Source organism: Aulonocara sp. 'chitande type north' Nkhata Bay, linkage group LG5, assembly GCF_057382095.1.
Source record: "Aulonocara sp. 'chitande type north' Nkhata Bay isolate Kocher_YH1m ecotype deep benthic linkage group LG5, A_spYH_male_GT1.1, whole genome shotgun sequence".
Classification (NCBI taxonomy): domain Eukaryota; kingdom Metazoa; phylum Chordata; class Actinopteri; order Cichliformes; family Cichlidae; genus Aulonocara; species Aulonocara sp. 'chitande type north' Nkhata Bay.
The window spans coordinates 26464861-26536949 of record NC_141348.1 but is presented as its reverse complement, the minus strand read 5'-3'; the positions used below and the strand labels follow the sequence as shown (position 1 = coordinate 26536949).

General features: G+C 39.3%; 2 protein-coding genes and 1 long non-coding RNA gene across 4 annotated transcripts; 2 read left to right on the top strand and 1 right to left on the bottom strand.

The window, feature by feature from the left end:
- Positions 1-19052: 19052 nt before the first annotated feature.
- On the bottom strand, positions 19053-70374 carry poc1a (POC1 centriolar protein A). 2 transcript variants are annotated; one of them, XM_086292596.1, is made up of 11 exons: positions 69981-70374; positions 65218-65302; positions 64938-65109; positions 64546-64725; positions 63305-63412; positions 62000-62115; positions 53470-53603; positions 48761-48829; positions 48529-48678; positions 33841-34119; positions 19053-20015 (listed from the first exon to the last, which is right to left on the bottom strand). In XM_086292596.1, exons 1-11 carry the CDS (start codon positions 69993-69995, stop codon positions 19905-19907), a joined length of 1419 nt encoding a protein of 472 aa, XP_086148722.1. In that variant the 5' UTR covers positions 69996-70374; the 3' UTR covers positions 19053-19904. The 2 variants fall into 2 exon arrangements, with proteins under 2 accessions (XP_086148722.1, XP_086148723.1); XM_086292597.1 differs by lacking the exon at positions 69981-70374 and adding an exon at positions 67659-68312.
- On the top strand, positions 47194-50968 carry LOC147330791 (uncharacterized). The gene is made up of 3 exons (XR_015129110.1): positions 47194-47322; positions 49846-50002; positions 50856-50968. It is a non-coding gene; the product is annotated as an uncharacterized LOC147330791 (long non-coding RNA).
- b9d2 (B9 domain containing 2) lies at positions 67520-68518 on the top strand. The gene has a single exon (XM_086292598.1). The coding sequence runs from the start codon at positions 67834-67836 to the stop codon at positions 68359-68361; it is 528 nt and encodes a 175-aa protein (XP_086148724.1). The 5' UTR covers positions 67520-67833; the 3' UTR covers positions 68362-68518.
- Positions 70375-72089: the final 1715 nt, after the last annotated feature.

The following is a 72089-nucleotide window of genomic DNA, read 5'->3' as shown; positions in this document are numbered from 1 at the left end:
AAAAGATTTATCATAAGATCGGACCACTGGGTTGCGTCTCACTGCATGTGTCCATCATGGCTTCAAATGGAGAAAAACTGTCGGAGGAATTTAAAAACACATCTTACGTTAAGATTTCACAAAGATGGGAAAGAATACAGAGGGATGTGTGGCCACCTTCAGACCAGTGGTACTAATGAGGAGGTATAAAATGAGGATGATATCACCAATGGAAGCTGTAGAGACTATCCTCCGAAAATCACACCATGGAGAATTTGACCAATCTGGCTGTGAAAAACAGATGAGTACGAGCACAGAGGTTATTCATGAAATCAGTTTCTGTAACCGCTCAGAGAGGGACAGTCATCGTCTGTGAATGGTCTCCAAGAAAAGAAAAATCTAAAAAAATTCTTCCTCTTTGACACAAACCCCCCAAAACTAAAAGTCGCTAAAGAACATGAATAATGGATGCACATTCTTTGGCTTTAACATGACCTGGGCCATCACAGAGAATATATATACTCCTGACACTGAAGCACGTAGATGGGAGTGCAATGATACACAGCTGTATGAGTTTAAAAGGTGTTGGGGAGATGGCACAGCTCTGTTGCTTTACAGCAAGTGAGTCCTGGGTTTGAATACCGGGCAGAATAACCGCTGCAGCTCATCCTGCCATCACAAACGTGCCAGTTTAAATCCAAACGCCTTTAGATTTACCAAAACACCAACTAACAGACTGCTCCCAGTCTCCAGAGGCCTGGTACCAGTAAAACTGAAATTTACGTATAATGTAATGTACTCTTTATTGATCCTTGTGGGGAAATTCCTCTCTGCATTTAAGCCATTAAATGCAGCTGGTGCATCCCCCCAGCCATTAAATGCATATATGCATATATATATATGTATATATATATATATATACATATATACATACATATATACATATATATATACATATATATATACATATACATATATATACACATATATATATACATATACATATATATACATATATATATATATATATACATATATATATACATATATATATACATATACATATATATACACATATATATATACATATACATATATATATATATATATATATATATATATACATATACATATACATATATATATACATATACATATATATACATATATATATATATATATATATATATATATATATACATATACATATATATATACATATACATATATATACATATATATATATATATATACATATACATATATATACATATATATATATATATATATATATACATATACATATACATATACATATATACATATACATATATACATATATATATATACATATATATATATATATATATACATATATACATATATACATATATACACATATACATATATACACATATATACACATATACATATATACACATATATACACATATACATATATATATACATATATATACACATATACATATATATACACATATACATATATATATACATATATATATACATATACATATATATACACATATATATATATATATATATATATACATATACATATATATATATATATACATATACATATATATATATATATATATATATATATATATACATATATATATATATATATATACACATATACATATATATACATATACATATATACATATACATATATACATATACATACATATATATATATATACATATATATATATACATATACATATATATATATATATATATATATGTATATGGGCCCGACATGGTTCACGCCTACTGGCTGAAGAAGCTGACTGCACTCCACGAGCGTCTGGCAGCACAAATGAACCAGCTGCTAGTTAACGAGAGACACCCGGAATGGCTAACTGAAGGCCGGACGGTCCTGATCCCCAAGGACCCCAAGAAGGGACCGGTCCCCTCCAACTACCGACCAATAACCTGCCTCAGTACTACATGGAAGCTCCTGTCAGGCATCATATCGGCTAAGATGAACAGGCACATGGGTCAATACATGAGCGGGACACAGAAAGGAATTGGCAAGAATACCAGAGGTGCAAAACACCAGCTACTGGTAGACAGAACAATCAGCCGAGACTGCAAGACCAGACTGACCAACCTGTGCACTGCCTGGATTGATTACAAGAAGGCCTATGACTCAATGCCCCACAGCTGGATACTGGAATGCCTAGAATTGTACAAGATCAATGGGACCCTAAGAGCCTTCATCAGGAACTCAATGGGGATGTGGCGTACAACACTAGAGGCCAACTCCAAGCCCATAGCACAAGTTACCATCAAGTGCGGGATCTACCAAGGAGATGCTCTGTCCCCACTGCTGTTCTGCATAGGCCTGAACCCCCTCAGTGAGATCATTAACAAGACTGGCTACGGATACCGACTACGGAACGGAGCAGTTGTCAGCCACCTCCTGTACATGGATGACATCAAGCTGTATGCCAAGAGTGAACGAGACATCGATTCACTGATCCACACTACCAGGCTATACAGCAATGACATTGGAATGTCGTTCGGACTGGAGAAGTGTAGTCGGATGGTAACAAAGAGAGGGAAGGTAGTCAGAACTGAGGGGATTGAACTACCAGAAGGCAACATTGCAGACATAGAGGACAGTTACAAGTACCTGGGGATCCCGCAGGCAAATGGGAACCATGAAGAGGCCGCTAGAAAGGCTGCAACCACCAAGTACCTGCAGAGGGTCAGGCAAGTCCTGAGGAGTCAGCTGAATGGTAAGAACAAGATCCGGGCCATCAACACATACGCCCTGCCCGTGATCAGGTACCCTGCTGGGGTAATAGGCTGGCCAAAGGAGGAGATAGAAGCCACTGACATAAAGACAAGAAAGCTCCTGACCATGCATGGAGGGTTTCACCCCAAGTCCAGCACCCTGAGGCTGTACGCTAAGCGGAAGGAAGGGGGCCGGGGACTGGTGAGTGTCAGCACCACAGTCCAGGATGAGACAAGGAACATCCAAGAATACATTGGGAAGATGGCCCCAACTGACCGAGTGCTCAGTGAATACCTCAGGCAGCAGAAACCCAAGAAAGAGGAGGGAAACGAGGAACCATCATGGAAGGACAGGCCCCTGCACGGTATGTACCACCGGCAGATAGAGGAGGTGGCTGATATCCAGAAATCCTACCAGTGGCTGGACAAAGCTGGACTGAAAGACAGCACAGAGGCACTAATCATGGCAGCACAAGAACAAGCTCTGAGTACAAGATCCATAGAGGCTGGGGTCTATCACACCAGGCAAGACCCCAGGTGCAGGCTGTGTAAAGATGCCCCAGAGACAATCCAGCACATAACAGCAGGGTGCAAGATGCTAGCAGGCAAGGCATACATGGAACGCCATAACCAAGTGGCCGGCATAGTGTACAGGAACATCTGTGCCGAGTATAACCTAGAAGTCCCGAGGTCAAAATGGGAGATGCCCCCAAGGGTGGTGGAGAATGACCGAGCTAAGATCCTGTGGGACTTCCAGATACAGACGGACAAAATGGTGGTGGCTAACCAACCGGACATAGTGGTGGTAGACAAACAGAAGAAGACGGCCGTAGTGATCGATGTAGCGGTTCCGAATGACAGCAATATCAGGAAGAAGGAACACGAGAAGCTGGAGAAATACCAAGGGCTCAGAGAAGAGCTCGAGAGGATGTGGAGGGTGAAGGTAACGGTGGTCCCCGTGGTAATCGGAGCACTAGGTGCGGTGACTCCCAAGCTAGGCGAGTGGCTCCAGCAGATCCCGGGAACAACATCGGAGATCTCTGTCCAGAAGAGCGCAGTCCTGGGAACAGCTAAGATACTGCGCAGGACCCTCAAGCTCCCAGGCCTCTGGTAGAGGACCCGAGCTTGAAGGATAAACCGCCCGCAGGGGCGTGCTGGGTGTGTGTGTGTGTGTGTGTGTGTGTGTGTGTGTGTGTGTGTGTGTGTGTATGTAGGTAGGTAGGTAGGTAGGTAGGTAGGTAGGTAGATAGATAGATAGATAGATAGATAGATAGATAGATAGATAGATAGATAGATAGATAGATAGATAGATAGATAGATAGATAGATAGATAGGTGTTATGCAGGGCATTCTTCCATCTCTGCCAGCTCACTGGTGTACCTGCTACACAAATTGTCACTACGTTTCACCACGAATGACCTAATAAGGCATCAGCAGGTTGTGACAGAGGCAGAGAGGGGGAAAAGAGCAGCGTTTGATTTCCTCACAGCTGCAGAGAGGAGGAGTGGGGGGATGCACCAGCTGCAGACAATGACTCTTTATCCCCCCCCAGTGACTTACACACATACGCACTCACTCACTAACAAAACACAAACACTCGCATACACACACACAAACTTTAGGGCTCTTGTGTTTCCACTCACTTCATGGACAACAGGGTCTCTGAGCGAGTGTGGAGCCGCACTGCGTGTGTTTTTGTTTGTCTGCAAACAGCTCTCTGATAGTAAACAAAACTATCATCATTTATTTTCATAATTATAGCACTATAATCTGAAACTGTACTCATTATGAAGCTCTAACAGAGGGTATAATTTGTTGTTGAAAGTCAACAAAATCGAAAGACAGAAAGATGATCAGATCAGTTCATTGCACGGCCTGCTGTGCCACACGCACATCGGAGTTCAATCTGTTAAAGCACAAGTTAGCACATTAAAAAGTAGACACTTTAGCAAATCTTGCATTTTGCACTTGTTCTGCTGGCTTTAAAAAAAAAAAACAATCTAGCAGGTTAAATTTGAAGAAATCGCCTTTGAGTTATTATGTGCCCATTCAGTTCCTGTCTGTGTAGGCTCTCAGCCATCATGGTCATGGTAGTCTCAAGCATCTGAGCTGCAGGTAACTGGGCTTCTTTGTATGTTAAACTTCGATCAAAGAGGCATCTTCAGTTTTAAAAGCCGATGGGGAGTCCCAGGTATTTATGCTGTGTGCCTTTTACTTTTGAATCTGGATCTGGAAGCTGGGCGTGAGAGTCATACCTGAGTTGACTGCATTCCAGTAAAAGATGTAATGCCTGATTTCAGCTTTCTTATTGTATAGGTTCACCATTGCCACCTTGAAATGAAAAGTTGTGCCTACCGACTGAGAAGTCCACGCAAAAAGGGGCATTCTAGCTAAAAAAGACCAGCAACTCTGGATTTCTGATTCCTCATTTCAGATAGAATGAGGCATTCATCCTAACTGGGCTTGTCAACTTAGAATTGGTACTGAGAGTCACTGACCCACCCTGCCATCATGTGAGTAATTAAGGTCACATGGGTCAAAGTGTGATTGGGGGTTGAAATGCCAGGCAGGGATCTCAAGACTGCATTATAGGTGGATGATAGGTAGTGTTTGTGTAGGCCGCCACACCTGCACTAAAAGGATATAAATGTTCACATTTTAACAGAGAAGACAATGGTTTGAGAGCAGAGTTAAGGGGGGCATTTATACCCAACAGGAATGACTGTCACTGAACTGAGGTGGTAACGTACAACACCAACTATCAGCCACCCATGACAGAGTTCAGAGACTCCTTTCAGTGCGTCTTTCTTGCTGACCCAGTGTTATTAATCAGATGGAAAGTTTGATCTTCAGGTCAACCAAGCTTAACATTAGCTAACATAATGTTAGCGTATAACCAATTCAATTCAATTTTATTTATATAGTGCCAAATCACAACAACAGTCGCCTCAAGGCGCTTTATATTGTACAGTAGATCGTACAAATGGCTACATTTCACTGTGTGTTATACTTGTATAACTATGCATGTGACAAATAATAAAGAACCTTGAACCTTGAACAATAATAGATACAGAGAAAAACCCAACAATCATATGGCTCCCTATGAGCAAGCACTTTGGCGACAGTGGGAAGGAAAAACTCCCTTTTCCAGCTGTTGCTGTTTAGCTGGCTTCCTGTCAGCTGTCAGAAGATGAGAGGGTCTAATAAATAAGCACATTTTCCTGTGTTAGAGCCCTGACTTCAGCTCAGGAGACGAGGCTTGCAGTGCAGCTTTGCTGGCTGCAGTAAAACAGTATAAATTCATTTAGCTGCATGTTTGAGATTTAAACAGTCAAAGCTGATCCCCTTGGTCTGGTGTGTGGGTGTTGTTCAATCATTTTAGAAATGTATGCAAACAACCATCAAAAGGTCATCACCGTTTGATTTGAATGCAACTTAAATCGCTTTTTTTCTCCATCTGATGCCTTCCCACTTCAAAACGAGTGACTCGGGGCCCAAGTTATAATTGTTTTGTCATTTTCTTTATATTTACAACTGTGTTTCGTTTTAAGGTTTTATCTTTGGCTCATTTAAGTTTCCGTTTTTCTCCAAATCAGCGGGTTTTCCTGGTTTCAGTTTAGTCTTTACTGTTTTAAAAATGTTAAATATCAGTTTAGTATGTTTTAGTTTCAGTTTTCATTTTTGGTTTTTAATCGTAGCTTGTGGTGCGTTTATCAAATGCAAGATTGAAGAAAGTTAATAACAGCATAGATATCCCGTTTCCGTTGTCACACTGACGATTTAATCTGAGGTCTAGTTTTTATTTTTGCCGTTAACTAAAATCTTTTTTCCTCCCACACTTAGATTTGGGTTTAGTCTTGGTTAACTGTTTTGCTCAGCAGATGACTGAGACAGATGTAAAGGTTCAAAAACAGAATGAATTGCACAATAAGTTCATGTAGGGACTTAGATGTGTATCACAATGACAAGGCTCATTGAAGCTTAACTCACCATTGTGAAACTGCTTGCTCACGCATGCATCAACAGCCTTTAATCTGCCATACTGAAAAGTGTGGGGGCTTTCATATTCGTTACGTACACATATTTTGTGTTTCACAATACCTCTTGTGTATGTCAACACCACTTTTGGAAAACTACATTCATCCATGCACTGATGCTGTGGGGGATTTAAGAAGCTTTACTATTAGAAAGCATTAAAATAAAATATGACAAAAGGTCATAGGTGCAGATATATATTTAAATAGCCAATTCAAAAACAAACAAGAGAAAGAAAAACACATATACAGTGTAATTTTATTTGCCTCTGACACAGAGCCTTTACTTATGGAAAAAAAAAAAACTGCTGCCAGATTGGAGAGCCCTTAATTCCATCTTAATCTATCCTCCAGAATGGTTATGCAATTTTCTGAAGCACAGTGTGCAGAGTCCTGTTTGAAAATCAGAAGTTGGCCTATCATTCAAATCATTTGACACTTCTGTGTGAAGTACGTTTTCTTTGAATGAAAAGACACATACTGAAAATGTTACACAAATCCATGCAGAATCCCCCCCCCAAAACCCCCAAAGATGAATCTTATTCTGTGACAAATCTCAAAGAGGTGAAGTGTTATCTTAGCTGAAATTCACAGAAGAAGAAAGGAAGGCAATGTTTTGCATTTCTCACAAACTGCTCACACAGCGACTCATCTTCTATTTCTGAAAATTAAAATTCAGTTTGGTCAGAAACTGGGATCCATCTTCAATGCGTTTTTACTGGCTGTTTGCCTCAGACTACCGTGTGTCTCCAAATGACACTTCACCAGTGTCATCGTAACTTCCACCCAGAGACCTGCAGCTTAGACGCCGTGTGCACAAATGTTCAAAAATTGTTTTTAATTCAACATTAAAAATGAGATAATAAACACAATAGCTGCGAGGAGAATTCAAATCACAGTTTAACGTTAATACATTTCGAAGGCAAAAAGGGCAGAGAAAATAATGCTAATTGGATATGTGAGGTTCGTTTGGGCTTTTGTAAACAAGAAAAATGTTAAAATGATCATTTTCAAAGCAGAAAATATTCTCATAAACTGGGAAATTACTCTGGACTCTATTCAGCGGCCAGAAAAGTAAGTGTAACAGTCAGAGATATATGTTCTCAGATCTGAACTGCATTTACTTATTAAGAAAAAATGTAATTCATCCTCATTATAAAGGATTTGTAGTGCTTCCCAGATAAAATCAGCTACTTTTTTTCTTTTTCCTGAGGCTGCACACAAAACTTTATGATTGACTTCTCCCTCTTTGTTCCTACAGACACCGAACACATCAACTTGGCCATAAGACGTGGGTTTTGTTTCTGTTCGAGGTCTCTTTAAGGCCGACTGTGGTTTAAACCCACTCACCTCAGTGATGGAGTGAGGTGGCCACCCCTCTCCCATGCTAGCAGTGGCATTTCCTCTGCTGTTTCCTCACCCCCCACCAAACACACAGGTTGTCTACAGATAAAAACAGGCCTGGAAAATGTATTAAGGAGTCGTATCTGTCTCTGATCAGTCACTCTGTACTTTGGTGCTACACAGTAATCAAATCTATACCGGCACTGTGATTGGAATAGTTAATCATTACTGGTTTATAGATTTTAAGTTCGGTTTTCAGGAGGAAATGAAAAGCATACACAATACAGGCAGATAGAGTTACAGTTAGACACAAAACTGACAAGACTACCTTATGTAATGTTTTATGTACTGTGGAAGTGGATTGTACCCTTTGATAATAATGTGCCAGCAGCTTGATGGTAATTGCATTTCGAGCAATAAACCTATTTGTGTAAGTATACAGTTACAAAACCAGGAAGATAATTTATTTTTAGGTGCATCTACGAGAAGACAAGAACAATAATGTAGGTTAGTTTACAGAAATATCAGCTTGATGTCTCTGCAGATTGTCGTCTTGTGTTGAGGAAAACGTCTGAGTTTGTTATGTTTCATTTGTGGGAAAAAGGAAATATGAAACACTTTTCAGGAGAAAAAGTAAATAAATAAAAAAGTCATTAAAAAGAATATAAAATCTGATGCACTACATGTCCACTTATCACTTTCATTTGTTCACAGATTTGCATGTAGCCTCTTTATGACTCTGTCACACTAGAGTAAAAATCAGGCAACAGCTTCGGTGGTTGCTCACAGACTGCACTGAATTTTTTATTTTTGCTGTCATTTTTTAAGTAGCTGCGATGACCAACTGGTCAACTGGTACAAAACCATCAACTTCTTGACAAAGACTTTGGATTGTGAGGCGACTGCACAGGTCGTCCTGTGGGAGGCAACCTGTCTCCAAACAATTGCGGTTGGACTCGGACTGACTTCAACCACTCTGGGACAGATCGGCAAAGGTTTACAAATAGCTGCCATCTAATATACAAACACAGAGGCGTTGCACTCATTTTGAATCACTCTGTGTTGATGAGCGCAACTCGTCTACAACACGTGTCTTCGCAACAGGTCAGTATTTGTGGAGGAATTTCTGAATTTTTATTTCAGATCTGTGAGATGTTATTTGAATTTTAGTTTAATGTGAATGTCTGCACATGTAGATGTCCGGAGACTTTTGTCAGTTTAATCCAATAAATTGCCACGTTATCACAATGGATTGCTTGGAATTGTCATTTGACCCCATTCAATTGCTAACTGACAGCAGGCTCACTTCATCTTGTTGCTGTTTTATCACTGACTTGATGCACCAAAGTTGTCTAGAAGATGGCAACTGGCTGTGAGGATTATTTCATATGAAGACTCGTCACATAATATCATCACGTTTAGTACATCTTCAGCACACAGGAAGTTAATAGTGTTTAGCACCATCTCCTCATAGCAAGAAGACTTAAACTTTGCTGATGCTTTTCTCTGTGAAGTTTTCATGTTGTGTCTTACTAAAGACATTTTAAGGTTGATTGGTAATTCGAAATTGCCAGGGATATGAGATAAAGGTTTAAAAGTGTATAGAATAAAGATATATCAACACATGCATTAATATGTACTACTCAAATGCTTTAAGCAGTCAGTAAGACTAGAAATGTTCTTACACGGCTCAAAATTACCACCTGATTTATGAAACGCGCACACCTGCCAGTTCTGTTTTAACACCACACACAATAGTGGATTAGGCTTACTGTAAACCCAAAGGCTCATGCTCGCTGTCTGCACGTCTGTCACATTATCATTCTTCTAAGGAAACAAGCTTATCTAGAAGTGAAGTGGAGAAAGTCATGATGGTTTCTGTAAGAGAAAAGCTTGCATCACAAAGGCAAAAACAATAATAAAAAAGCAGAAGAAAGTCTGACTGAAGAAATCGAAACAATAGTGTCTGAGGAGGAAGCCAGAAAAAAGCACAGCTTTCCTAAGTGTTTCTATTTGAGTTGATGTAAAAACCAAGGCAATTAGAAAGAACAGAAACCTGAGAAACATGGAGCATGTTCCCTCGCTGCTGATCTGTTGGTCATGTATCCACGATGCAAATCTCTTGTTCCACCGCATCCCAAAAGTGCTTTACTGATCTGATCTGGTGATTGTGGAGGCTATAAGAGTCAGGGCGGTGAACTCATTGTGATGTTTAAAAACCATTTTGGGCCCAAAGTATGACCATTGGGAATGACCATTTTACCACTACCAGCCTGATTACGCAAGTCAGGATGGAGCCATGCTTTCATGTCAGTTATGCCGAAACCCTACCAACAGAATTAAACAAATCGAGGCTCATTAGTCAAAGTTCAAAAGTGTGAGTAAGCTTTCTAACACAGTCAAGCCTGTGTAGTAAATGTTTGCATTCAGCTTTTGTGAATGGAGCCCACTAAATTTTTTGTTTACAGCATTTTATTTGAAGTTGAAAGATAAATTTATTGGACTGCATGTTGACAGACATACAGCCGTTAAACCTTTGCACAGTATGCTTTTTGCCACAACAAATTATTTGCATAGAATTTTTAAGGAGTAGTTTTCACAGTAAGGTGGGAAATCTTGTGGGCTGACTCAAAAACTCTTCACTAGAGCTGAAGGTTTGCTTGCTTCAGAAAAATGAATGGCCTACAAACCTTTCAGGAGTAAACACACATTTTGACCATCAAAGAGTTAACAGGAGAAATCCATCCGTAAACTGAGTCACCCAACCAGTCCTCAAAATCACACTGCTGCTCTCGCAGTTTGGATCAGTTCCAGAAAACACACTGGTTTTGTTCCCAGTTTGAGTATTTAATAAATCATTGAGCCAACACGACAAAAGCAACAATGAACCTTTTTATTTTAACATTTACATCTTTTTAACCTTGTTCTGTAACCCTGCCTACTGTATCTAATCACAGAGCAAACACACTATACCTACATAGGCAAGATTGTAAAAGCCGATGAGCGAGTGAGCGGTGACTCATTGTATGTTAACTCAGTCCACACTTCCCTGTCTCGCTCTCGTTTGCACACACACCTTCAACCTCACCCCATTATATCACTCTGACAGCTCAGAGGCAGAGCTATAAAGACAGATGGTCAAAGGTGACCAAGTGACACCCTAACGATCTGTTCCACAGTTTCACTTTTCTCCTCTCTGTTAAAGCTCAGTGTGCTCCAAGCGAAAGGAGTTGACAGAACACAAACACAAGATTCATTTGAGTAATTTTAAGAATATATAAATGATTTCATAACTAAAACTGTTATATAAATACTATTAAAAGTTAGCTTTATGGGTTTACCTCATAATAATAAATAAATAAAATGGATCTCCAGTTCAAGAAATTCACTTGAAGGGGATTCAGAAATCATAACACTGACTTTATAGCGTGAAATAATGACATAAATTTGAATCACACTTTGGCTGCTACCATCACGTCACCTAAGGTTAAACAGGTCACTGCTGTATGTCAAGATAACTTCACATTAGCACTAAAGTGGAATATTGTTAGTAGTGGAACGGAATATAAGCATTGAAACAGTTCAGCTCTTTGAATGCATGAGAATAGAAGTGGGTAGAATCCAGGTTTTTTTTTTAGGAGTTTGCTTAAAGTTTCTTATTAGTTTGTCATGAACACATAAGATAATATGTAATCTGAGCTCACGTTACAAAAGAATTTCATTTAGACTAAGTTCATCACTTTTGATGTGAGGTTTGCATTTTGAACACCTGTACCTCGTGGCAGTGTTTCTGAGAAATGCTGTGTGCAGTTTAAATATTCTTCATTAGTGTGCATATAGCCCTCGTTTGGCTTCAAAACCACCTCAATTCTTCATGGCACCAATTCAACAAGGTGCAGGATACACCCCTCGTGACTTTTGGTTCATATTGGCATGATAACTTTACACAGTTGCTGCAGATCTGTTGGCTGCATATCCACAATGCAAATCTCAAAGCAGTTTGTGAGATACTCAGACTAGCCTGTCTTAGCTTAGCTTGAACCTAAGCAGGTTATCTTGACCATGCCTACATATCTAAATGCCATAGTTACTACCATGTGATTGGTCGATCACATGGTGTAAGTACAAGAGAAACAAAAAACAGTTCTGAAAAGTTAGTCTAGACTATTTTCAGCTATTGTTTTTACAGTGGTGTGAAAAAGTGTTTGCCACGCAGACCATTTTTCTCTTTCTTATGGTGAAGTCATGAACACTGACCTTAACTGAGGTAAGTGAGGTCTGCAGTTCTTGGGATGTTGTCCTGGGTTCCTTTGTGACCTCTTGGAAGAGTCACATCTGCTCCTGAAGTAATTTTGGTCGGCCGGCGACTCCTGGGAAGGTTCACCGCTGTTCCCTGTTTTAGCCATTTGCGCATAATGGCTCTCAGCATGGCTGACTGGAGTCCCACAGCTTTAGAAATGGTTTTTCCAGACTGAGAGATCCTAATTACTTTATTTCTCATTTGTTCAACTCATGTTCCATCACACTAAATTGTCAAATTGTAACAACAGACTTGTAGAAAGTGTCATCTTCTTTTATTAATGCTCCTTCACTTTTATTTATTTTGACAACAAAATAATGAGTACATAAAAACCTTATTACTGCAGTATCAACTGAAAAACAATAGTGGTGAATAAGGTCATGTCTCTTGTATTCTGTCAGGGATTTAGGGGAATTTAATGTTGTGCATAATGAAACTGAAGAAAGAATTACGTACTTTGGAAGTCATCAGAAACTTTTCTGCAACGTTTCTGGTGATTGGCTTTCTTAAATTATGGGTGTGTGTCAGCACAGTCGACCTTTAGAGATTCAGGTGAGCTTAAGGTGAGGCAAGGCTTTGAGAAAGGGGTGGTGTTTTCTGACTTATCACTAGGTTTGCTTTATGGGTTGGCCCGATGTAAAGTAGGCCATTAATTTTAAACTCAGTCTTAACACAAAGTGTAACGTGTGCAAGCTGGTTTTATTTGTGTCACCTCGGCAGTACCAATGTCTGATTTAGAGCTAACCTTTGGAGCATTTACAGGTTGTAATACATAGATGGAAGCTTCGTGTTCTAACGCTTTTCTCAAAACTGAGGCAACATGAACTACTACTGCATATATTTAGCAAATCTAAATTATAGATGTGTATAGAATGGAAATCTTTGCTGAGCGGCAGATGAGAATACATTTTTTGTTTGCTGAAATGAATCCAGATATAAACTGATGATAAGAGGGCAGCTGGAAATGCTTTTTAGATGAACTGCAGCGTCTTTTTCAGACTGCCCAAAAAGCCTGGTTGGTCAACAAAATTAAAAACCTTTCTTGTTAGTGGAAGAAGAAGAACAAAAAATTAACGTAGCTCCCGCCATCCCTTCAATCCCTTTGGGAATGAATGGAAAAGATGGTTTTGGAGCAAAAGCTGAGGCGTGGGCTGGAAGAGCAGAGCGCCAAACCTCAGCCACCGCCGTCAAGCACGGCTCAGTCTCAGAGGGAAAGAAGTGGGAGGCAGTGAGGGGAGTGAAAGCAGAGGTAAAGGAGGGGTGAAGCAGGAAATGAGGCACAGGGGATTTTTTTTTTTTTTTAACAGCCACGGCAGGATTAAGGCTCTATTTGTCAAGTTACTTTGCGTGAAAAATTATTTATTGCATACTGCCCTAATTATTATCCAAGTTCCTAAGTTAATAAAAAAGCACTAATCTCTGCAGATAAAAATGGTTTGTCAGCGTGTTATGAACTGTATGTTCATCGACTATGACAACACAATCAACATATGAAAACAAGCCTGATCAAAGTAAACTTTCAGACTTTTGTACATTTCAGAATAAACTTGTTAAGAGGCAAACTGTTCACCCAAATCTTTCAGCTGGAATCATCACAGGTTTAAAGGAGACCAGTCAGTGAGGAATTAGATGGTTTTAACAACCCCAAAGCTATGAAAAGGGAGCCCATTCTCCTTTTCATTATTTTCATTCATATACAGAAAGCTGCAGTGAAATGTCTCAAAATAAGAAGGGCACACATGAGTAATCTCAAATCACTCAAAGATGTCAACTCTTCTCGTACGTCAAGAGACAAGGGCCGGCTCACTGCTTTTGCATAGCACTGTATGGATTGTTACAATGGTGGAAGCTAATATTAAACATGGCCACAGTTTAAATCATGTCAGCATATGTACAATCAGTGTTGGTTGCAACCACTGTTTGCTAGGAAAACGTGTATTCCTCAACTTACCGGCAGTGGTTCTTTGACGTTTTCCGCCGTTGCTGGGTGAAATCATTGCATGAAAGCTGAAAAGCACCAAAAGCCTCCTAGCAATGTCTTCGATTGCTAGCAGACTGTCATGGTTGTCAGTAGGTTTTCATGTTTGTCAACAAATACTTGCCAACTACTAGCCCAGAGGTAGGAAAATGCGGGAAAAGTGCAATACAAGCAGGAAGCTGGTTTGCAAGTAAAAATTGTGCCTCCATCCTGCAGCCAACATGAGGGGCAAGTTTTACTCTGAGTACAAACAGTCTCCATTTGGAATTTTCTTAGTTTTAGACGATTGAGACTCATTTCCAGTTATTGCAAATACTTGACTGCAGTTCTTGATGCTTAAGTTGCGATCAAGAACTGGAAGTTACTAGGTTTAGCAAGGGATAACCTTTTTTTAAAACAAAGGTCAAGCTAGGTGTGGATAACTTTTTTCGCTTATTAAATAAAATCATAATTTGAAAACTGCATTTCATAATTATTCGGCTTATCTTTGAATAATATTAAAATTAGTTTGATGATCTGAAACATGCAATAACAAATTAGCAAAGGGGGATAATACGTTTTCACAGCACTATATGTCTGCAGCAATTGTTAGAGAACAAAGCAATCACAAGGAAGTTTTTGCCAACCAGTTGGGGAAATACACATTTTTCCATAGTGATAGGTGGTTGCCAGGGAGTCACTGATTGTCTGTAGACCTGAATGACTTTGACTTGAGCAATCATTTTCCCAGCAATTACCATCAGCCTCCAGCAACTACCTGATTATACCAATTGGGGAATGCACGTTTGTTTCCCTATTGCTGGCTAGTTGTGAGATGGTTGCAGACCACTGTGTCACAGCTTGAGTGACTCCGGCCTTTTTCACGCTTTCGTACATTGTCACCATGGTTGTTACATGTCTAAAACGGCAGACAAGTTGACATCACACAATTAGTGGTCATGTGTACAGAAGCCCTGCCCATCTGCTGTTCAAACCTCGTCTTTCAAACCAAACTAGAGAAAGCTGGCTTAGAGAAGTGATCTAAAACTGTTAAGTAAGGCTTAGTTTGAACTGTGGCTCATGTATATCTACTCTGGTAGAAATAACAGCTTTCCTTTAACAATTTTCTCTTTTATCCACATACAACCGATAAAAAAAGAATTTATGGACAAAATTCTAGAAAGAATAAACAGCGCATCCTTTCAGATTATCAAAATATTTATAGTGTTACATTTAAATAAAAATTTTTTGAATGTCTGACTTTCATTTTCAGATGATTGAGAAACAGATAGAGACAGTTACTACAAATCTAATCTAAGGAAAAGGAAAAACAGCAATTCTATAATCACAAAAGCACTTCTGATAAATGTACTAATCATCGTTTCTCCAAGGAAACAGGTAGCAGAGGTGGGAAATCACCTCTCTTGGAAGAGAAACTTTCCCAAACTGTAGATCTGTACTGTGTATTCCCCTAAAAAACAGAACTATAATGTTTTTGTTTTTTTTTTAAATAAAGGCCGGCAATACATAGAATAAGTGATGTTTCTGAAACTAGCAGAGTGCTGAACAAATTTATTAGACGACCAACCAATGTACCACTTTGGTACTTAAAAAATGTTTTTTTATGTTTCTGTAATGGTTAATCCACAACTATTACAAGCTCCAAAAAGTATATTTTGAATGTTGAAACATAATTACTGCTGTTATCCATAAACTTCCAAAGTTACGGTTTTACAAAAAAGAAAATTACAGTGGAACCCCGGCTTACGAAGACCCCATGTAACGAAAAATTCAAGTTACGAAGGCACTTAACGGCAATATTTTTGCCCGTGGTACAACAAAATGCCAGTGTAACGAAATCCGTTTGCGAAATGCATTTCGATGTTCCACGTGAAAGACGTATTGTTGTTGCAGTGTGCTATTTCGTGTGCTTTTCGTTTGCAATTAGCCTATCGTTCATTCATAATGGGGCCGGCATAAGGCATAAATATTAGCGAGTTTAAAAAATTGTTAAAATATCATTGCACAGTGTACGTACGTACATTAATTAACGTAAATGTAAGTTTAGTTTTAATGTTTAGAATTAAATTCCATAATGTTATGTACATGTACACGTATGTATGTATGCATGCCTATGTATGCTTTCTTCAGCCTCCACCAAGAACTTCGTTTTCAGCCAGCATCGCCTCGCTCAAAAGGCGATGGAAAAAGGTGCTTTGACTTACTTACAATTTTGACTTACGAAAGACCCTCTGGAACTAATTAATTTCGTAAGTCGGGGTTCCACTGTATTATTTTTTGATCAAGAAGCAAAATTACAGTTATTTACTTGTATTCCCGAACAGAGTGTTTGAATGTTGTGCTTGATCAATTTCCAAATCCCCAGAGAAGTCCAGTGTGCCGGCTCAAATCTTGGGCAATAGAAATGTGAATTTTGTTCTTTATTTCCAGAATTAAAAAAACAACATGATTTCCAGCTTTAAACTGATTTTTGAAGTTTTTTTTTTTGCTTTAAGTGGCCTAAGAAAATATCATAAATAAAATAAAAATACATTTCCTAAGCGCTGTAAGTAATCCCAATAAAAAAAAATGAAATAAAAGTATATGGTATAAAAACAGTGGAAACTTTAACCTCCAAAACACATCCAGTCTTAAAATAAGTCAAATGTGGTTAGCATCTCTGCTCTTTGTTCTTGAAGCTTATTTAAGTGTATTAACGGTTTATGATGTCAGTGAGAGTGGTCTTACTTTCAGTCGAGGGGTTCTGTCTCAGCTTTAAACACTGTGGTAACCCATTTATCAGAAAAGGGCTGATCACTGATTCAATCGCTGCTTCAAAGTGGGGCATAATTAGGTTGCAGTCAAATTACAGGCATTTTACACTGTCTGACATACTACACAACCCCTTTGATGTAATATTTTTCTAGATTTTCTTTTTTTTAGCAATCCAGGTTAGAAAGAAATAAAGAAAGCTTTGTTATTAGGTTATACATCTTTGGAAAATATCAACTGCTTTTTTAAGGTTTCTTTTATAAATTAGAAACTGTAATGTTTGTTTTTACCAAGCATTTCGATATTATTCTGTGAACCCCCTGCATGTGTCTCACTGGGCTGGTAAAAATGTACAATGCACCTAATTCCCTGGAAACTTTTGCACATTACACAACCTATAGTTTCCAGAATGCTGGGCTCTTCTGTGTTATTTTACTTCCTCACATCTGTTCTGAGTATTTTAGATCCTCAGACAACCTCTCTTTTATTTCCTGGAACTACAAACCTCCAGTTCCCCATCAGCTCATTAAGCAGTGACCACTATGCTGGGGAAATGACTATTTCAATATTTAGGATACATGCAACATATTGTAGTTCTAAGAATACCAAATGGTTTTAGATAGTTTGCATAATTTGTGTGGCGGGAAATTCTCCACCTGCTCCAAGAGGGCAGAGACATTTGGCAATCTGAGCCCATTGGTTATCATTTCTACATCATAAATCTGTCAGAATATAATGCGATGTTTGAGGAAAAAGAAAGCCTCGAGGAACAGGACAATGTAAAGACGTGACACGCTGAACTAGTAAAGCACTAAAACACACACTGACACATACACACAAAGAGCGGCGGCAACCACAGCACACCAGGAAAAACATATCCAGATGTTCTCCTCATAGGCTCACCAACCCCCTCCTACACACACACACACACACACACACACACACACACACACACACACACACACTGAAGCATAGCAGTTATTGAACCCACTCTTTTAGCCCCTCCTCTCTCGCACTGGTGCTCCTGGCAGGCTGTCTGGTTGAGGCCCATAGTAAAGGGAGTTGTTTTCTCTGGCTGGAGTGTCTCTCTGAGAGTGCGTATGTCTGAGCATGTGTGTGTGTGCATATATATGTGTGTCCCCGGGCCCCAGACAGGAAGGAAGAGAGTGGGCCCGGCATTGCAGCTCCAGAATTCCGGTTTTGTTTTTCTTCTTTTTCCATTAGTGCAGAGCCCGAGCCGGGTCTTAAAGAAACAGGCATTAATATTTTCCCTTCTCAATGGCACAGCCATGAGTCCTCCACAACGACCTCGAGATGACTCATTACTGTATATAATCATATTTCCAGTTTGTTGAATTAAAAAAAAAAAACCCAAAACACACACACACACAAAAAACAAAACAAAAAAAACCATGGATCTGTTCTTTGAAAAATCACAGTGTAAGTCTAAGCGCAGCCTCGGGCACATTTTCAATGAAGCATCTAAAAATAAAAATACTGATCCAGCATCAGCGCTCAGGTTACGTAAAATACTCGGGGGGGAACCGAAGAATTTTGGACACAAGCGGGGAAGGAGCATTCACCCCCATACTTTAAAAAAAATTAATCATCGCTCAAACTGTGGTAAAGAACGGGTTGAAAATTACTCGCCATGAGCAATGGATGACACCGCTCACAGCTCATGATCCTCACATTTCTGCTCAGCACAACAAAGACAGGGAAGTCATGACTTCTCTGGCAGTAACTTTAGCTCTCCCAACGAGAAAATGACCAGTCTCTTAGTAATAGCCTGTTACATTTTTTTTTCTACAAAGCTATAAAAATGGTACTCATTATAACGAAAAGGGAACCAGAAATATTTCATCACCTAACTTTGGCTTTCACGCCACACTTGAGAAGTGAAAACATTTATTAAAAGTCTGTTTTCAGTGGATAAAAGTTTTATTGACAGAACAAAAAGAACCAATGTAAAAAGCAGCATTACTTTAACATAAAATATGAGGTCTGGCATCATTTATAGTCACCATGAAAATCAACAACCTGTTATCTTTCAGTACATGCTGGAGGCACTAAAGAATGGTAATTTCAGTAAAAAAAACAAAAAACAAAACCTATCACCAGATGCATTGTGTAATTAAAATAGAAATAGTAATAAAAATGGCCTCAAGCTTGTCAGCTGGAAACATTCTCTCACCTTAAACTAAATAAAGGCACTGTGGGGGCTCTGTAAACGTTACCAGAGAACAAACGTCTTGAGTAACTGTCTTAACGCAACAGGATCATTGAGCCACATCCTTCCTTTCAAAAATGACAAATATGACTGATGGTTACACAAATATGCACTTTTCGGTGAAAAAAAACCCCCCAGTGGCTAATGGCCTCCTGCACAATATAGACTGGGTAAAAACATACACACTGTGCACAAGTGTCAACACCTGTACAGGCAGCCATTATGCTCAATCGCACACAGTGTGTCACAGCGGTAAAGTGGGGTCTTTTTGTCAGCAGGAAAGCGACTGCATGCTCAGCACTGCTGTACTGAAACTTTTCTAATATTCAACTCCTTCACTTCTCATATCTCTTTTCAACACAGCCAGACACAGTACATCAGCGGGAAGGCTCAGTGTGCATTTAAGGTTCAGTCCTTGCTTTCAGTGTGATCAAATGGCAACGGTGTATGGTGTTGATGCAACCACACTTCCCCCCTCCAACAACACAGATCAATGTGTCTCTGGTACCACTAACGTTAAGCCTCCTCGCTTCTCTGGAGATGTAGACCGATTTCCATTTGGTTCTCCAAACACTCCTTGAGCTTATCCTCCGTCAGCGTCAGCCGCTGCTCCAAGATCGAAACCGTCTGGAGGAAGAAGAGAAGACAGGAGAGGATAGGAACAAGACAAAGAAAGGAGGAAGGAGATGTATAAGAGAGAAAGAGCATGTCAGAGAGGGCTGCACAGCATCAGCCTGACAGTAATGACTATATAATGGTTGTGTTTGTGTGTGTTTGAGACAGATGTTGGGCGAGCAAAACAATCCAGCTGATTATCGTAGCAAAATCTGCTGCACGAACTGAAAACACTACAGTCTCTGTGTCTGGCACGCACTCTCTCTTGTTCTCTCTCTCACACGGTTGCATAAACACACTTACTCACACAGAGAGTACAAGAAACTAGCTTTCCGATTCAGGACGGGAATGTGTGGGCAGTGAGATCACAGTGCGACATACTTTTCTTTTGACCACCCTCCAACAGTGGCAGTAATTGTGGCGTATTTGTTCCCGTACATTCGAGCGCAGTGTCATCCGAGCCCATTTATGAGAGGGGCCACCAGGTGTAATTTCCAGAGGTGTCACCATTAAAATGAAGACACTGCTCAGCATGGGTGCGACTGACAATGTCGGAGGTTTTGTGTTAATGTGAGAACTCACATTAGACATTATGAACTTCATATCGGCTTCTGATATAAATGATGAAACGCTTAATTCTACTTTTTAAAAGTTTTTATATGACAAAAACCCCCAACTTCCAACAGCAGTCAGTAACAGCCTCAAAACTGCAATTCCAAAAAACCAACAAAAAATATGGATAAAAGACCCTCGGGGGAGTTATGAAACAGCAAGTCTGCTCGTCTACATGATCAGGCAAGAGTGAAACAACAAAATATTCGAAGGAAACCGGCATTTTTATCTCATCAGTGGCCACTGATGTTACTGAACCTGTTCTAAAAATTCTCAAGTGTAACATAGCTGCATGCACCAAAGAGGGGTCCAAGTGATTCAGCAGGGCTCAGTCGCCATGGCAACTTAATCTGGTCATGTTAAAAGCGTGACTTTGTGGACTGAAAGAACAAACATGTTTTTGCTTATTGTAGCACCTCCCAGTGGTCAAATTACTTTTTTTTTTTGGTATAATCTAATTATTTGGTTTGGTGTCAAAATAAATGACACAGTTGCTAAGATATGACCTCATTTCCTGTTTGGCAGCATTGCCGGAAAGAAGTTCAATCAGCTGTAAAATCGATTTGATCATCTAAAATCCACCTGAAAACTTGGCTGAAGAGTAAGGATGACAAATTTGGAAACCCTGTGGGTACACAGGCAGCTTTTCTAAAGTACAGACACACAGTCAGTGTACAACAAACAGGCTTAAAGCAGCAACATTGCCTGAAGAGATCTGACTGTACTCAACACAGAACTGAAAGAAACTAAAGATCAATAGCTGATGTCTTTGCTGTTCTCTCTGTGTGTGTGTGTGTGTGTGTGTGTGTGTGTGTGTGTGTGTGTGTGTGTGTGTCAGTGTGATTTTTCAGTGCACTGTTGTCTTTTCTTCATAGCTTCGCAAAATATATGTGAGGTCACTTTTACATTTCTAAAATTGTTTGTTCAGATATACATAAGTGTATTGCAATACATGTGTACTTTTATAACAATGTACAGTACAATTATGATACATTCGCTTAATTTCTACATTAATATCTGCAGGGCTTAAACTTAACTCTGACAAAACTCAGCACAAAAGCCTGCTCCATGTTTGTGCATCTCCAAGAAGGAAAAGAGTTAAATACAGAATTGGGTGAAAACATGATTCCATATACTTGGGAAATGCTGGATAACCCAGTATTTTGTCATGGTTTTAGCTTTTCCTAGAGACCGTCAGACCTGTGTAGTCATACAGAAGGTTCTCAAATGTACTAAAAGACAAAACCTAGTTAGCTCTTACACACACCTAACACACACCTTACACAACCCTACTGGATACAGGAAGGCTTTGAATCCTGGTTATTACAGTAATGCAACTGGATGAACTTTTCACCCACTGTGCTTTATCTCAATGACTTTCGGAGCTAAAATGGATTATGTATGAAGGAGAGTTCAAACACAGGTGGAGCACAGAGTGCAGCTCACTGCGCTAATGCTACAACAAAAACAAAACCCAGTTCTCCAACCAGTGGTAAAGCAGCCATACACTGTGTTTTTTATCTTCCCCTGCAAGCATAAAAACCTTGTTACAAAACTGTAATAAATGTCATTTAATGGATAATTAAACACAGGTCTTTTTTAAAGGCAAAAAGTCTCAGGAATCAAAAAAATAAGAGATAAACTACCTTCAAAATCATGTGGCAAAGTAGCCTTACCCAATCTCCAGTTTACTCTGGCATTCAAGTGCCTTTCATTCATTCAAATCAGCTGTGAATGCACTGAAAACATATATAGTTTTTGTTTTAAAGTCTAGATTTGTTTAATTCTTTTCGGTTTCTCTTTGCGGTTTGCCAAGCACTGTGAATGTCCTCTATGTTGGAAAAGCGCTACACAGACAAACAGCCCTTGGCTTGTAATTCTAACTATGAGGTGTAATAAACAAGGATATGAGTCTAAATATGATTCATAGAGATCTCCTTGGCTGTTTGCTTATTTTACAAAAGATAAGACGATGAAAAAAAGCAGGCAGAGCACCTTTTCTACTCCAACTGTCTTATAGAAAGTAAGCAGCATTTAAAAATCTTTTTGAAAAGACATCTGAGCTAAATGCTACAACATAGCTTCTTCTTTTCAAATCACGAAAAAAATGACAGTAATTCTGAATGAGTCTTCTGTAAACAGTTAAGTGGCAATCCTGCATCTCTTACATAACTGTTTTACTGAGCTAATGTTGCCTGGTGACAAACATAATCACAGCGACTAAGCAAATCTGGATGGAAGGGCTTGGCAACAGAATTTGGTTGAGGGCAGAAACAATCAAACAGTAAACACAACATCCCCAGACAGATTAGGCACTCTAGGTTTGGGCCAGTAAGAGCATGTAAGTATGTCAGCATGTCTCGACCTGTAATTGTACGGTATGCTGTGCTTTGTGCCAGTGAGGGCAATTTTGAAATTACTAAAAAGCAGCACAGAGATGAGTCACTCACAATATTTAGCAAAATGTAACCAGCAGTGGATGAGATGTGACACGCACATGGATAAATGAACAGGCACAATTAAAGACATGAGCAAAGATTTAACACACTACTGTACAAAACTCTTGAGCTTCCCCTTGTTTTTCATATTTTGCTTCTAAAGAGATGGACTTATATTCTTTTTAAAGTGGTCTTGAGCAACAGTTCTCCAAGTTTTTTGGCTCAGGCTTTCCAAAGTTTTTCCTTTGAACTTTGAATGGTTTTTCACTCATTTTCAGTCCAGTTCTCGCACTTGACCATTTTTAGAGGAATGTTGTTTTTTGTTTGTGTTTTAAGACACTAAACACTGACCTATGAATCATTCAAGCATGAAACGGCACCCAATGTAAGGGATGAACCAGTGTTGCGTCTACACATAGACAGGGAACCAGTTTGGTTCAGAACCAAAGGCACTTTTTGTTACTAGCAGCCTGTTGCAAAAACACAGAACTTGTTCCATTGGGGGAAAAAGGACTGAGGTATGCCAAGTGAATAGAGCTCAGGAGAGAGTTAAAACAGTGAGCGTCTCACGCTTTCTTTAAAACACAGTGGAGGCTCTGTCATGTCTTGGGGCTGCATTTGAGCCAGTGTTGCTGGGGATGTTTTTCAGAATTGATGGAATTGTGAAAGCCGAAGAAAAAGTACAGCCAGATATTGAGCCACCATGAGATATCATCTGGAAACACCTTGGCAGTGGCCTTATTTTTCAGCATGACAATGATCACACTGTCAACGCAGTAAAAGCATGCCTGGATAGAAAAATACACAATGACACACTATCAGTCATGGATTGGCCTTCCCCAGAGTTATTGAAGCAGTGTGGGATCATGTTGACAGAGAACAGAAGAAAAGGCAGCCAACATCCAAAGAAGAGCTCTGAATGTCCTTCAAGAAGCCTGGGGAGCTATTCCCGAAGCGTACATAAAGAAATAACCAGAAAGCTCACATATGTCGATGAATTGCTTCATCTATTTCCTATACAGAGAAATGAGGGATGGCTCAAGACCAGTTTTGGGAAGGTTACTTTTAAAATGTATTCCACTACAGATTACATGCCACAAAATATATTTTGTAACGTATTCCGTTACGTTATTCAATGAGAGTAACATATTCTGAATACTCTGGCCTTGAGGCGACTTTTGTTGTGATTTGGCGCTATATAAATAAAATTGAATTGAATTCTGGATTACAATATTTTATCAAGCTTTTTACAACTGCATGAATGTACTATTGCTGTGTGATTTATTACTATTACTGAAGGTTACTCGCCATACCAATAACAACTAGATTTTTAAATCTTAATACAAAATGAGCAATAGGGTGGACATTAGGTAAGGCTGCACTTTTAGCAGCGATCTCGTGTACAAAACTATTCTGCACGTATATAAAACAGGTCCGCGGCTCCGAACCGTAGTAAATGGACGTCTGGCTAATATGTCAGGTCCCGTGTCAGGCTCGTAACTGAAAACTAGCTTTACTTTGTTGTCTGGGTCAACTTTGCCTGCGAGAGACAGAGAGAGGCTTTGAAAGGCTGCTCCAATGGAACTTATCGTTTCAGAGAAAAACACGAAAAAAGTGTACAGTTGAGTCTTAATAGCTTACTTACAACTGGGCTACACTGCCTTCATATTAAATAATTTTTTGAACAATAATTTCGTCACGTCATTATGCGGGCTGCAAGTAGGGGTGATATAGGCCACGAGATTGAGACACAGGCTTTAGAGCCTCAATGCGTGTTTTGTTTGGGTTTCCACTGGCGTGGAATTACCAAAAATAGAGAGGGCATAGCCTGATATATGAAACAGGAAAAAATTGCAGTGTAATCCATTTATTTCAACAAAGTTACTGTATTCTGAACACCACCTTTTTAAACTGTAACTGTAACAGAATACAGCTACTCCTATTTTGTATTTTAAATACGTAAGGCTGGTACATGTACTCCGTTACTCCTCAACACTGCTCAACACTTTTGCACAGTCTTTCACTCTATCATTTGCTACAATTACGATATTGCTTAAAAATATGTGACTAAATGACATGTGTTGCTGGATAAGAAAACATTTTTTAAAATTCATCACCTGTCTTTTCAGTCTTATCATCGCAAGACCTAGATGATGTAGGATAAAGAAAGGATGTGAGCGGGTGAGAACAAGAGAGACTCGAGATGACTGCAGATGACTTAATCTACTTCATTTTGGCATGTGGAGAACAGGTGTTTCAGTGGTTGAGCAAATACCTGTGAAACCAAAACACTAACTCCATTTTCATGCAACGGTGTGACGAGTGGAAGGTATTTCATGCAGGCTCCCCACATCTATGTGGGTGTTAAATAAAGAGCTGAAGTCATGGTGCCTTGTCCAGACTAGCCCCAGTCCTGCTAACTATGGTAGCTCATTACAAACTCATCCTCCTCCTTTATGAACAACCTGAACACGTTAGTGGGGTTGACCATCCAAACTTTAAGTTTAAACTGTGTCCACGATAGAAACTCAGAGGCACTCTTTTTTTGTCAAATTTTTCTGATTTTTATTTTTTTAGAGGTTCAGTCCTGCAATTAATGCAGATGTTTGAGCTGACTTGCTCTTTAACTTGCCTCTGAACCTCGCCTCTTTTATGGTGCTTCCTAAAGCCCACTATAAAAGAGAAATAATAAATAAGCACCAATGCGAGGCTGTTTTTTTAAAAGAGGCTGTGCAGGTTTTCCCAGTTCTAAAACAACTCAAAACTTTGTCTTTCTATTATGAACCAAACGACTTTAGCTCAGAGAAGTTCCTACACGTTACAGAACTCCCATTTTAATCTCATCACTCCTCTGCTGACTCCACAGAGCTACAATATGAATAAACAAAAACATGTTGATGCAGGAACTGACAAAGACTATTAAAACGCTTAGTCTCTGATAGTCTAAGATACACATCACGAGGCACTGAGTTCAACACTGAGTGGGCGAGTAATGTTTTCTTTTGGGTAGTCAAACTAGATAAAATCTCCTGCTATTTCATGCGTCGTGTGAGATGTTGCATTTCTGCTTTCTCTCCTTCCGTCAACCTGCCTCCCCTTTCCAGATCAATACTACCCTAACCTGATATGGCTCCCTGTTTCTCAGCCAAGCCAGCTATTGGTGTCTCTCTGTGTGTGATTTTTGCACGTGTCCCCAGGCAGCGGCAACATAATACAGGCATCTAGTTTTCATGTGGAGTGGAAACCAAATCTTTATGCTCCTAAAAATAGAAAGAGCTGTTTTTCTTTCCTTTCCAGAACACATTATGTTCTCCAGTGCCCTGAGCATTACTGGGATCTTTTACAAAGTCTTTCAGGTTTGTTATGACCTGTGCTAGAAGAGTCTGAAAGTCAAAAGAAGGCAAACTAGTGCTGGTTCAAGGTGGAAAAGTTGATTCTTTCCTCTAAATGAGGTTATTAAATACACCACGACCACATGAAAAGAACAGGAAAAACATACATTAAAGTAGAAACTACAAAGTTTAAAGAAAGGAACAATAGCCCACAAAAGCTAAATGATGGGGATAAAAAGAAAATCAAATCACACTAATAATCAGCAGGTGTGGGGTGTGTATACATATCCTCATCTAAACCATTTTGTTGGCAGAAAGCCACCAAATAGCCCACCAGGTAAGACTAATGTTTGTAAGACAGCATAAAGCTCAAAGAGTAGGCAAAGGATTTTTTGTTTAAGAGACATGGCAAACTTTAACTCTATGTAAAAAGCAGGAGGACATGAGACTTTAAACATCTGTCTGTAAATCATGTTATGAGACACGTGTTTTGCTACTTATTATCACTAAATGAAAGGATTAATTTGGCTGTAGGTCAGGTGGTAGTGTGGGTCATCTACTAATTGGAGGTTGGTGGTTCGACGCCTGGCTGCTCCAGTCTTGGAGAGTGCAAAACACTGAACTCAAAGTTTTTCTGAGATGCGTTCATTGGAGTGTGAATGTTAGATAGGAAGCACTTAGACACAGAAAAAATTACCTGAATGGATGTGCATGAGGCATGCTGTATAAAGCGCTCTGAGTGCTCCAGTAGAGGAGAAAAGTGCTACATAAGAAACAGCCCATTCACACTGACCTGCAGAATCCTGAATTACATTCAGTGACATATAATTCACAGTTTCTTTGAAAAAAACAAAAACAAAATCATCATCCATCCATTTTCTTCTGCTTATCCAGTTCAGAGTCATGGCAGGAGTGGAGCTGGAGCCTATCTCAGTTGTCTGAGGGCAAGAGGCGTGGTACACCTATATATATGAAACTACAGCCTGACTATTTTACGTGTCCATCAACTGCTAGTTGTTTTTAATCCTAACACGCATTTGTTCCTTATAAGCAAAGTATGACTTCTTGACTTATGGTCAAAAATGTGTTATGTAAGTCTTAGCGCCCTTGATCTTTGACCTTAAAATTCAAAAAAAGTTCATCTCTGAGTATAAGTCCACATTCCTGCCAAAACTTCTTCCACCAAAGAAGATCCTGCCAGGTGTTCCTGACATATCAGGGTGATGGACAGGACTGAAATAGATGAAGAGATGAAGGGATGAAAGCACAACCCCAAAGCATATTGCCTTCGGACATGGGTGTTGACGGCCCCTAACCATCTCTCAGAGTAAACTGATGGCTTAACATGCACTTTTTTTTAAATGTAGGAGTCCTGAATCTAAGGGATAAGGTTCAGAGCAATACAACATATGCTAATACTTTTAACATTTTTTTAGGCAAAGAGTCAGCTAAAAAAATAAAATAGTATATTTAAGATTTTAACAAATACAAGTTTATTAATACGACACTAAATTACTGGTACCAAAAAGCAAATACTGGCCTGTATACTGACACAATATTGTTGTTAACAGACTGCAAAACATGAATACAGCCATTCCTTATCCCAAACCCAGTTTAACCTTTACAAGTGTACATCTGTTCTCTATTAAAATCAGTTTAAATTCATTTGATTATTTCCCTGAGATACTCGAGGTAGTAAATCGAGCCTGTCATGAGCAGCTCTCAGCGACATGGCATAATTTTCATCTTATAAATCAGATTTCTTCAAGTTCCTCATTATCAAAAATACTGGAAAGAATTTAAATTCCTCAGAAAGAGAAAAATAAAGGTTTCCTTAGAGAACAGCGGTTTATGTTCGAGAGGCCATTCTTCACAGAAACTGATTAAAAATATTGTGAGAAAGTGCTCTCAGGGAATTTACAGTCCATTAACATGTTCCTTTCACATTCTCCTAATATTCCTTAGAGCTTCAGTTTAGCGTCTTTAACATCAATTCTGTGCTCATGGTCATGTGGCCGTAAATGTACAAACACAACACTGATCAAAAACTAAGAAAATGTAAAAAGAAATAGAATAAGGTTAGTTAACGAAGAGTAAAAACTAAAACTGAGACTGTCAATAGATTTTAACCATCTTATATCAGTTTCTGGACACACATTATTTTTCTGTTCCTGAACATGATCTCTCTCCAGTCTCATATGAACACATTCATGTTCACAGACACAAATTTTTTTTTTTTACTTTTCTTACTTACTTAAAAAAGTCCATATGTTCCATGTGTTGGAGGGCGGGGCGGGGGTTGGTGGTGCAGTGAATCACTTTTGCTACTCACACCAGAGATCCAAGTACAACTCAGACATGTCACCGATTTTCATAAATCATTTGTATTATTTTTTAATATGTTATTAAATCACAACAAATCACACGGAAAGATTTGGTTAGTGCAAACAACTTAGATTTAGAAAAAGCTCATCGTTTGGTCTAAAGTACTTCTTCTTTTAAAGCTCTGTTTTCTTGGTTGCCATAGCGATACACTGTCTGGACAACAAACCTCCCACAGATACAAACTATACTTACTTCCTTACATTACTTAGAAATTTGTGCCGACTGTCAGGAAAAATAAAAACAGTAGAATTCACTTCCATAAACACAAACAAACAGACTGACTATGTCATATTTTGCTATGAAGCTGAACTCGATGGACAAACACGTAGAATAAGCAGAGAAAGAAAAATGTCATACAAAGAAGAGAACAGTTAACATGATAGCCATGAAATAATGTATCCTAATGTAAAGCCAGTGTATTAAAAAATCTTCCTGGAGATACAAGAAAAGGGCTGTTATAGGCTGTTTCCAAATAAATTTAATTTTCCAAATATCTGAAAGCCAACTGCAGGCTTTAATTGACTTTTTCATACTGATCCTTTTCTTTATCCATTTCATCTGTCTATTTACTTGTTATTTAGACTGTCTGATTTTAAAAGGAGGTGGAAAATATGGCACATTATATGTAAATGTGACCTGATTTCAGCACAGATAAAAATTTAAAAAATAAATTAAGAGCGAAGAGAGGAGAGAGAAAGCGTTATGGCAGCTGAGAAATGGGAGGGGGCAGACAAGAGAAAAGCAGCTAACACAGCAGACTCTGAGCCTTTGGAAGATTCGGTTTAATGTTGAATTATTCATCATCTTTCCTCCCGGTCTCCTCAAGTATTAGAGTTACAAAGAAATGTAATGGTGAAAAACAGTGCTCGAAAAAAGATTTATAACGGAGTAGGACTATAGTGCCGAAATAAGTAATGTTGCCTTGTCAGTCGAATCTCCAGAGGATGGGCGGCAGTAGCTAAATTACACTTTGAACTAGCTAAGAAAGTAATACGAGCACCTTAGATTGTTTCAGGTCACATCTCTTTTCAACGACCAACGACTGAGCCTGCCTCAGACTTACTTTTTGTCCGGCTGCATTTAACATTGCATGTGCGCAGAGTCAAAGTTAAAAAAAATATTGGTCCAAGTGCTAACCCTCAGACTTCTAGTAGATACATGTATGGTCTTAATTTCACATTGCCACCCGCCTGGCAACGTGACAATACCCCATCAGGCATTTACAGATGAATGAATTCAAGCCATTTCCTTCATCTTTTTCAAACTTTGCACACGTTCCAAAGCCTTCCACGTTAAGACCTGTTAACTAAAATTGTTCTTCTTTCCATTTTCTGCATTTCTTGAGATTCTTTTCATTTGGCTTTTAACATCAGCCTCAAAAAGACTACTCTGAGTGTGACTTTGTGTGAATAAAGAAGGAAAACTTACATAAGTACTATAATTGAGTGCAAGAGTACAAGTTTGCAGCCCTGTGGAAAAACTAATACACCTTTACTGCTTCCATAGGAATTCAGAGGGTAAGTAGCAGCCAGGTGCTTCTAATCAAATTCACTTGATTAACATCATCAAGGAAGTGTGAGCACCTCTATAAAAGCTGAAGTCTGGTTAGTTTGCATTAATGTGTATGTTAACATAATGCTATCCCAAGGTCAAACGGTGCATTGCCCCTTTTAGCATGTTAAATGTTAAAGTTTGTGACAGTACAATTTGTGCAGGACAAAGCCTTTTCTCTCTAAAAAGAACATGGCAGCATGGCTTTGCTTTGCGAAGCTGCATCTGAACAAAAGACAAGAGTTGTGGAACAACGTTCTTTAGATGGACGAGATCGGAGTAGAGATGTTTGATTGTATTGCGGGCCGCATTTTTAGCAAACACCTCATATCATTTATTTGGCAAAACAGCTAAAAAAAAGGAGCAGAAATTACAGGTTATTTAGCAGTGGTTGGTATATACCACATGACCACAATGTCCATGATTTTACTGCTGGCCATCCAGACCTTGTTACATAATATACTGCCCTATTTTCTCCTTTTCGCAGTCACTGCCTATATCTTTATAACAAATCACAGGCTTAATATGGTGTGAAGACAATGACTCTGTTCTGGAAATAATTGTAACTATTTGGGAAGGCCATTTTTTCCCAGTAACACCCAGAAAAAAGTAAGAAAAAACTTACAGAAACCAAGATGCATTTCCTCTAACAATATCTAGTCCTAGAAATGACATTGCTCATGTTTCCACTAACCAAGAATGAAACAAATTTTCAAGAGAGCCGAATAGCAAACCAGATGCAGATGGTCCATCTGGTATCGGGGCTGGGGTACAGTAGGCTTGAAAGAAAAGGCTGGCACCACCCCCTGGGAGGGGTCAGCTAGCTGCCTGGCAGTTCCTGCCCAATATTAAACGCTCCCACATGGTGAACTACAGTTTGAAGCTCAAGAAAGGATAGGTGAAAGAGCCAGCGCGAACCCTTTGACAGAAACACACGGATACAAGGAGTGTTTCTGTGTCTCTGCAAGGCCATTAAGTATTTACACTTACTATGCAAGAGTAAGTGCTGCTAGCACGCATATATGAATGATGTATTTTCCTCAGAGTGCACAAGCTCGGAGCTGAAACACTGCATCGAGTACAGAGAAAGACCAAACATCTTTCTGCTGTCTCAGCTCCATCTCATTCAACTCTTTACATCTGTGTCCTCTCGGTGCCCTATTTCTTCTCTGCTGCCTCTTCCTCATTATTTTAGTCTCCTTTTTTCAACCACATGACTAGGGATGGGTATTGTTTAGGTTTTATCCGATACCAGTACCAAACCGGTACTTTTGAAACGGTGCCGGTGCTCAAACGGTGCTCGAACCGGTGCTTAAAGAATGGAGAACACACACTTTGTCTAAAAACCTCTTATGTTTAGCTGTTTTTTTGTAAAAAGATAACAATGTTAGCCTTTTCTGCAGCTATAGGGGATATATGGTATCACTATTGGCTGGAAGCAGTGCTTAATCAATGGAAAAAACACAAACTTTGTCCAAAAACCTCTCATGTTTAGCTGTTTTCCACTTTTTCCATTTTAGCCTTTTTGGCCAGGGTGAAGGGAGTATCTGCCATCAAACAAGAAGACAGCCGCATGTAACTACGATGATGTTTGCTAGTTCACCTTACATGCATTAATGTAATAACGTGGTTAGCCTACTCAATGTAAATTACACATGAACAACAGTAAGCTACTCACGCAGAGAAGAACGGCTGCTGCTGCCATCATCATCCGTCATCATTTCTGCTACACTGGCAGGGCTACGGGCCAGGACTCTCCTCTTCGAGTTCTTGGGGGATGTTGCTAACTCCAGGTCCGATAACAGGCACCACACCCGCAGTAGATGTGCACGGTGTGAGGTCTCGCAGCAAGCTATCAAATATGGCGCATTTCTCGGTTTAAAAAAAAAAAAAAAAACCCGCTATGTGTCGCCAGGTGTTTCATCAGATTCTTGGTGTTACCTTCTTTGCATAATATCAGCTTAAAGCACTTGTTGCAGGCTGCTGAGTTTGCATCTTTTGCTGTGAAGTACAGCCAGACTTTGACCGCTTCGCCTTGGGCATTTTTAATCTGTAGCTCTGCTCTAAAAGAACGTACGTACCTGGGCCCGCCTACAATCCTTGGAAAGGTAAAATGATAGGCTAGAATTCAAAGTGTATGACATCTCAGGGAAATAAAGCACCGAAATAAAGCACCGAAATGTGCGTTGCTTTTCGGTCTGGTTACTACCGTTTATGTCAGATACCGGTACCCATCCCTACACATGACAAGTTGTTTCTCTCACCTGCTGTCTTTGTACCTTGAACAATTTTATTCTGTTTAAATACTTTAAAACTCTTTTTTTTGTGCCACAGGCAGAAAGAAAGTTTCTTGTTTCTGTATTTTTGTCTTGCTGTGTTGTGTTCCTATCAAATTAAACAGAGCTACAGGCATTTCATTTAATACTGTTTAAGTTCGCCTGCAAAAAGTTTCAAGTGAAAATTATAGATAAACTTTTTGCAGAGCCTTAAATTGTTTCTGACATTTATTCCCTGTGGCCTTTCAGTGTCCATCACTAATCGCATTTGTGTAGTTAAAAAAAAAAAAGACAACAAAAAAAGGACATATATTGATAACAAACAGAGCTTGCGGAGTTTAAATTGGTTACTCCTCTTTGTCAGCTCTTCCTTAGTGATCTATTTTTAGTCCTCCAGGCTCCGGTCTGGCCTTCACCAGATACAGAAAAACCTATGGTGTCTAAAAGGTAAATGGACAGGTTCTTGTATATTGCTTTTCTACTCTATTTTACTCTTTATAAACATATGTCTCACCCACTCACACACATATTCATACAAGCACTTTCTTCTACGTCTAAGTGCTTTCTGTGTAACGTGTACACACACACACACACACACACACACACACACACACACACACACACACACACACACTCCAATCATCGCATCAGGAGCAGCTCGGGTATCAGTATTATGTTCAAGATACTGTACTTTGGCAAGCAGACCGCAGCACCCAGGAATCAAAGGGAAGCCAGGAATTGCATATATAACCCTTGTATTAAAAAAAAGGGCTTATATAGAGAGGAAATTGATGGCAATGACCAAATGAATATAAAGGACAGATTTCACAAACAAACCAGAGCTTACTCACATCACAGAGACACAGTTTTTCTCAGCTGCCAGACTTTAGCCATACAGCAAGTTTCTTTTTTTTAAGCTTTTGCTTTAGAGGATGTTAAGTACAATTACATTTTGGAGCCCAATCTTAAACAGCTAATGCACAGATCCCCAGTCACCTTCTGTAGAGAATAACTGCTAAAATACTGAAACATAACAATAAATGTGAGGAATAAAACTAAACATAACTGCACAGCATTAGAAAACCAAACAACACTGTGAGGTTGTGGTGGGTTTTTTATGCTTCTTTAATGTCTCTGTACTGCAGGCTGTAAAGTAAATGATGCTTTTGTTCTGACGAGTGTGAGTAGGAGGCACAAAGTACAGTACACTCTGTCATGAAAGACCAGGACTACTTCTGCTTACCTGAGTGAGAATATCCAGTTGGCCTATAATGTGTTCCAGGGTGTTGGCTAGACCAGGTGGGACCCCTCCATCTGAAGCATGGGACTGTGCTTGACCCTGGGGTGAATGCTGCGGTAAACTCTGTGTTTGTGTCTGATGGGCAGTGGAGGAACTGATGCTGAGGCTTCCATTGGCATGGGAATGAGATGCTCTGCTCTGGATGCCAATCTGTCTGTAGCTCTGAGTGTGGGCAGCAGTTTGAGAGTCCTGCCTTTTAAAATGCTGAGCTGGATCAGAGGTCTGGAAACAAAGAGGACAGTGAGAGCTGTTAGAAACTTTGATATCTTGGATGTGTCCCTGTTGGGAAAGGGAGAATCTTTTCTGTTGTAGATTGTGCAATCTTTTAAAAAAGTTTAAATTACTTCGTGAAAACAAAATTGCTGCTCTGGTTGGCAGAAAAAAGTTTTAAATTAGAGACAATCGATGAATCGCCTACATCAAGTGGCAACAGCGGTAATATTAAATATTACATTTCCTGACAAAAATAAATCAACAAATATTTATATCAATGCAGGCTGAGTTTTTGCTCAATGTCGGATATTTGTCATGCATATTTACAGTAAAAGGGACCTCCCACAAAAAACACCACCTTATCTATACCTTTATGAAAACTGTTCTTGAGCTGAAATGAAGGCTACATGAAGTTTGGACGTCTATACCCATTGACTCTGCAGAAAGTTTGTGACCTCCGCGCACTATGCACCTCAGCATCTGCTGACCCCACTGCTGTTGTTCGCAATAGCTTCCACTCTGTTATAATACTAGGGTATTTCAAGATGGGACTTGTCGCATAAGTGGCATTCTATCACGATGCCACGCTGGAATTCCCTGATCCCCTAAGAGCGACCCATTCATTCACAAATGTTTGTAGAAGCAGTCTGCATGGCTAGGTGCTTGATTGTATACAGCTGTGGCCATGGAAGCGATTGAAACCACTGAATTCAACGATTTGGATGTATCTGTGAATACCTTTGGCAACATAGTGTAATTAAATAAACAAACAAACAAACACCCAATGACTAGACCCCTCATCGTCCCCCTAGTTGACTGGCAAAATCTTTGGTCATGGGCAGACTTAGAGCTCATTTGGAGCTTAAAGGGCTTAAACATTACAGTCTGAATGGAAACCAGTGTTGACTCACTGCTTCACACACACACACGCACACACACACGTGTGCACACACACGCCCACACACACAAAAGCTAAGTCTGTCGGCCTGCGTTGTGATTAATTCAATGAGGTACAAACACATGAAGCTCGGTGACCACATCTCTCCATCACCATGTCTACATGACTAAATTTGTCCACACATGTATACGTTTCATTATATTTCTGTCTGCCTTTGCAGACCTCTGACTGATTGCGTACACGTGTGTGTGTCTGTGTTTATGTATATATTGTGTCACCTGTCCTCCATCCCAGTGAGAGAGACAAAAAGTGTTTACCTCATCACACATGCAGACTGAAGCCTATTCACATTCAGCTCAAAATGTCAAACTGTGTTGTTCCTAAATGAGTGGAGCTGTCAGCGATTGCTTGGCTCATCACATCTGCCACAGACGTAGCTTATAAGAACAGCTAGAATAAAATGAGCATGGGTTCCCTGCAGTCATGTACAAAGAGTCCAGGAGATGATCCTTGAGTGAGTATGACACATGGACAGACAGGTCCATGTGTCATACTCACAATATCAGAAACATCATGCAAAGTTACTGTTGAAAAAGTGGCAGTGAGAGAAACTGTATAAAAGTCAGTAAAATATGATACAGGTAGCCCACGGATAGTGCGCCGCAAGATAAAACAATATGTAGAAGCTGTTACAGGCTGAGATTTTAAATTGCAGAAGAAGAACCCTCATCAACAATATTAACAGTTAATTGTAGCTTGTTTATACACAGGATATTTGATTTAGTCATTTTTAAAATGATTTAGCGCCTGTTAATCATATAGTTTGACAAATTTGCACTTTTTCCAGCTTGTTTCACCACCTGATGGGATTCACCAACATTTTTCGATAAATCTGCCGCCATGCAGCCGCGGCTCTCTGAACTGTTCAGTGTGTGGGCAGAGAGCAGAGCAGCAGCACATTCGGCATCATAAAAAAAACAGAGAGAAGCATGAATGAGCTGCAAATGTGTCTTTTTGATTAATCGCTAATCTTGATAGATGGGTGTAGTAGATTAAGTGCATTCCAGGGTTTATATCCTATCTGTCCTTCCACAGGCTGCATGGAAGTATCACTGTATTTTCATAAGTTTTAAAGCTTATGTATGCATGTGGGCGGCAATGCTATTGCTAAAACTATAAATCAGTCTGCTAACTCAACATGCTCTTCATCTAACGAGAAGTCGGGGAAAACCCCATTATTGCAAATGTACATGCAAGTACATGTAAATGTGCGCATAAACATGGTAACCATCCTCCTAATGAATCACCTGGAGTGGAAAAACCAACAGTGGAAAATTTCCTGAGGCCAAATTAAACTGTTAGTCTGACACAGCCAGCCATCAATATACCTCACAAGCTGCATAGAAAAAAAATACACACACCTCTCTCTCGCTCACATACTCACATACATACATACATACTCACATACTTACATACATGTGTGTATATATATTTTATTATTTAACTCCCTGTAACATGTCTAAATAGTATATTTTACCATTGCAATGCTTTGGTTTTTTTTACCTGCCACTCCAAGACGTCTCTGGATCGCTTTACAAGTGCTTCAACTTTAGCTGCTGCGCATTTGACAAAATAAGTGAGCAAAGGTGCTAATTTGTGCTAAATGGCGACCCATAAAATGTTTCCCCCTGTGGCACAATGTTTATATGAAAATCAGTCTACAAAAGTGCAATTTTCCTCATTTGCAAGTCCTGTGACTTTGACTATGACCTAATCAAACACACCTTAAGCCGTAGTAAGTGAAAAGTTGAATATATATTTTTAACTTTTGTTCATTTTGTTAGCTATCCCTGCTGCCACTGGGTAATAAGCAGCAACCTGAACAAGTCGGCAGTCCATCTCAGAGCTAACACACAGAGACAATCAAAAATTCACACTCACGGCCAATTTAGAATCACCAATTCACCTAACAAGCGACGTCTGTGGCCTGGGGGAGGAAACCTGTGTAGGCACCGTGCCTGCACCAGTTTAGAGCTCGACACCTACTTGCTGTGAGGCGACAGTCCTAACCACTGCACCGCCACACCGCAACTGATTAAATTTAACTGGCTGAAGCATGATAGTCGTTATAATTTTGCAAGCTGGCGAAACAATGAAAGGAAATTGTTTCGTGGAAGGAAAAGCACAGACGTAAACAATCTAAATCAGTGATGGCTTCATTTCCTTTAGCCGATTCATTGTTATGGTCTTGTTATTGTACATGATAAAATATATCATTATTATTGCCAGTGACTCCTGCTGTATCTATAATATTTAAGCATTTGCTATTAAAAAAGTCATGTATAAAAACTCTCTGTAGTCCCAATGCTATATTTTTGACACTTTGAATTACTGCTAATCTTTATATGGTCCATAGAGAATAAGAGGACTGGCAAGTACTTTTGAACAGAAATGATAGAGGTAAGCGGTGCATTTATACTTATTTCAGGTACCTTATCAGTTGTGACGTGTCCATGACAGACAGGTCAAGGGGTATAAAGTTGATAGAAGCTACTTTTAGCCATAAAATATAATGGTTATAAGCTCATTACCTTAAAAGCGGTCGGTCCTGTCAGTCTAATGCTAAAGTTAGCTCAAACAGCTATAGTGTCAGCAGCAGCATTGTGGGTCACCAGTTTAATGTCAAAACACTTTCAGGCACAACTTATCTTTTCTTATAATAGATCTTTATTATGTTGTTCATGATAGTAATAAACCTGTATCCAAGTATGCCACTAGAGTGATATCAATAAACTTCATTTAAATCATTTATAAAAGACTCATATTACACTCAGATATTTGATTCATATCACACTCAAACAGAAATGTAGAGAACAAACTGGAAAATTGGTTTTAAACTGCAAAATGCTGTCACTCCTTAACAAATCTATGAGTTCCCACAGTCTAATTAGGGATCATTTCTATTCTCACTTTAAATTAATCACAGTCATTCAGGCAATGATTCTCTTTTACACTAGTCCTAGCGCAGATGGCACAGCTGGTGATAATGGCTCTTGTTGCTCTGCCATTGCATACAGTGTAAAGCATCAGCATCATCTCCTCACTGATCAAATAAGAGAGGCTGGTAGGTGTGTGGGTGTCACAAGATAACCGTAACACATAGACAAACATTTTCACCAGCTGCTGATATCTCAGTTAATTAGAGGGAAGCGAACCTTTTACGAGAAACTGCTAGTGATGCTTTTTGATGAATGAAGCCTGAAGTTACTCGGCCTCGATTGTGCCTCTCGACTCCACTACAGGCTCAAAAGGGGAGGCTGTTTCTCACTCTCATTTTTTATCTGTCCTTGACTGGCTCTCTCATCCTTTTCTTTTATTTTACTGTTTTTTTCTGCTTTCATCACCCCCCAAGCTCTCCAAAAGGTGTCTCTTAATGCCTCTCAAATTTTCTCTTTTCAATATAATCTTGCTTGTTTTCTTCTCCAGTGTCTGCGGCTTGTCTCGTTCTCTCCCGTGCTTGTCCTGCTTTCCCACTTTCTGTACCTTCCAGCTCTTCCTCTCCCTGCTCTTCCTCACTGATGTTCTCTCGCTCCACTAGACCATTAGGTTCTCTTTAACTCCACTTCTATGCGGTCTTTGACAGTCCTTTGTCACACCCTCCTGCCTTTCTTTTTAGCTCCTAATGTCAAATGTATTCAGCTCACACTGTTGGAACAATATCGCCGGCCTTATCTTAAAGATTCACACACATAAATGCAAACAGAGCCATGCATCTGAAACATCTGTGATTGATGGGGGTTTATTTGCACTACAAAGTAAAGGTGATTCAGCGATAATGGTAATAGAATGATCGAGGAAATTAAAGTTCAGTTAGTGCAGTCTCTGAACACCCATCCCACACACACACACTCCACTCCACGTCCTAAAGCTGAGCCACACAGTGTAGTGGTTTGTGTGTGTGTGTGTGTGTTGGGCTGTGAAGGAAAGCCTGCTGTGAGTTTGCAGCTCGTCTGTCTGCACACGTGAGCACGAGAGAGACCCAGATGTGAAGCTAGAGACAGAAAGTGGGGGAAGGGGTGGAGGGTAGATAGAAGGATTAAGGCGGATGTGATCAGAGAGCGCTGATCTGCCTGTCAGCAATAGATGTTACTGGCGCACACACACACACACACACACACACACACACACACACACACACACACACACACACACGTTAATGCATCTATGGCCACACCACAAACCAACAGCAAATTCAGATTTGCTTAGCTGTGTTGAGCAGAGACAACCTGAATCACACACACTTTCAGTCTTTAGCCAGAGAGACCTCATCTTGCAGCTGGCTTACTGTGTTTAACAAATAGGCCTACATGTTTCTGGTACAGTTCCCATCACTGGCAAATTATCACGAAGCTTCACATTCCAAGTATGTTAAAGGATAAGCATATCAAATTTGCTTCTCATGAAATCCCTGTGAATTTGATTCTGAGAGAGTAATGGGTATGGGTGGCCTTTGCCCCTGTATGAATAAACAGAGCATTACTGTCTCATTAGTCACTTTCTTCCTGGTGCGATGAATTTCTGCCAAAGGCATTATTGTGTAATAGCGGATGATCAGCAGAGGAAGAAGGGTGGATTTAACACCTGTTTGTCATTAGATGATTTAAACACAACCATCTCATAATTATCTCATCATTTCTAAAAATGTTAAATGTTGTACTGATGAATTATTAGCAAATAACTGTACACGGTAAATGCATATCCACTTGCTATTAGGAGTAAAAGTGGGCAACCTGGTACTAGCAAATAAGTACTGGCATCATCAGTGTTATCCAGGTCACGTTAGAGTCCCTTTTCAAAATAGAAGATGTAGTTGGTCGCCAATTTATGAAGTGTAACTAGCTTCGTTTACACAATTTTTTTTCACACATCCATTCTGTCAATGAGTGTATGGAAAATTAAAATAAGTAAATCAAAAATAACAGTACACAAAATACAAAAAGTTCCTTCAATTTCAAGTAGCTTTAGCCAGGGATACTTAAAGTGTGTGCAAAATACCATAAAAAACATAATTGTGCTAATAGCCCACAAAAAAATATTGTGGCCAAAATATAAGCAAACTAGATATTAGGGCTGCCACAAACGATTATTTTGATAATCGTTTGTGGATTAGTCGACTAATCAGATCATGCATCCATTGGACGTAAAACGTACAGCTTATTGCACCGCATGCATCTGCTCTTATATAACTATCATTAGCTTACAGCTTTAAGTGTTTAAGGTATGTGCTAACTAAAAATAAAGACAAGACGATAGTTTATTAAATTTTAATGAAATTTGAAGATTGTTTCGGTGGAGTTTAATAAACTCAGGCGTCTGCTCCTTGCTATTTAAAATATAACAGGACACCGTAGTAAATTCTCAAGCATCTCACACTTCTGATAATCAGTTGTCTGCTTGACGTTTATTCATCTGTGGAAAAACTATAACTTTAATCTCAGCCAAACCGATTTACTCAGGAACAAATAAAATACTGAAAAAAGCTAAACAATAACATTTTGAAGTTATCTAAGTGACTTATATATCATGTTTAACCTGAGTAGTGAAAGACGGCGGTGGGTTTGAAAACGATTTGCCGGGAGTCCGGTGTTCTCACAGGCTCTAGTGAGCCTTGAACCCCGGCTAGCTATCGAGCTAGTGGGTAACAGGCGTTCCCGAAAACGTTGGAGCGCTTTTGAAAAAATGTGGTGTCTTGATAAACTGAGCAGATATTTGAAGTTTACACAGCTACATTCTCGCCTTAAAATATGTTAAATGTTTATTTTGTGACCCAGAAAGAATAATAAGAGTAATATTAAAACTAACTAGCTGCCGCCATTGTTGGAAACTGAGCAGGGCCGCGCTATGACTTCTGGGATAGGTTGGGCCATGAAGTATACACCCGACCCATCCATCAAATCTGGGGAAATGAAGGGCGCATTTGTCGGAGTCTTCGATTTTTGGACAGTCTTCGTCGTGTCGCTGCAACGTAATCTGCCTACAAATGTGGGCATAGGAGGATGCGGTTCCTGAATTTGGAAACAGCTATGATATCGGACACTGCTTCTTCTTCTTCGCGGTTTAACGGCAGCTGGCATCCTTGTACATGCAGTGCTGCCATCTTCTGTTTCAGTCCGTTATTACACTCTTAAATCCTACTACTTATTCCTGCGTCTTTTGGGATCTTACAAAGCTTCAAATGACACGTCGACTATTAAATTAGTCGTTGACGATTTTGATAGTCGACGTAATCGTGACTAGTCGACTAATCGTGGCAGCCCTACTAGATATTCATTTGAAATGCTTAAATGTCTAAAGGGCATCACACAGCGAGCATGTTGTGAAAAAGTGATGATGAGCATCAGTAACACAGCATCATTATATCTTAGAAACTATGATCCTCCTAAATGTGGTATGTATTGTCAACATATAGAAAGTATTGTAAAAAAAAAAAGATTTAATATATCATGTGGCGCCCTCTTTAGGACTGATCTGAAAGTGATAATAACGCCACAGAGCTATTTAAAATGGTTTCTTTTGTTTGTTTTGAAAAACTTGATATTTGAAACTTGAGGGTTATTACTAACATTCACACTAAACAACAAATTTTACGTGACAATTAAATGAAAATGACAATGAATAATTTTAGTAGAATACTAGTAAATTAATATGGGTTAAAACTGGGCAAATAACAATAGCCCGAACTTTGCGGTTGTTTATGTGTGTGTGTGTGTTTGGTAAATGGTAAATGGTCTGTATTTGTATAGCGCTTTACACAGTGTGTAAGTAACTACTGCAGATTAAGTGAGCTGCCTTGGGGGAAATTTGTATTATCTGAGTGCTTCTTGTTAACTATGTTACAAAGGTATGTTCCTCTCATACCTTTGGAGTCAGGGGTTAATATACTTCGATGACTACTCTTTTTGACATATGCTTTAGCATATGCATGCTTCTACATTCGACTCTATATTCTAATGATATACAGGTTTTTGATATTAACTGTAAACGGGCTCACATTTTCTTCATTTTTTTAAATTAGCCTGCAGTAGGATGTTTGGGCAGCAGTGTTCTGCAACGTCTGTGGTTTCTCCTTTCAGCCAAACAGCATCCTGTTTACTATATTTTGTTTCTCTGTACATAAGTCAATTTATAAAAGCACCATATTAGAGCATTTCTATGATTCCTCAATCCCTTTAAACTCATAAAGCCTTTGAATACCCTTTCTAAGAGATACAAACTATCAAATTCAGGCGAGCAGTTGACATTTCTCTCTCCTCTGCTTCCTCTCAGGCGACACGTGTGAGAGACTTGTGGCAGTATAAGAGAGATAAAAGGGCTTGTATTAATAATAAATTATGAACGGCTAAATTATACATGAAAAGGAAAATCTAGGAAGCTTGCACTTCCAGGTGCAGCTCCCAGCATTACTTAAACTGTAACAGTTGGTAACTGGCAGGATCTATTACTGTTGTGTTTAATGACTTGAAGTGAAAAACTGTAAAGAGATGCTAAATAACAGGTCTCCACGTGAGGGCGACATGTTTAATTCATGCCAGAAAAAGGTCAAACTCCACGTGTCTCTATTACGTCCATCAGTCAAATCAGACTTGTAGTCTAATCATTACAACCAGAATGATTGTGAAAAACCTAATGAACCTCAGATGGATTTATTCATTCATTTATTTATTTATTTATCTGATTGTCAAAGTAATACCTGCCATCTCTATCAGGATTATGTAATCTGGGGATACGTTGTACACAGTTTCTAATGGAAAAACAAACAAAAAAGAAAGGGAAACAAACAAGAAGAAAGGAACAAAACTGTATATTATGCTATATTTTCACTTTTAACTTTCATCCTATACACAAAAACCACACAAGTAGATTTAGAAATTAAGTTTAAAAATCTGTGTCTCAGTATCACGGGTATGTGACACAGCCGTACAATGATCACAATATTTCAAGGAAATGTGTGATAATGAAATTTATGGTGATATAGAAAATACTGAAGAACATTTTATCTGTGATTGAAGCTTGCAGGCAACGGCATTTATTAGTGCAAATAAGATGAAGGGCATTTTCAATCCATCTTTTCCAATGAGCTACTGTCACTGACGACAGACTACTTAATTCAAAGTGTGAATATATCGCCAGCAGTAGCAACAACAGCAGCAGCAATGGCAGTGACACAGCAGAAGTCACATGTAAGCATAAAAGTAGCCTTGGTAAGTAAACGCACAACACGACTGTCATAAAACTGAAATTCAAAAACATTATCTACCTTTGTTTTTTCACTAGCTGTCTAAAGCCCTGCCTTTTCACCATGTAACCACATCAGAAATGTCCTTCCTGTCGTGTGGACTGCAATTAGCAAATGCTCCACCAATGAGTCATTTGTTTACTTCTTGGTTACACAAAAGTACCAGCTACTAGTTATCTCATCCTTGCGTGTCTTCATGTCTTGGTTTTACTCGATGGTGTGTTTTTACCCCAAGTGGAAAAACCAATTTTGTAGTTTCCACCTTCAGCAAGAACGATTTTTTCCCCATATTTTTGCAAAACATTGTGCTTCGTTAAATAGTTCCCATTTTACTAAATCGTCAGGAGGCTGACAAGCAACTCTCTCTGTCAGACATGTTTGGGCATGTGCCGTTGTTGCATGTGCTTGGGAAAGTAAACAATGGTTTTGCCATATCATTGATATGGCAAATATCATATAATCATGTAAAAATGTAGAATCATACTATTGTGGACAACCCTATTTGGTAAGCATACTTATGTAGTATGCACTGAAAAGGACATCCATCTTAACTGCCCATTCAATCTCGGATTGTCCAATTGTGCACCTTCAAACACATTAGCAAGTTTTTTTTATGCTATATTTATGTGCAAATACTTTCAACAAAGACTAGTGCTATATTCTCAGAGCCAGCTGTTAAAATGTTTGATGTGCTTTCATCGGACGATATCTCAAAGCTGGTGCCAAACTAAAACACAACATGTTAAAGGAGTCTCCAGCTAAACTACTATAAGGCATGTTATCTAAAAACAGCTTGTTTCATATTTCTATATGTTTGGTCTAATAATAACTTCACACATTCAGCTACTGCTTCACTGGAGATCTAGGATTAAGAAAAAAAGGATAAATTACAAATACTAGCTTTTTACATCCTTTTAAATTTATTATTATAAATTTATTTTTTATACTGAAAAGGGTAGCAGGTAGCACACACTCCAAATACATTTACTAGATTTAGAGATCACAGTGCATCTTCTGTTGACCAAGTTGTTTTTATTTATTGTGGAAACAGTGGGAACTTCAAGTCCATGCAGACCAAGGTGTTTAAATGAGATTAAAACTGGGGTCTCCTTTTCATATTTGTTGTCATTTTATCTATTTTCAATGTTCTGATACTGAAATTACTAGTAATTTATGTTTTTGTATGACTCAAAGGAATAATTATGAAATTATTTTGCTGGGAGTGAGTCGATATAGACATTTTTCTTTTTAAATGAGAACAAGACCTGGATACAGATCCCTCATTTATTTGTTTTTGTTTTAACAGATGATTGGAGGTTGATGAAATGGATCAAAAACCTCCTGTGGATGATTCGGGATAAACTGACAAGGCAACAATCAAACAGTCTGACAAAGCTCTCTGGGTGGCTTTAGAATCTGGATTTTCCAAAACATAAAAAACAAATTTGTCAAACACAATACAAATATAAGGATCATTAATCTCACATGTAACCTATGAATCCATGTGGGGGTTTTTAAGAAGAGAGAGAGCCAGTGCAAACATCACAACTGAACCACAGCTGGTTCTTAATCAAGCAGATGTGAAGAGCTGCTTTTCCATTAGTGCTCAAACTTCAGACACCTGTATTTGAAAAATCATATTTCCCAGTGAAAGGGTTCAGTGGGGTTAAACAAGAACAGGAGTTCTCAGAAGAAGAGAATACATTTCGTACATTGCACTAATCATTTCTCTCTACATGGTCCAGCTGCCCATTTTCTAATCACCCTTTCAGGCACATCTGTAATAACGGCTGTCAAGTGGAAGAGCTATTAAATCCATTTACAATCCTGTTCTCACAGCACAGAAAGGAAAGGCAGACAGAAGAAAAAGCAGCCGTGAAAGTTCCACAAATGGCATTAAGAAAGCAGGTGCTTTTTTAAAGGACACTGAGAGCAAACTACTTAAACTAGGCGTCTAAGAAAAATGTTAGAAATATTCACCTTCACATAGATGATGCTTGATAAACACTCACTTCTAGCTGAAGCTGATCAATGGAGCTTTTAAGTAAATATCATCTTTGTTAAAGATTACAGATGTGGATGAAGATATACAGAAATGCTATTATTTTTATAAGAATGATGGTTTTATAATAGGTTGAACCGGATGAGTTTCACTGCTGGACTGATGTCGGCTATGTATGTGACTTAAGAAGAAGACTTAAGAATAACACTATAATGCTAGTTGCTCAAAGTGTGACAAGGATATCCTGCCTTTCCTACCTTAATTAGTGGGCATAAATGGATAAACAGACACATTTATATTTTAAACAACCTCCGTTGGCCAAATTGCTGTACAGGTTATACAAAATATACACTGAAAACAATGAAAACAAGTAAACAAGACTGTGTTTGCATAAGAAAAGACAGGACACTAGGATAATAGGGTTTTTTAAGTGATTTAAAAAGAATGGGCAACTCTTATGTAAAAAAGGTAAGTTGTTCCGAAGATTTGGAGGTGCAAAATTCAAAATTTATGAAATGTGTGTCTGGCTTTGTTTTTACTTCCTTTTAAAAAAAAAACATTTTCATAGTTTTTTTAAGCTCACTTGATGATCAATCTTTGCTTACAGGAACAATGCCGTAATAAACATCAGCAAACTTCCTTTTGTTGTTGTTTTTAAATAAATAAAATAAGTATAAACAAATAAATACAGACATATGGACTCTTCCGTTTTAGCAGCTGTCTGGAGAAAAAAACCAAACAGATCGCCAGTGCATCGGCCCAGCAGGGGGTCATCTTAGGCACAGCAGGCTGTTGAGATTGGTCGGATAGACTGGTGGAAACCCCGATGAGTGAGATGACATGCTGGGGACATTGTGTTTATGTATTTTTTTTCCTCTAATGGAAATTGTAAACAGCACTTAACAGTTAATTTTCATTTTTTCACCTTTGTTTACTATGAAGTTTGCCAGTCTGGATTTTTGAGTTTAAAGGTAAGGCAGCTTCACTGTGGGTGGATCCAAGCTCATAGCAGACCAATCAGTAGGAGGGAGAACAGCAGAGAGCCAGGATTTGTTTATGCGTGTCTGCACATGTGTGTGTCTCAGAGAGAGAAAGAGAGGAAAGACCTAGGCTGTGCCCTTGTTGATGTAAGTAACACTATAGAAGTCAAAAGGCTTGAAACCAAACCGGTCCCAGGAGTTTCCCAGACGACCGGTGACACCAGTCTCCTTTGTGTGCGTCCATGACACATTGAGCCTTTTTAATATTTAAACATCTCTAATGGCAGCTCTGCTGTTTGTTTCTCATTTATCCTTGGCTCACACTCCTTTCAGTCACTTCCAAGTTTTTGCTCTGGCCAAACTTAGTAGGACAAAAGTCACATTTCTCTGCGGTTGATCGTTTTAATATTGCCTTCCTCCTATGGTTTTAATCCAGTCCTCAACAAGTCCTCTGATGTTTTGTCCCGGGGACGGGACAAAACATCAGAACTTAAACTGCTAAGAGACGTCAGATAAGTTCATGAAATGGTTGTTATAATGTCAGCTGCTAACGGGTACCCCCTCTAGTGGGTACGCTACGAAGATATTGTAAAGGTTTTTATGTTTTAAAGTGGTAAAGTAAACTTTTTATACAGCTTCAGCAGCTGGTCACTAACATTTACGTTAATAATAAATTTTAGACTGAGTAAAAATTGCTGATCACCAGTTTGTGTTAACTGTTTCTGCTTTTTAATAATACATCAGTGTGAGGAGTTCAGTTGCTATGGAAACGATAGGCCGGTAATCGCACCCCAAAGGAGTGTTTTCCAAACACTTTTTAAAACTGTAGAATCATCAATTTTTATTTAAGTTGCAGCTAGCTGCAGCTTAGCAGCACATCAGCTGTACTTTCTCCTCAGATAGAAACATCAGACAGACAGGGTGTGGTGGAATAGGAGTGAGTGGAGGCTCCGAATGAAAAACAAGGAACTGTGTTCTACCAAATTACTCCCGTGAAATTGGAGAAAGCGCTCCCACAAAATGGACTAAAGAGTCAGTAAGGCTGTTTTTTCTTTTTTTCAAACAATCTAAATGACATTGATTGGCTGTCAGAATACTATCCAAACCCTCTTAGTTGTCAAATTAAATCAAAACAGTAACAGCATAGTGCAGTGTGCTAATGGAAGCAAACTCTTTGTTAATGAGTTATAAAAAATAAAGTCACACTATAGGTCGTGAGAACAGAAGCATAACCACAAACACACTTAAAATCTCTTCAAAGATCACTACGCACAACACAATATTATCACCGACGGACTCTTTTCAGTTCCAAGAATTTGTTGTGATCGACTACATTTTTAAAACTCACCTGCGGTATCATGCAGTTTATTTTATTTTTTCCTCCATTTCAATAGGAAAAAGAATATCCTCCATATCAAAGTGTAGATGGTGAATAAGCAGGCATTTCCTGCCCTGCATGTGGGATATGAATGTGGCTTTGGGCCAAATCTAAGAACTTCAAAGGAAGGGAGGAAATAAGCTGAGAGGCATCTGTGCACATGTTTGTGTCTTTTCATATTTATTTTTCAGCCAGCCAGCACACATGCATGAAATACATGTGCACACATACGTTTCAATTAGTGCATTTTGTATAGGATTTATGGTAGACATATTTAGTTATATACATTTGTATTGGCATATCCTAACAACCAAATTATAAAACTACCCTTTAACAACATAAAATCTTGCTGGCTAGAGCGGTTGCTAGATGCTGGTTAGCAACTGTCTGGCAAACACCAGTCACTAGTAGGGTCATGCAGGCCTACATACTGGTGATCACTACCAGATTAAAGCGATCACCTGTGGTTTATATGGAACATAATGACATGTTATCAATTAGGTGTGAAAACACCGTAACCAAACAACTGGGAAACGTGCCAGTAATGAATAAAGGAAACGATGTGCTTGGAAGCATATGTTTCTGACTTAGTTCTTTATTCTCATTGCTAAACACAACACTAATCACTGCACAGTCACACAGTCACAAAGTGAAACCCGATGGGCAAGTGCTAAGGGGAGACACCACATAGGGTTTAAAATGCCCTTAGTAGTTGAATCCTGGGTTTGACCCCACTGACTGGACCTCGACCTCTGTTGCCTATCATTTGACAGTTTCTGGCTATATTTGTTCAGCTTCTGAATAAAGGTAAAAGCCAAAACAGCCATCTTGTTGGGTTCCATGTTCCTTTCTGTTTGGACTTACCTTGCTACGTAACACAGATGTATGCGAATTAAGGGGGAAGTGAGTTGTGGAAGTAGCCGTTGGTGTCTGTGAACTGGAAGCAGTTTTATGTTGCAGTCTGACGCCATCACTGAACTCAACACAGTCAAAGTTGCTCTTCCACACCATTACCTGTGAACCAGATATAAATGTATTAAATAACAACACTCCATTAAAGTTAGTAATGAAGAATGTTAGAATACTCTGCCATCACCTGTTCATCAGAGCCTCCAGAGGAAAAGTACTCCCCTGTTCTAGAGAAGGCCACACAGGTGACTGGACCCTGGCGTGAGGTAAAAAGCAAAAAAGGTGGAAAATGAATCTCACAATACAGTAAAGTCATATCTGTCTGACAATGAAAGTAGTCCTAAAACTATCAGCTATGAACTGTTTGCTTAAGTTGAAAGAATCACTACATTTGGAGAGAATGTTTTCTAAACCTCAACAAATGCAGCTGAACAAACTGGCCCCATCTGTGCTAAAGATCACAATATTGGTTAAAATGATTTGCCAATTAAAAGTCTCCATGTCTAGCAACTACTTTAAAGGCTGCCTAATTGATAAAGTCACCATTTTCATGCACAAATAACAAAAATAAGCAACATTTTATAAATTCAATAGGCCAAATGATTTCATTTATCATCAGTTTAATCACTAATAAGTAAACAGTAATGTCTGCATAGATTAAAAACTCCATGTGAGACTGGTGCTGTCTTACTGTTGCATTCATTCATTCTCAAACCTTACATATAGTAACTTAGAACGATATGACTAACATTGTTTATCTCCTGCCAAGTAGCTCAGCTGCAGCGAAAATGTAGGTGCAAGTGTAAACATGGGCAGGGAGTAAACACAATACAATTTAATATGATACAGAATACAGTAATATACCCTAAAGGCACTTGCTGGTAAAAATGTATTTAAGATTCAATACAAAACAAAAGGTGGGAACATTTTTTTTAATTTTGTTTGAGGCTTGTGTTTAAGCAGTTCGACTAAAACAAAACTGAACCCACAACAAAAGCTCTTGAATGTGTGTGTGTGTGTGTGTGTGTGTGTGTGTGTGTGTGTGTGTGTTTGGAGGAGGATGTGGGTGTGTGGGGCTGCAGCAGAGCAATCAATAACAAAAAGCAGAAACTCAGGTGGAGTGAGGTCACGCATGGTCAGAGCCAAAAAGGATCACCTGAAGGATGTCAGGACTTTGGCATCCTTTGTGTGTGTGCATGTAGCTGGAAATAAAATTCAGAAATCATGTTTCTCTTAGTTTATTCTTTTTTTTTTTCCCACCTCACAATGCAGAATGGGGTCAACGATCTCAGCCTGAGCCCCGTGAATGCGTTCAAAGAGGGGATGAAGCAAAGAACAAACGAGTGCTGGCAAAGAAACGGACAGGGAGTCTGCTGAGAAGAAAAAAGGAGCTGTGTCCTGTGGCTGGCACCCAGACAGGCTGGTTTGGGTGAGGAATGGTTTCCCAGAAGCACCTGAGAGAAGCAGACAGTGTCACTATAGCAACGCGACGGCCTGACAGACAGCATGTTCTGTCTGTGCTCTGACTAATGCCTGCTGCCAGGCTGGCACTTGCCATGGCCAGACACATGCACGCACACATGCACACATGCACACACGCACTCACAAACACAGCCTGACAGAGCAATGAACCTAACTTGTACATTTTATGTACCAATAAATGAACACGGATAGCACAAACCAGACAAGACCCATATGGTGCCCTTTATAAAGGCATGACTAACACGAACGATAACATACTGCTACTGCTTTTATTTTGTAAGCTATTTTTCCCCTCTAAATCGTCCCCTTTAAGCACAGTCATAAAGAACTTTAGGCTTGTGTAAAGTTCTGTAAATCAGCATAAAAAACTGTTTCTTAGACCCTCTTAATTATGCAGTCTTGTAATATGTGTACAAGACATTCTTTGTATAAATTTAACTGAAAAACCACAAAGAGCACAAAGCTGTGCACTGTAACAACCATAATTAATGTTTACATTTCAAATTCACAAATGGGAAACAAATCTGAGAAGTGTATCAAATATGTGGTCTTTTGGCATGAAAATATGCATTTTGTGTAGTTTCATATCCAAAAGTTAATCATTTTGATACACATTACATACTGACAGAATGTAATCAGAAAACTTCTATAAAAGAATTCTGCCTTCCTAATGATCCTGCAATAACCGCTGACTTTGCATTTGTCCAACCACTTTCCTGCCCGCCTTCTCTGAGCCAACGAGCTTCTGTTCCTTCTATGTTCTTTAAATCTCAGTGTTCTTCTGTCATTCTGTCTTTCAGACTCCCATTCATGCAACCAGCCTCCTACCCATATCCACATCACTCCGGTCACTTAAAGAGCTTCAACAAGGCTCCATCTCCATCACCACCAGCGTCTAGACTCGAGGTGGGGGTCCTGTCCTAGTTTCTGTTATTTCATCAAAATCTAATTGCCATTACTGAAATGACGTATCTCAAAAAATCATTATTAATTATTTCAAATGAACTGTCTTAACTGATCTACCATTAGTAACAGTAACATACAAACATGAAGATGCGCGTTTGAATGTCAGCTTGCAACAGAAATACAGATTACCTCCTAATATTTGGGGGAAAAGACATGTTTGTTCTCTAAACCTTCCTATAACTGCTGTACCTACTTCATGCATTTATTACTACCAGGCTGGACTATTGTAATTCATTATTATCAGGCTGCCCCAAAAACTCCCTCCAAAATATGTCAGCAACAGGGACTAGAAAGAGAGACCAGATTTCTCCTGCATTGGCTTCGCTGCATTGGCTCCCTTGTATATGAGAATTTCATTTAAAATCATTCTGACATACAAGGTCTACAATAACCTGGCTTCATCTTCTCTTATAAACCACATAGTACCACATCACACCACCAAAGCACTTTGCTCTCAGAGTGCAGGCTAACTTGTGCTTCCCTGGGTATTTAAAAGTCGAATGGGCAGCAGATTCTGGAGACAGATAGTCTTTCTACTTTTAGATGAAAACTTCCCTTTTTGACAAAGAATATAGTTAGTGCTAATCAGGTAATCCTGAATCCTCCCTTAGCTACACTGCAATGGATCTGTTTTTGCTTGACTCACTTCTTTTGACTTTCTTTTGACTTGTTTATGCACCATTCTAGATTTACTGGCTCTCAGAGTATGTATATATTTTTCCGGTTTCCCTCCTCTCACCCCCAACTGGTCATAGCAAATGGCTGCTCCTCCCTGAGCCTGGTACTGCCAGAGTTTTTTTTCCTGTTAAAAGGGAGTTTTTCCTTCCCACTGTCACCAAGTACTTGTTCACAGGGGATCGTCTCACTCGTCTCACTGTATTATTGTACAGTCCTTACCTTACAATATAAAGTGTGTTGAGGTGACTTTTTTTTTTTTTATATCAAGCTATGTAACTACAACAGGACTGAATTGAATATGGATAACCGAAAAACACAACTCTAAACAAATGCAGGATTTTTGCTATGACTAAAGCAGCAGACTCACTTGTGTTGAGTATAGTTGGCACTTTTAATAAACTGGTTTGTTTCTTCGTTATCAAGTCAGTTTGGGTGCCAATCGGCGCAACCTTTGAGTCTAAGACTGTTAAACAGCTGTTCAAAAACTATAAAAGGTTTGAATGCACTGTCATGCAGCTGAGTTATTTTATTTTCTGAATTCACTTCTCACACAACATGAAGTCCCACAGTGTACTCTGTTTCAAAGAGATTATGCCATTAAGGATGACAAGCGACTCATCTTGTTCATGATGTCTTTAAAAACCAAAATTATCTCAAGCACTTAGTTAAAGAATTACTTTGTGAGAAGTTTTAGAACATGTTGTGAAAGTAAGTTGTCAGCGAGTGAAGCAGAGAGACAAATTAACCTAAATTAACACAATTCAAACCAATCAGGTAATGTCCTCCCGAGGCTGGGTAAACAACACATTCGTCAGCTACAGCACCAAAACACTTGTTTTCACGTATGGTAAATGCACACAGGCCTACACAAATACACAGCACAAACCTTTACACCCACACTGAACAGATGGGGGTCTCTCCCATCTCCAGCTATGCGATTGGAGAGACAATTAGCACTCTTAGTCTCCTAGCACCAACAGATTGGTGGTGTCACCGCGGAGCCAAAAAGAACAACAACACAAACTGAGACACAATATAAGAGATGACAAATTTGGAGGCGTAAAGAGAGAAAATGAAAGGTATTTATTCATGACAGAAAGGAGAGTCTTGGCAAGTGCCTGGAAAGAAACACAGATGAAACAGAGAAGACAGCAGAGGAGACATAGCAGAGACATAGATAAACAGATGGACCACATGTGGTACTGGCAAGCTGCCGATTTCCACAACTAGCCAGCAACCCGGTCCATCGGCTGTTTAAACAAACCGATACATTCAGTGAGCCGTCCAGCCAGGTGGCCCTGCCAACCCAAATGTGAGTAAATCAGATGTGAGACAAAGGGGGAAAAAATGTGACGAAAACATGGCAAAGAAAAAGTTGTGCCGAGGTCTGAGAGGAACAACGGGACAAAATCAGAGAAGGAAGAGAAGAAAAGGAGAACTAGATCCAGAAGAACGGAGGCAGAAACACAGTAGCGTTTCCTTCCAGCAACCCTGGGATGAGTCACGATGAGTGGGCTGCCCGTTCACCAGGCAACTACTAAAATACCCCATATACAAAAAACGGCAAAGTACTCACACACACTCACAGACGTACACAAAAGAGATGTCAAACACTCTCACACATAAATGTTCGCACCAAACTCTCAACACATGCGGAAAACCAAAGCAAACAACAGAAGTAAACCGTCGTGATAATGAGAGGGTAAACAGAACAGCTAAGCCTGCCGGACATCTAAACAATATTTATGTGTCACATGTATGCGTGTCTACCTGGTGACCGTGCAGTGTATACAGCAGCTTGCCCTCTACGAGGTCCAGGACTTTCATTGTGGAATCGCTGGATGCAGTGATTAGGAAATTACCAGCTGGGTGGAAAGACAAACTGTTCACCACACCGCTGTGAACTGGAAAACACACACACACACACACACACACACACACACACACACACACACACACACACACACACACACACACACACACACACGAAGAAAAAAAAAACCACACAGAGTTTAAAACAGGCTTAAAAAAAACTAAAGCTTTTGTTACTGTAATTAAAATTGAAAAAAATAAGACAAAAAGTAACTGGAACATTCATTAAATAGTTTATTACCTATTTAACATTTTTGTATCATAAACAAGCAAGAATAATTAAAGATTTTTATGATTGAAATCATGACAATGATCATGTGTGGTCTATAAGACATACCGTAACAGTGAAAAAAAAAACCCATGGAGTAAATCTATGGAAGGGATGTGAATCCTTTCCCAACTTTCAAAGTCTTTATACATCTTTTAGAACACACATATATATATATATATATATATATATATATATATATATATATATATATATATATATATATATATATATATATATATATATATATATATATATATATATATATATATAGCCACTGTCAATATGTGACATATTGAAATCGCGTTTGAATTTGCGCTTGTTTTTTTGCTTTCACTTTGCAATCGTGCGAACTGTGTATAGAGAGCGACAGCACTGATCTGTGAGTGATGATAATTTGTGCACCAATTCCTCTGACATCGTCTTATTAATCGTTAGCTTACTATGCAAACATGACAAGTGAAATCTCCCGCAGCTTACACATGTGAGAGGTTGATCGCGCAGAGAATCGCTGAGCTTATGTGAGTGAGCGTGTAAAAGCATTTCAGTTCTGCTGAGCCAAACAAGACAGGTCAGGGTGAAGAAGTGACAGCCAAAGAAAAGCTTACCACAAAACGGAAAAGTTATGACAAATCAGACTATAAGGCAAAAAGAAAGTGCAGCTTTATGGTTTCATGGACAAAAGAATTTCTGTGGCTGCGATATGATGAGCTAAATAACCAGGGCTGCACATAAGTGGTCCGCAGGTGCGCATTCGCTGTCAAAATAAAAAACACGCACAAGGGTTAGGGTTAAATTTAAAAACTGTACTTTTGAGTTAAAATATATATTTATAATTTTAATAAATGACAAATTAAAAATGCATGAACATTTTTTTGTATCGAAAAAATATCGAACCGTGACACCAAAGTATCGAACCGAACCGTGAATTTTGTGTATCGTTGCACCCCTAATATATATATATATATATATATATATATATATATATATATATATATATATATATATATATATATATATATATATATATATATATATATATATATCATGACAATGATTGAACGGCTTATGGTTGAGAAATGAACATTCAATGCACGGGCGACAGATCTGGTTGACATTCCTGCTGTCAGCATGCCAATTGCACGCTCCCTCATTGCTTGTGGCATCTGTGGCATTTTGCTGTGAGACAAAACTGCACATTCCAGGGTGGCCTTTTGTTGTGGGCAGTCTGAGGTACACCTGTGCACTACTCATGATGTCAGATCAGCATCCTGATGTGGCACACCTGTGAGGTGGGATGGATTATCTCAATATAGCAGATGTGCCCACTACCACACATTTGGACTGATTTGTGACCACTGTTTGGGAGGGATGTTTATATTGTGTATCTGGAATGAATTTTAGGTCTCTACGTCCATCCCATGGGGAATGGGAGCAAAAACAAAAGTGTTGCGTTTATATTTTTGTTGAGTGTATATGTATATATATATATATATATATATATATATATATATATATATATATATATATATATATATATATATATATATATATCAGTTAGCTCGTTAACGTGTTGGCCGTCTAGCCCCACGCAGGGGTAGCTCGTTAACGGAGATTTGCCGTGTTGTGGCGTTAACGTCATTTCAACGAGATTAACGCTGACAGCACTAGTGGGAACACAACGAATATGACTGCACATTTACGCCGACATCATCCTAGTGCAAAGACAAGTGGAAGCAGACAAAAACAACAAGCTACAAACTTTACCCGAGTCATTTAGACAGCCGTTAGCACATGATTCTCCTTATGGGGACCTGATTGTGGCGAGCTCAGACAAGGAGGAGACGGAGGTATCGTTTGGTCTTGCTTCCCGTGAGCTAGCCAGGGAGCACAGCCGTTTATTGACATCTGCAGAAGAACACTGCCGCTAGCTAACTGCTCAGCGCGGCAACCGCACAGCAACAACAACAACAACAACAACACACAGAGCGCCCTCTGACCCCGGGGGGACACACCGTCGCAGCGAGAAGGCGTCACCCGTCACTATGGCAACATAAACAAAACATAACTGTACAAACAGAACCCCGAACAGCCCTGACCCGCTACATAGCCCCCACCTAAGGGGTCACGACCCCATTACCCCACACAAAGTCCTGCAAATGTCCAGGTGCCTTCTTTTGGCGCACCGGCCAGTCACGACCGGCGGGGGAAAAGTCACTCGGGTCAGAACATGGGGTGCCACCATCATCCCACTTCTGACACCAATGTGGGCGATGACAACGAGGAGACGGAGGTGTCGTTTGGTCTTGCTTCCCGTGAGCTAGCCAGGGAGCACAGCCGTTTATTGACATCTGCAGAAGAACACTGCCGCTAGCTAACTGCTCAGCGCGGCAACCGCACAGCAACAACAACACACAGGGCGCCCTCTGACCCCGGAAGAACACACCGTCGCAGCGAGAGGGCGTCACCCGTCACTATGGCAACATAAACAAAACATAACTGTACAAACAGAACCCCGCACAGCCCTGACCCGCTATAATATGCTGCTGAGAATATAGCCCAGAAGGAGCGTATAGTATAGCTTTTATTTTGGAAAGAGACATTTCTCTGTAATAAACTCTCTTTTCCAAAGATGAGTGATTCCTCAATCAGATACAGGTGTTACCGCGCCAGATCCGCGGCCCTGAACCGTAGTAAGGAAACCTCTGGCAGTTACTTGAAGGTTCCGTAACTGATTCGTAGCCGGCAACAGCTTACTATACAGGTCAACTCCGCTAGCAAAAAGATCGAAGGAGGCGTAGGAAACTGCTTCACCGAACTTTATTTCTTCTCTAAGGCACGAACACCGCGTACAGTGGGCTGAAACAGTTTACTCACAGCCGCCGACACAACTCTGGCTGTCGAGGGAGTTATTATATTCCTTTTATTTCTTTTCTTTTCATCTCTTCTGTAGCTAACCGTTACTTTTTCCCCTTCTCCGCTCTCTCTCTTCACACACACACCAGGCAGTCCCGCTACACACATCCCGAATACATTTCCCATCAGGCTTCACCCTTAAAGGGCCATGCCTGTAACATAGGGCTTGCAAAATCGCTAGCCCGACGTCCCGAGGCTAGCGATTTTTCCAGTCGGGCTACCAAAATCTATCTCTGCCCTGCCCGTCGGGCTATTGTAGGAAGGAAAAATATATGTCAATGCTTTTGCATTCTTTCGGAAATGTAGCTGGGTAATTATGTCATCGGCGAGCCACTGTCAATATGTTACATATTGAAATCGCGTTTGAATTTGCGCTTGTTTTTTGCTTTCACTTTGCAAATGTCCAGGTGCGTTCTTTTAGCGCACCGGCCGGTCACGACCGGCGGGGGAAAAGTCACTCGAGAGGAACATGGGGTGCCACCATCATCCCACTTCTGACACCAATGTGGCGAGCTCAGACAACGAGGAGATGGAGGTGTCGTTTGGTCTTGCTTCCCGTGAGCTAGCCAGGGAGCACAGCCGTTTATTGACATCTGCAGAAGAACACTGCCGCTAGCTAACTGCTCAGCGCGGCAACCGCACAGCAACAACAACACACAGAGCGCCCTCTGACCCCGGAAGGACACACCGTCGCAGCGAGAGGGCGTCACCCGTCACTATGGCAACATAAACAAAACATAACTGTACAAACAGAACCCCGAACAGCCCTGACCCGCTATGCTGCTGAGAATATAGCCCAGAAGAAGCGTATAGTATAGCTTTTATTTTGGAAAGAGCCATTTCTCTGTAATAAACTCTCTTTTCCAAAGATGAGTGATTCCTCAATCAGATACAGGGCTTGCAAAATCGCTAGCCCGACGTCCTGGGGCTAGCGATTTTTCCAGTCGGGCTACCAAAATCTATCTCTGCCCTGCCCGTCCGGCTATTGTAGGAAGGAAAAATATATGTCAATGCTTTTGCATTCTTTCGGAAATGTAGCTGGGTAATTATGTCATTGGCATCGGTGAGCCACTGTCAATATGTGACATATTGAAATCGCGTTTGAATTTGCGCTTGTTTTTTTGCTTTCACTTTGCAATCGTGCGAACTGTGTATAGAGAGCGACAGTACTGATTGGTGAGTGATGATAATTTGCGCACCAATTCCTCTGACATCGTCTTATCAATCGTTAGTTTACTATGCAAACATGACAAGTGAAATCTCCCGCAGCAAGCTTAAACATGTGAGAGGTTGATAGCGCAGAGAATCGCTGACCGTTATGTGTGTGTGTGTAAAAGCAGCAGGATGTATATTTTAGTTCTGCTGAGCCAAATAAGACAGGTCAGGGTGAAGAAGTGACAGCCAAAGAAAAGCTTACCACAAAACGGAAAAGTTATGACAAATCAGACTATAAGGCAAAAAGAAAGTGCAGCTTTATGGTTTCATGGACAAAAGAATTTCTGTGGCTGCAATATGATGAGCTATATAACCGGGGCTGCACATAAGTGGTCCGCAGGTGCGCATTCGCTGTCAAAATAAAAACAAAAAAAAAACGCGCACAAGATATGAAGTTGCAACGCGTGTTTGCATACATAAGATTTTCTGGAGGAGGACAGACATTTGTTTAAAACTCTTAAAGATGTCGAAGAAGCTCCTTTAAGCAATTAGTTGGTGTTCCTCTACCTCCAAACAAATGTCAGAAGGAGTCCGAACAACAAAAGAAGCGCGTATTCTCGGAAAAGTGGTTGCAGGGGGAGAGCTGGCTTCAAACAAATGATGAACGCACAGAGATGTGGTGCGGAATGTGCCGTGAAAATCCCACTCTAGCGGACAAAAACAGTGCTTTTTATATGGACGCAAACGCGCGTTGCAACTTCTTATCTGGTGCGCGTCTTTTATTTTGACAGCGATTGCGCACATGCGGACCACTTATGTGCACCCGTGTAAATAACATAATGTTCTGCCGGGTGTGTTGTTGGTTTTCTCTCGATTTCTGAGTCGACAAGCGCCTTTGTTACTGGGACCAGTCATTTTAAGAAAGGCCCCCATTAGAACCCATGAGAAATGCAAGAAACGCATTATTGCTCAGTCTGCAATATCTTTCCCAGAACAAACACCAATTGCAAATAACATACTAAAAATAAACCTGAAAAATCTGTTTAGAACAGCGTACTATGTTGCAAAGAGTGAACTACCACTGGCAAAATTTAGCCGTCTTTGCAAACTTCAAAAAGCAAATGGCCTAGATCTTGGTTCCACTTGCCTCTCACCCGTGACTTCAGCGGAAATTTCAAATTCAGGATCTGACACAGACTGATTCATGTCCTACACAGTTCTTACAAGTTCATAGAAATTTCTGTTCAATTAGAACCAAGTATTTGAGTTGATGATTGTAATTTTTATACAATGTTGTAATTTGTTTTTCAACAATGTTTTGATTAATGTTTTGTTTCCTTTACAATATTATACTTTAATGTATAATATTGTAAAGGAAACAAAACAGGAAACAAAACATCAATCAAAAAATTGCTCTCTTTTTTTATTCGGGCTACTTACATTTATTTTGGGCTACCAAAAACTGAAGAGTCCCTGCCCGAAGGGCTACCAGGGATTTTGAAATATTGAGAGCCCTGAGATATATTTATTTTTTTAATTACTTTTGTTTCAGCAACATTAAATTTAAAAACTGTACTTTTGAGTTAAAATATATATTTATAATTTTAATAAATGACAAATTAAAAAGGCATGAACATTTTTTTGTATCGAAAAAATATCGAACCGTGACACCAAAGTATCGAACCGAACCGTGAATTTTGTGTATCGTTGCACCCCTAATAATAATAATAATATATATATATTCTACTATAATTCTACTTCAAAAGTGAGCAAATTTGACTGTTAGGTCGGTGTTTTTGCTACTTTACATCTGTCATGATGAATGTGTCAGAATCACAGACAGCAAGAAAAAGAAGAAGAGAAAGACAAGGCTTGCGTGCAGGCGGTCTTCAGTGCAGTACTGATAAAGAGGGTCAGTGCTGACTGATGTTCAGCAAAAAAAAAATAATAATAATATAATAATATAACCCCAAGCGCGCACCATCGTTCCTATTCATCTGGCCTTCTCTGCTCTAATGGGCATGTTGGTGGCGGGTGGATGGATGACTGGTTCTTGTCAGATCAAATCTTTGGGGCTGAGTAGCTAACACTATACAGGACTATTCCAGGAAGTAGACTGGTCACTGAGAAGGCAAGGTGATCTCACCAAATGTCAACACACCAGCAAATGAAAACGTTAAATTATTCAATATTACTTCAACAACCTTGAATACAGAGCCATTAAATATTTGGCATTTATGCTTAAAAATTGCTTTTATGATTATGACAACTTAATTGTTTATTTATTCTCTTCAAATAATATAAATGAGCAATATTTACTAGTTTACTTGGACTCTGATGCATTTATGAGATTTCAATTATATATACATTATAAAGAAGAACAGGTGACACCCTTTAGTGACCAGCTGCTGTCCAAATAAGAGATAAATAAATGACTGAACAGGTTAAGATACATCACAACTGCCAGATACAAAATACAATGAGATTACATGCCTGCTCATACTTAATCCTTCATATTTTATACGTTTATTGATTCGTTTTTTCTAGCTATAGCTTTACAGGAAGTCACATGCTCAGTTAATGAAATAATATATTTATTTTTAGATTTATTTTTGGCATTTTTGCCTTTATTATACAGCAACAGTCAGAGGGAGAGAGAAAGAGAGGATGACAATTGCAGTAGGGACTCAGCTTGCGCTCAACAGATGAGCTACAGGAGCGCCCCCCCTCCCCGATTCAGATGTTTTAAAGCAACACAAGCACAGCTTTGAGCTGTGAAAATGAGAAATTCTTGCTTAAAGGCACTTTTACCTCAAAGGACTAAATTAGCTGCCATTGAAGTGTAGTGCTGCTGCACATCACACTGCTGCAAATCCTGCTTAACTGAGAACGGCTTAACACCAGCTTTTTATTACCACACACTAATACATCAAGTTGCCTTAAGAACAAAGAACTAATCGTGACCTCCCTAGACTTAAACAATCCCGCCATACATGAATCAGCAGCTGACAAATTAGCAAGCAATAGGTCCCTCTCCTGGCTTACAGAGGCTACAACACACTTGCAGGCATCCTGATACCACAAGCTGGGAAAAGATGCTGAATAGCTATGAAAGAGCACAGAGCAGTGGGTGTTTGTATAGTATGGCTCTGCCTCATGGAAACAAACCAGTTCAATAAATTACCAAATAATGTGCACAGATGGTTAACATAAATATACCAATGTGCCACTGCCACTTGCTATGTTACTGCTATTGATTTTGGCTTATTCATACAAACCCCTAAACAATTTTTCATTAAAGGTTTTCTAATCAGGACCAAAAACTATTCATTAATCATTTGATGTCTAAAAACATTATTCAGTCCCATGTGTGTCTAACACTAGCCACTCCCATTTTTACACTTTAAGTTAGCAAAATGACAAAATAACTCCAGTATGGAAAGTAGGGCCAGAAAAAAAATGAAAGAGGAGGAGGAGAAGCTTCTATCTTCATACCAAATCTCCTCAGACATATGTAATTATCCATTATTAGACCTAACAACTGAAATCCATTTAAGGGAGGCAATTAGAGCAACCAGCCTGAATGCAAGACTGATAAAAAGTCATCAACATTAAGTTTAATGAATATGCAAAAGATCAATAACATTCCTTGCCATTAATATAAATTTCCCTGTGTGCGATTTCAGTAATTTCTCTTTAACATAATGATTCAAAGGTACTTTGGCTGTACTGCAATTTCTGAGAGCAGATGTCTAAACTTTGGCCAAAAGTACCATACATTAAAACAAACAAAAACTGTGGCTTTTGTTGTTTCTATGGGACTGACTCAGCATATGATGAACTGGTGTTTCAGAATAAAGCTCTATATAAGGCATCAGGAGTGACTAAACTGAGAGTGATAAAGCATTCAGTGATTCTTTAAATATTTAAGTATGTCTTTAGAATTGATGTGGTTGTGACTAATTAATGAAAATAACTGTGTTGCTATGAAGCTAGAAAATGTCACACTTGAGTGTAAACTCTGGTTTCACTCCTTAAAAAGACCAGAAAGAACGATTACGGTTTTAAATATTATCGATGTGTCTTTACCTTGGTAGTGCTGTAGCATCTTATGTGATCTGATGTCCCACACCTTGACAGAGTTGTCAGTACTAGCTGCAGCAATACATGTTCCACTGGGATGAAAGTCCACATAGTTTGCATAACTTTTGAGAAGAGAAAAAAAAAACAAAGTAAGGCAAAGTAAAGGAGAAACAGTGATTTAAAAGATTTGAAATCCTGGAATAACCCAGAAGGTCAATTCAAACAACACAAAAGCTTTAGTCATTGGTGGAAAGGGTTAATGATTTAAGGTTTATAGTGAGAAAGTTAACTATTTTAAAACACTTTAAGACACATGAAGGCTTTTGTGAAATTTCTTATTCTAAATGTTGGGAACTTAAAAAAATATATACAGCTTTCTCTGGACCCTTTTTCCCCCAATTTCATTTTTTTATCTTATGCAGTGGCATACAGCACCAAAATAAATTAAGCTGTGATTGGGATGTCTCCATTCCTGTTCACCTTAAACTGCTTAGACTTTCAGTACAACTGTGGGTCATGACACCTATAGAAATACTCTGATGATTGGATTCTCTGAGGAGCACTAGCAGATGATTTTGTTGAGAGGTCGAGAAAAAAAACGATAGATGGTGGTTGACCTGAGTCTATCGTGGGACAGGATGTTGATGCTAATCCTGACCACCCTCTGCATCACTTCCTACAGGCAGGCATAAAGTTTATTCTCTAACAGACTCTGCTGCCACAAGGATACAGGAAGTCTTTTATACCTCATGCCATCATCCTCTATAACAATGCTTTTTACTTGGAAGAGAGGCATTTTACATTAATGGTATTATTATCTCTAGTGTTTCAGCTGCTGTAAGAAACGATATGGGATAAAGTGTAGCTCATCTTATTATCATCTCAACACAATAAGCTAAAACTACAGAAAAGAAAGGAGCTCAGTATGTCAGACTCTAAATAAAACACAATAAAGTTAAAAAGAAGTAAGAAGAAAGATGTAAAACAGGATATTAAATGTATCAAAGACTCACACAGCCAATGTCTCATTAAAGTGTTTCAGTATAACAGACTGCACAATGTACAAGGGAATAGGGCACATGTGTAATGACTGAACAGGTGTTCAGTGCCTTCGTCATAAACATTTGAACAGGATAACAAATGGTTAGGGGATTGATTCTGTCAGATTTTTTCCAGCATTTACTGCCGTTGCATCAGTACACTTGTAAGGATTTTTTCTGACCTTACCAGAACACCAGCAGAAAACTGACAATAATAAATAAATACTCCTAGCTCCTCCTATTCATCATTCAGGTGCTCGCAAGTGCTCACCCTGCATGTTCATAGAAAGAATGAATGCACTCTCTGCTGTTTTTGTCCCACAGCTTTATGGTCTTATCATCACTGGATGACACAATCAAGCGATCGTCTGGAGAAAACCTGCAATAATAATATAAAAAAATAAATGTAAATGATTAATGCTCAATCTGTATAAAATATGTTCAAAAATGCATGGTGTAATGGAAAAGGTCAGCTATACACCAGGCATCAGGAATAAAATTATGACCACCTGCCTAATACAATACAATACAATACGATTTTTTTTATATAGCACATTTAAAACCAGGGGGTACATCAAAGTGCTTCACAGTAAGGAATAAACAGTAAATGATTACACTGAACTGTAAGTCATTAAAACAAGCTAAAATAGAGAACAAACAAAAGCAAGTAAGTAGAGATAGAGAGAAATCATGATTATCCAGAGAAATGAGTAGCGAGCAATTAATGAGCAGTGAGAATTAGTGAGTTGGAAAAGCCAGGTCGAATAGGTACGTTTTCAAGTGTGCTTTAAAAGATTGAATGGAGTCAGAGGGATGAACAGTAGCAGGAAGACTATTCCAGAGGTTTGGTGCTACAGAGGCAAAGGCACGATCACCCCTAGTCTTCAGACGGTGCCTGGGCTGGGCCAGAGGTAACTGACCAGATGATCGTAAAGAACAGCCGGGAGTATAGAGACTGAGGAGGTCGGTGACTATCAAACACCATAATCTCAGTTTTCTTCTCATTTAAAATGAGAGAATTGGCAGACAGCCACTCTGTGACCTCTTTCAAGCAGTCAGACAAACGATTCAATGAAGGTGGCAGGTCAAAAGATAATTGGAAATAGATTTAATAATGAGTTGGTCCCCCCTTTTGCTGCCAAAACAGGCCAGGCCTATTGAGCCATGGACTCCATCACACCTTTGAAGGTGTGCTATGGTATCTGGCACCAATATGTTAGCAACAGAACCTTTAATTCTTGTAAGATGCAAGGTTAGGCCATTTATGGAACTTATTGTCCAGTACATCCACCAGATATTGGATTGGATTGGGATCTGGGGAAGATGAAACTTCCTTTTTTTGGATTATTATTGTTAGATACTGACCAGGAACAGCCCAAAAAAGATGCATTTTGGAAATGATCAGTGTAATTCTCTTTATCTGTCAAAGGTCATAATGTGATGCCTGAAGTGTAAATCTATCAAAATGTCCTAATATGATGCATTGTATCGTGTTAAATGTGTGTCTCATACTTGGCACAGCGGACCCAGTTGATGTGCTGGTTGAGAGAGAAGAGGAACTTTTGCCTGTGTGTTGTCCACACTTTAATTGTCTTGTCATCAGAGGCCGTGACCAGAGTCTGTCCGTCACCAGAAAAGTTAACACTGCGCACAGTGGCAGTGTGAGCCCTGAATACTGTTGACTCAGCCTTCCTGTATGGACACAAGACATTACTTAAGTTTAAAACAAACAAGCAAAACCCAGAAGGTGTTCAGCAATGTGTGTCTTCCTCCATGCTGGCAGAAGGAGACAAACAATATTCAGTAGTTGCTGCTCTTTATGAGTCACCATCATTGTCCTCTGTAGTAAATCTGTGGTGGAATAAAGAACAGAAAAGACAGAAAGATTTTACTTTAACACCTACATGCTTGGCACCCAAAGACGTACAGTCTTGTCTCTGGAGGCAGAGGCCACCAGATGGCCTGATGGGGAAAAGTGGACGGAAAGGACGGCGTCTTTGTGTCCATCAAAACGATACGCTCGCATCTGAGGTTTCATGTTCCAGATCATCACACAGGAATCCATGGAGCCTGTGGCTAGGAGAGGATGAAGCACAGGTGTGAGTGAGAACATCATGTATTTCCAAAAAGGAAAAGACAAAGGCAACAGCAAACAGTTACATCTGAAGGCAAACAGATCATTACCAATTTGTTTCATGTTGCAGCTGAAGTCCACACTTGTTACGGTGTCCCTGTGACCCTTGAAATGTCTTTCTAGGGTTGGATCAGACTATGGGAGCAAACAGAGAGTCATGTCAAAATGTTAAAATGTCCTCATGACTACAAAAGCTACAATAATAAGCAATAAGTTAGACATCTGGGAAACAGAAAATTTGGTACTATTTACTAAGAGCTTATCACTGAAGAAGTGCTATTTCTTCCTCATCACGACTATGTGGGTGTATGATGTGACTAAAACTGGCCTGGAAACATGAGCAAAGAACCCCATAGTTATGATTTGTAGCTAAAATAATGAGGTCCTCTGATTTTGCGCAGTTATTCTTTTTTTACTCTCTTAAGTCTATGGGAAAATAACACAGAGTAAGTTTCTAACTCTCCATAAAATCGCTAACAGCATCCCAACTACACACGTAAGGTTTAGAATACACAAGGCACTTCTATGACACCAAAGTAAAGTATGGGTTCACTCAATTAATGCTCTTTCAGCTTTTGATTTTTTAGACATGTCACACCAAACAAAAAAAGAAAGAAAGAAAGAAAGAAAGAAAGAAAGAAAGAAAGAAAGAAAGAAAGAAAGAAAGAAAGAAAGAAAGAAAGAAAGAAAGAAAGATTAATAAAAATACACTGTTTTGGTTTTAGGCTCCTAGAACAGGTTCACGGTCACGACTTAGTATGACACGTGAATGGAAACAAGTCTGTGTTTATGTTAGTAGTAACACTTGTGCTGCTAGTCAAAATGTTTACTGTGAAAGGCACCCACTGTGTGTGATACATCTCATTGCAAAACCCATGGCCAATAATATGTTACCATGGCTGCCTCTGCTATTCTGGGAAAGTTTTCAACAAGATTTTACAAGAAACAGCTGTCGACAAATATGTACACAAAAGCATGCAAACCGATGTTACACCACATTCTGAGGCTCAGCATATTAAGTGACCGAATTGATGCGTTTTGGGGTCATTGAGGTCATTGAAACGTCATGCTAGCCCTCCTCACCTCAACCCTCATCTTCTGAACGGAAGTCACCGCTCTAATACGTGAAAATGTGCATAAACATGCTTATTTATTCCAGATATCATTGTAGTTACTTATTATTATCATTAGCATTTCAAGGCAGTTAATAACAAGCCAGCCAAACAAGAACAGCTGGTTACAACCTAACATTATACCAGCCAGTGTTAGGCTTGAGTGTCTTAAAAATCACAGTTTCCCTTTGATAAACAGTTTGATTACATTCTCATAGTTTAATGTCTGTGAAGGTTCTCAGTCATCCAGGTCATCGTAGTCAAAGGAGCTTGCAAAGAAAAGCGTCTGGACTTCTTTCAGTTGCTTGAAGACGTTTCACCTCTCATCCGAGAAGCTTCTTCAGTTCTAAGGTCAAATGGTGGAGAGTCCAAGATATAAACCTAGTGGGAGTTATATCTATATCATAGTTTAATCACTATCTCAGTCTAACAATGTTCAATCCATTTCAAAGAACGTTTCACTAATGCCAGCAAGATCCTTGCGAGAAATACACTAACTTGTATATCAGCTAGATAAAAACAAAAATTATATGTAACAATTTTGTACAGAAATGCAACTAAAACTATATTCTGTAAGTGGTAAAGGCAAATTACCACTCAAGAAAGTTTTCAAATAAATGAAATAAAATGTTCCTAGGAGTACAATGTGATCTAAAAGTAGCAAGTTTAAATTTATTTAATTTCTTCATATCTGGTTCATTTATATGACAATGTGTCGAATATGTTTAGGCTAAAGTTAAAACTAATTATGCCTAAACAACTATTCCAAAGTTCAATACCTCTTTTTACAAATGTGCAGTCACATTTCACACTACTCCCAACCTTGGGTTTTTCATAAAATATCATTTGTATTTCTCATTTAAAATATAAAATAAAATACTGTATACATAAACCTTTTATATACTGTAAAAGGTCCTCCACGGAGTATAAGACTGTTTTTTCAGTGTAGTAGTGAACTGTGGAGTCTGAGCGCAGTACAGCCGCGTACTGGCGCTGTTTCACAGTGTAATTGTTCACAGACTCCAAACGCCGATTAAACTTCAGAGAAATTGAGCAATAAAGTCAATTCTTCGTCACGAGTTAATTAAAAAGTATTAATATGAAGAGGTGTTTTATGTCTTCGACGAACGGACTTTTGTAAACAATGCATGAAAGACAGAAACAACTCGGTCCATTAGGACAAATTTAACTCTGAGTTAAACCTGTAAGGGTGTAGTTCCAAATTCGTGACACAACCGCGTTTTCACCACACACGTTTATTATAGCTCAGGAATAATTCTGGCAATATTATAATTGGTGAAAATTAATTATTCACTAATGACAAACAATTTTATAAAGGTGAAGCTTAGGGTTTTCATAATGTTGGACGGCATTCGTACCGGAAGTGGTGCCTGCGAGGTCTAACTCAGGGGATTTGTCGAAAATCACGGTAGGCGGTTACCAAGGAGACGTTTAGCCGTTAGTTTAGCTAGCCGCTAAGCTAGCCGTTAACATCGGAGAGACAAAACAGGACTTTCCGTGCCACATTTTCTTGTCAAAGTGAACCAGTGTGGCATGGCAGAGCTGCACATTATAGGGCAGATCATTGGTGCAAGTGGTTTCCCGGAAAAGACTTTGTTTTGCAAATGGGGAATTCATACGGGAGAAGCATGGCGGCTTTTATCCGGGCTGAAGGAGGGTCAGACCCAGGTGGATAGCCCCCAAATCGGAGACATAGCGTACTGGAGCCACCCGATCGATCTGCACTACGCGACCAAAGGGCTGCAAGGCTGGCCGAAGATTCACCTAGAGGTGTGGCATCAAGATTCTTTCGGACGGTGCCAACTCTATGGTTATGGTTTCTGCCACGTCCCTTCTAGTCCGGGACATCACCGAATAAGCTGTGCGACCTGGAGGCCCGTGGGCTCCTGGCAAGAACGGCTGGCGCAAATGTTCGTCGGCGGAGGTCCCCAGCTCCTCAGCCCTGACCTGATCTACAGCGGGGCGGACAGATACAGACTGCACACCGAAGCCATGGGGACTGTGGAGCTGGAGCTGGGCATCATCACGAGACACTTTGACAAATATGGTGTCGAGTGTTGAGATTTTGAAATGGCAGAAAGACAGAAAGTAGAAACAGTTATAGATCATATTTGAGTCACTTGCTTTTAGTAGAATTCTGTACTATTTTTTTTTCTAAACTGCACTTTTTTTTTTACAAACATCTATATGTAAATAAAGAAAATATTCTCTTACTGAAGTTGGTTTCTTGCTGATTTGTATTTTTTAATAGAAAACTGACTCTTATTAGCGATATTCCCTGTAATCATGCCTCATTTAATGCTGTTTTCTTAAATGCATCTTTATATTATATTATGTAAACCCACATTTACTTTTTATTTGGGATTTTAAGTTGTACGACTAACAGGATCGTTACTTGAATTAAGTTAAATGTCATTAATAACCTGCTACAAATTAGGAGTGGGGGCAAATACTGATACTGAAATCTATCATTTTGGTTCCACGTGTGATCCATTCACTGGCAGCAAATATTGTTTATCAAAAGATGTAGGAGTTCCCTGCTAGTCTGGCACACTTCACTACTTTTTAAGAAAATTATAAAGTGAGTTATCTTACTTCATATTAACAATAACAACCTCACAAGGAAAGAACGGGAAAGACTTTTAAAGAGTATATTTTTTCCCTTCAGTTACCAGATACTGTGGTGTATGGTGCATGACTGTATTGCACAGAATATATATTGTCATAGTGTCTTATGAGTTACTCTTGGAGTTCATCAAAGAGAGGTTTTGACCAACCTTTCTTGAAAATGAGGTTTCGTTTATGCAAACTTAAAATAAGCTTGTTTTCTTCTTTGTTTGTCACTGGTTACAAGCATCTCTGAATGCACAACTTGTTGAGCCTTGAAGCACATAGGCATACTCAGATCTTAATCGAAAAGAGCACCTTTGGGATGTGGTGGAGCACGAGATTCTCATCATGGATGTGCAGCCGAAAAGTCTGCAGCAACTGCCTGAAGCGATCATGTCAATATGGACCAAAACCGCAGCTTCACATAAAGAATTAAGGCAGGTCTCAAGGCAAAAAGGCTGCTCAACCCAGCACTTGCGAGGTGCACCTAATAAAGTGGACGGTGAGTGTATGGTGGCATAAATTACTCTATCGTTTCTTTTTCTTATAACTTCAATATACTGTAATTACCGTACACAGAATATCAGATTGTTGGCATATTAATTGCTTGTTAGTCACTTTGTCGGCAAAATGATGCATTTAATCTGCAAAGGCAATTTAGATCATGACAAATGAGTGAAACGATACCATTAAACTTTCACAAATGTATCATTTACATAACATATGTGGCTGTCATGACTGCACAGGGCGGTTGTTACATTAGTATAAATGTATATATTACATTGGACACTCAGCAGACTGAGTAATGAGTCACTTTGCTACGACTTCACAGACATTTAATCCAGACTAAGAGTAAAATTACCCTGATTTATAATCTGCTCTCGCTCTAAATAAAGCTAAAACAAGCAGCAAAAAGAAAGGGGTCCATATCAAATAAAAAAATATATGATGTATTGTAATAAATCTACAGATATATCGACCTTTAACTCTTAACCAATAAGCCACATTGTGGAAACCACAAATAAGAAACGAACTTCATCTCAGTGGCTCAAGCAGCAAGTTAAACTCACCAGCGCAGATGTCATTTTTGTTGATATCGGAGGCGAAATCCTGATGGAAGCGACTTGTTTACGTTCGTAGCTGTCCAAGCTAAATGTTACCGTGCTTTCCTCCGTTATTAGGACGAATGGGGTGCAAGATATCGCCTCTTTAGCTCGGTGTCCGGCTAACGCTAGCTAACAGTTAGCTCTTAGTTGCTGACAACAACAAAGTTCAGTTTACGCGCCGCGATTGGGCGCTGAGCAGCTGGTCGCCGCTCTTAAAGGGGCAGTCATCCCTTTAGCAAAGTTTCTGTCGAAACTGTCATTTTACTATTAACGTCAAAGTATTTAAACGATATGAAATATAGTCAAATAAAGTCCACACAGGTTTTACAAAATTATTCATGTGATGCTGTTCCATTAGGATACGTTACGCGGTAAATTCAATATCAGGCCGTTTGTAGTAACTCATAATTGCCACCAGGTGTCAGCAGAGGTACACTAGACAGAGTTGTAAATCAGCTTTATGCAGCTAAGTACATGAAGGCCTGTAACCAAGGCCTAACGTGGGTTTTGCTGTCGCCTGCTTGTGCATTAAAAAGTCTTAACCCTGGAGAACCCATGGGGTCATATTTGACCCCATGGGTTCTCCAGGGTTAAAATATGATCCATTTTCACTCAAGAATATGATATGTGAAGGCTGATGAAAAATAACTGCATTTTACTTTGGGACTGATCAGTCTAAACATGAGCCGCTCTACCTGACCCAAACACTGTGTTTGGGTCAGGTAGAAAATGTAGAAAAAGATAATCTCGGAAGTATTTAACAGAAATAATGACTATGGATATAACTAATGAATTTAAATGTGACCAGGGACCTGGAGTCTGTGGGAATAGCCAATGAGACGTGGTAAGCCACTCAAGGCCTGTGTCACCTAACATTTGATGGTCAAAATGAGCTAATAACAGTGAGTAAACCTGCTCTGTGAATCACAGCTACTGACGTACAGCAAACTTGTTACCATAACAAAGATTAGAGATACATTCCTGAGAACAGGTCAGATCATGATGTCATTTTAGCAGAAGTAATACAGAAAGTTAAACATTCAAATAACAGTAAGCACAGGATGCAAATATTTAGAATGGAGTGATGGAGTAAAAATCCAACACATAAACTAAAACTGAAGGATAATTTATTTAAGACTTATTCTTCTCTGCTCACCTATTCAATGTGTACATAAACTCATTCTTCAACTAAATCCCCACCCATGGTCTTTTTCAACCATAAGGTTGGTCACCTTGTAGCCAGTCATTTATACCACAAATACCAGTAATGCAATAACAAATATCACCACATAGTCATTCAGCATTACGAGCTATAATTATGTTATTGTCGCATTACTTTTAGAGTATGAGGTCATGTTTCTTTTTTCCCTATTCTTTAAAGCAAACTCACGGCAAGGCAGTGCAATCTGCTGCACACTCTAGAGACACTTGTTTAAAAATTGTAATAAAATGATTTATCTATCCACACTTCTTTCCAGAACTTGCTAAAATAGTTCAAATGTAAGGCATCTCATGAAGCTGCAGCAGGGTTACTGTAGAGGGGCGCAGCACTCAAAAAATGAGAAACTACGAGAGATGTGAAGCAGCGAAAAGCAAAGATGGTGGTAGAAGTACAAGAAAGTCCAGGAAGCGGGGAAAAAAGATTTTAAACAAATTATTTTGGGGTAATGTCAGCAAAAATATAAAAATCTTTACAAGTTATGACTATATATGTTTACATATATGTATATTTAAGACAGTGAGCATTGAAATTATTTTTTAAAAATGCTTTCATCTTCTCTGCTTATTTAATTTGGCAGAGTTTTACACAGAGATATCCTTCCTGATGGAACACAGAAGGAGGTTACACTGAACACTAAAATTAAAGTAAAATGACTACAGCAGACTACAGTAGAAGCCAGCACTGGTTCCTATCAGTTTTAAGGCTTTAATTCATTTAATTCAATCAACAAAGAACAGTTTGTCTTTGCCGCTGCCCTCATATATTTAGTTACAGTAAACTAAACAAAGACACACCCACAGGTTTACTGTCTGTAGATAAGTACTTACAGTAATACTACACTACACTTTAAC

Bases quoted from the DNA above. Each gene is read 5' to 3' on its own strand.
- b9d2 (XM_086292598.1), top strand. From the start codon at position 67,834: ATGGCAGAGCTGCACATTATAGGGCAGATCATTGGTGCAAGTGGTTTC.
- poc1a (XM_086292596.1), bottom strand. The intron at 65,110-65,217 runs GTAATGATCTGT...ATCCTCTCCTAG, and splicing joins CTGCAACATGAAACAAATTG to CCACAGGCTCCATGGATTCC. The intron at 63,413-64,545 runs GTATGAGACACA...TTATTATTGCAG, and splicing joins AACTGGGTCCGCTGTGCCAA to GTTTTCTCCAGACGATCGCT.